The sequence below is a fragment of the Nymphalis io genome, chromosome 29 (assembly GCF_905147045.1).
Source record: "Nymphalis io chromosome 29, ilAglIoxx1.1, whole genome shotgun sequence".
In the NCBI taxonomy this organism is placed as follows: domain Eukaryota; kingdom Metazoa; phylum Arthropoda; class Insecta; order Lepidoptera; family Nymphalidae; genus Nymphalis; species Nymphalis io.
In genome coordinates, this window is record NC_065916.1 from 2,391,832 (window position 1) to 2,462,222 (window position 70,391).

Consider the following 70,391-nt stretch of genomic DNA (forward strand, 5'->3'; position numbering starts at 1 on the left):
TTGAGTAATTAGATGTGAAATCGTAACACACTCACTCTAGCCTCTATATATGGTTTCACTTATTGAAATGATCCGAATCGGAAGAATGTAATCGTGAACGAATGTCACTAACCGTGTCATTTGTTCACTCTTTGTCTTTCACATATTTGTTGTTGATAAACTAAACTTTAAGAAAATGGTGTCAGTGCCAATGTGCGAATGAGAATTGACGTGTAAATGCGAGCTCATGTACTGACCTCACGCACACATTAACGCACTTACAATAACAAATCTTACGCTGACGTCAGCTGACGCTCGAAATCTTACGCCTGAAGCTCGAAGTCTCAGTTAGCCCCTAAGATGTTTACACATCAATAAATACGTAATAGCTATATATGTTATACATTATTATATATATTTATTTATCTTTATATAAATGTGAACGTGAGTTTGTTTGATTGACAATTCGGTCAGGAGGACATTAGCTTACACTACATTGATATGACTGATAAAAAGTAGTAAAATATTCTAACCGATTTATTTTAAATAGAATGTACATTTCAAATCGGTAGGATTACATTTTATTTATGTTGTAAAAAAACGATTCAAAGCTTTTTTTTCAAATGACTGCTGTTAGCCCAAATGACCTCAGCCGGATGTTGGGATCAAAAATGTGCTCCCTGTAAGGCCGAATCTCGGTTTAGTACACCGTTGACGTTAGGAGGGCCAATGAGTGTGTAGTGTATAATCCCGTCATACCCCTAAGCGCGGACGGGTTGTAACTGCTTTATTACTTAAATCTTTTTGATTTGAGCCAAAGTAAGTAAAGTAAGTAAGTAAGTATATAACTCGATTCTGTTGGGCTTGATGTTGGCAACGCCACCGGTTGGTATGTGTTGAGATTCAAGGTGAATTTAGTTACCAGGGTGAAGAAATGCTTTTTTGAAAACTGTATATGTCAGAAAAATGTCGATTTTGTTACCTCCATAGCTTCTCCTCAACAATATATATCTTAGCCCAGCAGTGGGACGTTTAGAGACTGTACTATGATAATAATAAAACATTATAGTTGCAGAACACTTCTCCAGTCAGTGTGGCTGGGATGTGCCGAGTCTATTTGTATTCCCGAAGAACGATTCAGCTATTTACGCAAACTATGGCGAATTCCCGTGGGCAGTCGCTCTTATAAAGTAAGTTATTTTCATAAATTAACAAAAGATAGCACTCGCGGTAGGGAGCTTTGTGCAGACAGAGGTTGCTTCCACTCATTAATTATGCCCATTAATCGGAATATTTCAAATACAATATATCAACGGCCAAATGGGCCACCTGCTGTTAACTGGTCACTACCGCCCATAGACATTGACGATGAAAGAAGTATTAACCGTTCCTTACATCGCCAATCCACCAACCTTGGGAAAGAAGATGTTACCTCCCTTGTGTCTGTATTTACATTGTCACACTCACCCTTCATACCGGAACGCAACAATTCTAAATATTGCTGAGTGGGTGGAACCAACCAGGCGGGTAACCACAATGATTGCACAAAGCTCTACCATCTAAAAGATTTGCTAGCGTGGCTGATATTATAAATTGTTGTTATCGCTAGTTTTTGCAAAGTTTGTTTACTCATTTTGTCTTTGCTACCGTCCAGTATGAATTTAAATATTTAAATTTTGTTGGAAAAAAAATATCTTATGAATAATTAAAATATGTGATCAGGAAAAAGCCAACAAAAACATGGTCACCAAACGACTACCTGGGTGGTGGTACTCTGATCCATCCGTCGGTGGTACTGACGGTAGCACACAAGGTTGACAAAATCAATGCTCAAAAGGTAAGTTTTAAATCATATTACGATATATGATGATTATGTCCTTTGGACCGATTTCCGCCACGACGTCCAATCTTGAGATACAGCCACCTGCGCAGGACATATTATAGTGCTAATATGGTGTCCGGAAGATGTTCTAAGTTCATCAAATATTTCATTTATATCAATATATAACTGGACGATATTACACATTTATTTAAACAAACACCGTGGAACTTCTGGATCTATATTTATTAAAAAAGCAAATGGGCAGATAAGCCATCTGATGGTATGTAGTCACCACCACCGATAGACATTTTGCAATTAAAGAAATATTGTTTATTCTATTTCCAACCAATGTTGGTGCTACCGTTGGCGACCAAGCTTTCACTTCGCTTTAATATTAAAAATCTTTCTAATCATCTAGATAAAAATCCGCGCTGGTGAGTGGGATACACAAACGGTCAAAGAGAAACACCAATATCAAGAGAAAAATGTGAAGAGAATCCTAATTCATCCCCACTTTTTTAAGAGTAAGTCACCTCCACATTTATTAAACCTTAGAACTCTAACTAGGAGTTTCTTCCTCCATCAAAAATTCTTTTGCCAAACAGTAATGCTTAGAATTCCTGTGTTGCGGTTTGAAGGGTGAGTGAGCCAGTGTAACTACAGGCACAAGGGACATAACGTCTTAGTTCGCAAGGTTGGTGAAGCATTAGCGATGTATGGAATTAGCAAACCCTGATGGCTAAGTATATTTCGATGTATTTATACATTTTCCAAATCAACAGCATCGTTGTACTTCGACGTGGCGCTGCTCATCACGGAGAGCCCATTTGATCTTGCAGCCGCACCTCATATAAAACCAGCTTGTCTTGGAACGAGTCTCCCATCCCCCGGGACAGAATGTTTCAGTATGGGCTGGGGTCCAGATTTTAATAATGAGGATAAATATGCGACTATCTTGAAAAAGGTAATTATATAACTTTTCTTTTTGCTGTCGCTGGACAACGTCACTAAAACCCTGCAGTACCCTTACCACTGTTGGGGGAAGCCTTGGGAACTTTGCAATCTTTATCTATATTATGTGCGAGATGGTGGTAGGGCTTTGTGCAAGCTCGTCTGGGTAGGTACCACCCACTCATCAGATATTCTACCGCAAAACAGCAATACTTAATATTGTTGTGTTCCGGTTTGAAGGGTGAGTGAGCCAGTGTAATTACAGGCACAAGGGACATAAAATCTTAGTTCCCAAGGTTGGTGGCGCATTGGCTATAAGCGATGGTTGACATTTCTTACAATGCCAATGTCTAAGGGCGTTTGGTGACCACTTACCATCAGGTGGCCCATATACTCGTCCACCTTCCTATTCTATAAAAAAAAAAAAGAGATCCTCAAAATAGAACTAAGCCCCTCTCGCTATTAAACACAGTTATAAAACTGTGTTGAAATTTTCTTTCAGAGATTACGGAATATTATTTCGAATTACGACTTACGTAATACTATTTTGACGCGTGTATCCTTGAAATGTTATAATTATTACGGTCAATGCGCATATTATATAGAGTGAGAGTTTGTTCTTACAGTATAGCCCTGAACTTTCAGGAATTTTGATCTTTCTTTATTCAATAATGTTTTTACAGTCAGTGTAATCTGTTTTAAGGTTACTTTTGTTCTAAATTCCATTTCAAACGAGAAACAACTCGACTATCATGTCACTAATGCGTGTAATATAACGGCCTGTGAATGTCCCACTGCTGGGCATAACTCTATCACAGTTTGAGGAGAAGGCATCGAGGTTATTCCACCACACTTCTCCAAAAGTAATGGGTTAAACTTAAAAAAAAAATACTATAACAAACCTAGCCAATGTCTTTAATAAATAACATATATGAGAATATTTTAAAAATCAGTGCCAAAAAATGTTTTTGTCACATGAGTTAAGTTTTGGTATTTTTGGTAAGTGGTATTTCTCTTACAGATCCAGTTACCCTTGGTGGGGTCGGGAGACTGTACGGAGAAACTCCAGCAGTCCAGACTAGGGACGTATTTCAGAATCCACTCGTCCCTAACCTGTGCTGGGGGTATAAAGGGAATCGATACGTGTCAGGGTGACGGGGGCTCAGCTCTAGTCTGCCCTATAGAGGTGAGTGATATTACTGATAATATATAAGCCTGAGCCTAATATAATAAATTCGAAAGAAACTCTGTTTATTTAACCATTTGATCACCATGAAAACTATAATATAATATTTTTTTTATAATAATGCTTGCAATGTTTTCAAGGAATTACTAATATTCCTGTTTACCCCTCCATTAAGATTTAGGAGTGGGTTGGCTGTAGCTCAAAAAGTCAGAATCGAAGCTTGTTCAAGATCGAAAATCATTATGCCAAATATTATTTAATTTATCTTTTCGTCAAAAGATGGCGTTGGATGTATTTTACATCGCGCTATAACAATGTTTTTTTGAAATTACTAAATAAGTTTTTGTAAATTTATAATGAGAGAGACCAATTACACTATCTGACTAGAAGTACATACACGGTGGTTTATTTTGAAGTCTCACAGTACCAATACTACCGGGTAACCAAAGCTTCGATATCAACGCTTCAGATTAGAGAAGTAAAATAGAAAATCATATGACGAGCCGGTTGTCGTGGTTGCTGCCTTTGACACCGAAGGTTGTGGATTCGATTCCCACCTGTCCCATTCTGTCCCACAGGACAGACATTTGTGTGCATGAACATGTTTGTTGTCCTGAGTCTGGGTGTTATTATCTATATAAGTATGTATTTACAAAAGAAAAGTAGTATATGTAGTATATCAGTTGTCTGGTTTCCGTAGTACAAGCTCTGTTCAAGCTTAATTTGGGATCAGATGGCCGTGTGTGAAAAATGTCCCGGGATATTATATTATATACGTTTGTTTTAACAAAGATTTCTATAAAACTATTCTACACGTGACTTGTTGTGAATAATCCAAGTTGTGATTAAAGTATATTAGAAATAGTAATTTAGCATAAAATTGCGATTTACAAGTGTGTTTATTTTTCTAGTAGTACTGTAGCACTAATACGACTTATATATATTTATATAACTGTATTTTAATATGTTTCCAAATTGTTTTAAATTCGATTTTATATTTTTATTTTAATTTTTATATTCTTATTGTATCTTTTACGTATCGTAGTAAGGTCCTCCAGACCGATTTCGACCACTGCGACCAATTTCTAGAGAGATTTGCCTACTGCGCAGGAGATATTATAGTTCACAAGTGTGTGCGCAAACACAGGTGCACTCTCTATTTCCTAGCTCTCACGATCCGATGGGACGGCAATCCGACACGACCGGAAAGAGTTCAGGCGCAGGACTAATGGCTTTACGTGCTTTCCGAGGCACGGGAGTGTAAACATTTCTAACTTCCAGACCTCCGGGCTACTACTGAGGATTTTCTAACGGAAAAACCCAATAACTTTTTATTGGCGTGACCCGGGAATTGAACCCAGGACCTCCGGGTCAGAGGCCTTATATCTAGCCACTAGAACACCGAGGCAGTCTGTACGTGTCGTAGTATATGTATGGCAACATCTACCCTTAGACCTAATTTGTAAATTGTTTGTCTAATTATTACTGTATATCATGTTGGTAATCCAAAATAAATTAACAAAAAAAAAAAACTATTTAAGAAGTTTATCTACTGTCACAATTAAGGAACGATTTAGTTCGTTACACTGGCTCACTCACCCTTCAAACCGGAACACAACAATACTAAATATTGCCGTTTAGCGGTAGAATATCAATAAGAGTGTGGTTACCTACCCAAACGAAACAAAGATCTACCTCCAAATAAACTTATATCAATAAAACTACTACTTTTAATTCCGTTATCACCATTTTAATAAATCCATTCGCATTTCAGACCAAGAATAATTACACTCGATATGTAGCATATGGCTTGGTAGCGTATGGAATCGACTGCGGTGTAGCTGATCGACCAGGTGTGTACGCGAACATACCAGCAGCACTCGAATGGATAAACCAAGAAATGATCAAACAGAACTATGGTATTGGAACGTACACCGCATGAGCTGATCGTGTTTATTATGTAAAGTTAATTATATAAATAAATGTTTTATAATTTTGTCTTAGTTTCTTATGTATTGCCCACCAAAAACATTTTCATATATAGTAACGCCAAGGCGAGTACATAATATATATATATATATATATATTATATAATATAGTATAGTATAGTATAGTATAGTATATAGTATAGTAAAAGTATTAATATACATAAAAAAATATTCAATACACACTTTTAAACGCACTACATGTTTCCCCCACTGGAACAGTTGGGGGGGGGGGGGGTTATATGGCGAAATACCCACTAAAAAACTAGCGGTATCCTTTCCGTCTTAACAAGGAGCGCCACGGTATTGTGCATGCTACCGTGACGCTCTGACGCTCTGCATATAAACTAACTCTCATCATAGCGAATAGCGATCTGCATGAATCCTAATCTTAAGTTTCCTACAAAGTCTACACCTTCAAACGAGACGTGAAGAGGCATCTTGTGGGCCAGCAAGGCGGGGACGGCTAGTACAGAACATTCTTCCCGACTGTACTGGCCGTCGTCGCGTTTGGACTACAATACTTGATATTGTTGTGTTTCGGTTTGAAGAGTGAGTGAGCCAGTGTAATTACAGGCACAAGGGACATAAAATGTTAGTTCCCAAGGTTGGTGGCCCATTGGCTATAAGCGATGGTTGACATTTCTTACAATGCCAATGTCTAAGGGCGTTTGGTGACCACTTACCATCAGGTGGCCCATATGCTCGTCCACCTTCCTATTCTATAAAAAAAAAAGGTGGAGTAGACTCATATGCCATCCCGGCGCATATATATATATATATATATATTAAAAAAAAACCTTAGGCAAAATATGCGGCTTGGCTGTTTCATAAGAGTGACATAAACACTCCTCTGGGCTTATATTACTAGGCGTTAAGGCGTTTTGTGCCAATCAGTCCTCGAGTGAGATCTTTGAGTAAGTTTTAAAAAAAAAGACACAAACAGTAAAAAATAAATTTAGTAGGACAATTTATAAATATTGTATTTGATAATTGTGATTAGATGTTATTTTCATTATTCAATTAATTGGCTAAATTAAATAAAATAGTTATAAATAAATATGGAATTTATCACAAAGAAGAAAGGAAAATTGGAAAAAAATAAAAGTTTAGTTTAATTTTTAGTTAAAAACTTATATAGATTTTTTTACGAAAATAATTATAACATCCTCCCTTATATAATGTAAGCTAAATATATATTGTTCTTATTTTATAATGAGAAATAATAAAGTGCTTTTTATATTATAATTGCGTATGAATACTTTTATCAGGGAGATTGTCTGTCGCCTTAGAGAGAGGAGATTTGGCAGTCGCTCCGGGTCATACTTGGCACAAAAGCTATCCATTGCCGTACAGCGTGGAAAGGCGGTCTGTGTTATGGGCAGCTTTGCGTCGGGAGGGACTTTTTTAAGTTTGATTTAAAAAAAAAATGTCCGTAATCAAATTTATGTAGTTATCATTTTTGATTTCTGTTTGACGAGCCGGTTGGCATGGTTGGTAGATACTTGCTTTTCACAACAAAGGTTGTGGGTTCGATTCCCACCCAGGACAGACATCTGTGTGCATGTACATGTTTGTTTGTCTTGAGCCTGAGTGTAATTATCTATATAAGTATTTATTTACAAAAGAAAATAATATGTAGTATATCAGCTGATTTCCATAGTACAAGCTCTGCTTAGTTTGGAATTAGAGGGCCGTGTGTGAATAATGTTCCAGGATATTTTATATTATTTATATTATTAGAATTTAGAATGCAAGATAATATAATTATATAAATAAAACTTTGTCGTGAAGGTTGACTCAGTGTAACTACGGGCAAAAGGGACATAACATGTCTATAGACGGCGGTGACCTTTTACCACCAAGTGGCCCATTTCCTTCTGTCCGTCCACCTATTTTATAAAAAAACCTTACAGAATATATCAATTTATCACGTCGGGGTCACCACTTTAGCGTGTAGGATAATCTTGAGATACTGAGACGTTTATTATTCTGAGACGGATCCAGGTATGAGGCTAGCCAATACTCAACGACCGAAAAAATAATAAATTTTTATTTAAGACACGTCACAATTGTTTGAGTGCCCTGTACTGACTGATCGATACATTATAATAATCTAATATGAAATTGTTATGATTTCGTCGTCGTGTCAAATATGGAGTACAACTAAATAGGCGATGTGCTGACGGCACAATATTTATGCCTCAAAGATTATTTAGCTTCTTTTAGATGACACGAACAGGCGTCCACTACAGAACAGATATTTTGTGGATATTTATAATATCGTCATAGTTTTTCTCTATTATATCTATATATATTTCGACTTCCGTATATTTTTTCGATTTTAATAAACATAGAAAAATGTTAATAATAAAACTTAACTAAATATTAAAGCCGAGATGGCCCAGTGGTAAGAACGCGTGAATCTTAACCGATGATTGTGGGTTCAAACCCGGGCAAGCACCACTGAATTTTCATGTGCTTGATTGATTATCTTTGTTTTTTGAGTGATTACAAAAACATGCTTTAATAGACAACGGGATACTACAGGATAAAAATAAAAAACACACAAAAAATCAACTCATTTCTATCACAGTCATTCGTTTTACAAAAACAATAAAATAAGTCCTATTTATAAAAACATCGTGGAATGTAAAATAACACGGCGAGCTTTCAACAATCCTTTGGACATTGACTAGATTTTTTCTGTCCGGTTTAGTCAAAAACGTCAAAAAATGCCACGCCCCCCCCCCCCAGATAATTTCACAATAAACATTTCAACAAATCCTTAAACTTAACCGCGTATAAAAATATAATATTACGTATTTATTTAATTATTGTATGTGTGTATATGTAACGAAAATACTGTAACTGAGACGGAATATTGTATAATTCATAAGTACTTTTAGTAAGTAGTTGAGCACTCGGGAGATCCACATACCCTCTAAAGTTGGAGGGATGCATAAATGCCTCTCATTTCGTTGGGAGATCAAAACACAGGTACAAATTGGACTCTATAGTTACAGGATTCTCGCTGTCACTGTCTTTCCTATTTGTAATCAATGCATTAAAGACGAAATTAAAAATAAAGAGCAAATCTCATACTGGCAACTTGTAAAAATTCTATAACATAAAAAATAAAAAAAAAAATAATAAAAATTATCACACATAAAAATCTTCCCACTATGATTAGTTCAAATACTCAACAGCCAATAATAATATTTGAGCTAGGAACAGAAGTTTAACGTTTCTTACTGCCCCCCCCCCCCCTTTTCCAATCAAAGGAGTGAAGGTAAACAAACCTTAGGTTAACATATCGATATATATCTCTATTTGTAACACAACACTTACTAGTTTCTAACAACTCCATAATACCATCGATCACCTGGACCAATGACATCGCGTCAATTCACGGTCAAGGTTGTTTGTTTGTCTTTACTTTATGATTGGAATATGGCAAGTCATAAAGAGAGCAACCGAGAGAGACGAGCAATCTCGTCATCTCTATCGCACCGGTCCAATCACGAAATGGGAAGCACCGTACACTCGCATACCTAATTCTAAACGATCCAATGTACACGATTGAAGCGATCGGAAAGTCTGAAATCCATTATCCATAACGAAGCTCGAGGTGGTATCGCGGATATGTCGAATCGTACAAGCGGTTGGATTTTTTTTTGAATACTCAATTACGCAGCCAGACTATCGATTCGATCCAATCGATATATGGAGCGACTCGCGTGTAGATACCAGGTAAACCGGCATGGCCGAACTTCTTGCCGTTGCTCACTATAGCGGTCACCAAATACATGCACTCCAAATGATGACTTATCTGAGCTGGACCGCCGCTGTCGCCCTGAGGATTGCGTTTGAGTACATTAAACACAAAAACACTTTATCGAAGCTTATACGAGTACAACTAAACTAAACATTGTGTGACGCGGTAACATAGCAGTGTGTGACATTTTGCTACAACATGTTGAGAATGTTATATGTTATAAGCCCTCCCACACTGGTGCAACTCTTTATATGTAACCATCGGTTTGGTTCCGCCTAAAGTTATATATATATATATAACTGCCTCGTTGATCTAGTGGCTTGATGTAAGGCCGCAAAGGTCCTGGGTCGGAGGTCCTGGGTTCAATTCCCAGGTCAGGCCATTAAAAAGTTGGAAGCGTGTACACACCCGTGCCTCGGAAAGCACGTAAAGCCGTTGGTCCTGAGATTGAGCCTGATGAGATTGGCCGCCGTGGCCGAAATCGGTCTGGAGAACATTATTTATTTTTATGTATATAATATAAGTTATAATTTATTGCATCATCATACTCAATAACTGGCATTTTATATGGTAAAAAATTTATGTTCAGATTTGTAGTCATACATTTATTTTTCCCGGTACCGGTTCGGAATGCAGATTCTAACGAAATGAACCGACATTTTTAATAGTGCCCGATTGTTAGCACAAAGATATACCCTCTCAATAGTCCCACATGACAAACCATCACGGCTGGAAAGGGGCGAAGAGCATAGCAATGACTTTAAATTCTCTCCGAAGCACATCTCCCAGCTGCTATCGAATTCCTTTTATTTAGCAGACCGAGGACCACATTATACCAGCACAAGGGATGTAACATCTTAGTTCTCAATGTTTGGAGTGCATTGGTGGTGATCAAATTCCATTAAGTAGCACTCCTGCTCCTAGCTAACCTAACCTAACTATACAGAAAATGACTACTACTTGTCTGAAACTACCCAAAAACTTACCCAATAAAATCTTCCCATTGTTATTATGTACGACAGATATATCATATAGATCATAATAAAATGTGGAATTAGTACTCGTTAATTTCCCTGCAGGATAAATAATAATCTGACTGAATTTAATTATCTGTATAAATTGATTGTCAAAAAATATTTCTTATCGTTTCTTATTTGTAGAATCTACATTACGAACCGGAGGTAGCTTTGAGCTTTTTTTGTAAAATGGTTTAATAGCAAGAGCGTACTCCAGTTATACATATTTTGAGTTGATTTGATTAAATTATGTTACTTAAAAGAATTTCATTGTTTTCTTTTTTTTTATATATAGAATAGGAAGGCGGCCGAACATATGGACCACCTGATGGTAACTGGTCACCAACGCTCTTAGACATTGGCATTGTAAGAAATGTCAACCATCGCTTACATATCCAATGCGCCACCAACCTTGGGAACTAAGATTTTATGTCCCTTGTGCCTGTAATTACACTGGCTCACTCACCCTTCAAACCGGAACACAACAATATCAAGTATTGCTGTTATTTTTATTATTTTCTTACTTTACTTGAATCTTTGCTGGTCCACCTGTCGCCGTAACATATCTGCTTGTTGCTGTCGTATCCCCGTGGCATGTGCCGCACCAAACTCGGTTTATAAAACTGAGCGCATTCTTCGTCAGAGAATTTCTCGAGCTTTACCTAAAAAAAAAATAACTTCAAAAATATATAAAATGAATATAATTTAAAGTATACACGACCAAATCATGAATGTAATAAGAACTACATTTCATAGTTATACGTACTATTTACAAGAAACTTAGACAGCGCGATTTAGGAATTACAAAAAATCGATCAACGCCATCTAGTGACATACAATATGAAACATTTTACTTTTAACAAGAAGTCTTTAAGAACAAATAAATAATATTCTATGTTATAATTGTAATTAATATCGATGTTAAAATGGAACTCGAAATCATTAAATTTCGTCTGAACTTATAATGACCCAATATTTCATTGACAGCATTTACTGGTGGTAGAGCTTTGTGCAAGCTCGTCTGGGTAGGTACCACCCACTCATCAGATATTCTACCGCAAAACAGTAGTACTTGTTATTGTTGTGTTCCGGTTTGAAGGGTGAGTGAGCCAGTGTAATTACAGGCACAAGGGACATAAAATCTTAGTTCCCAAGGTTGGTGGCGCATTGGCTGTATAAGCGATGGTTGACATTTCTTACAATGCCAATGTCTAAGGGCGTTTGGTGACCACTTCCCATCAGGTGGCCCATATGCTCGTCCGCCTTCCTATTCTATAAAAAAAAACCCCAATTTTTGATAACCAGAAAAACTTCCATTTAAAAATGACAACAAACGGAAGCTTTTACTTCAATCCCAAAAACCCGTATCCCATCATCCCAATGAAGTTGTTCATGACATTTGACTTTAAGCCAAGTTAAGGCTCGGTCCCACCAAAGCGGAGATGGGCGGAGGGAGAAAAGACAAGAGAAAAAGAGTCCCAACAGAAGCTAAGCGGAAAGGAGATTTGGGAATAGCAACATTTAATTGTTGTCCGACCATCTGCCGCTTTTAAATCTCAAATTCCATTGGAGTGTGCTCAATTTGAACCTGCATACCAGTTTTAATATTATTGTAGCTTCCAATATGATGAATAACATAAATAAACAAAATATATACATAAATTATATAATTAGTTACTAGAATCAAATAGCTTGAAAAATATTCTGTTTTTTTTTCTGACGTTACTATCATTTAATCTTTTCAAGTTATTTCGAAATCCATTGTGTGTGAACATATTCCCGTAGCTATAATGGTTAAGCAAGCCTTGCTGTTCCACCTCAAAGTGCAACCTGATTAAAATTTGCTGCAGATGAAAATTTTCAAGGGAATGAAAAATTTTTTTTAAAAAAATGCTCATAATATTCTACAAAACTACTCTGCAAATGTACATACATAAGTACCTCTACCTCTAGCACATGCCTCTTGTATCTCTTGTATCCGAAAAGCTAATTAAAGTCAAACTAACGTAACTTTAATCCGATGACGTAATAAGCGCCGGCCAATTGTACATTGGTCGGCTATCACGTCTTAACCTGTCACCGACCAATCAGATTGAAGTCTGAGTTACATTATCTGACTTTAACAAGCTTCGAAAACTAGAATTAAAAATCCAAATAAAATTACAAATATATATAAAAAATTATCGAAGTGAATTTCAAATATATTATATATGTCATGCTTGGTGATTACTCTAAATAATGCTTCATCTATATATAACCAAATACCGGTAGGAGCTACAAATTTTACTTACAAAATCCTATATCAACCGAATGGTACACCGTATTTCGCCATATTCGCGTCTTGGTAGCGCAATAACTCTTGCGGATTTCTTATATCCTGGTACTTTACGGAAACATTTAAATTAGAAAAGGAATTTTCATAGATTACTTTTAAATGATAAGAATCGGAGTTATGTTTCGTCAAACATTATTTTCTCTCTTTCTTTCATTATTGATTTGACATACGAAAGAAGAAGATAGCATTGTTTAACTAATTTCCTCTTCAACAACATTTATTTACGGCTTACGATTAAACTGGACTTGGACTCGTCCAGTTTAGCATTCCAACAACATTTTCATTCAGCGCCGCCATCATCTTGGTTAAGCGATTCAGGATTCATGACGCACATAACTCATGCACAATATCTAGTGTCCGTTCTGATAACGATATTAACTAGATAAACTGTCGGTTTCGTTTCGGACGACTGACCCAGTCGGTGGTCGAAGGATAACTGAACTCCACACAATCCCCACTCTCGAATACTCTGTCCACGTGCCGCCGTTAAACAACAACTGACGTCACGGTGTTTACCACTCTCTTAGTACTACAAAAGTCAACAGTACAAATCAGTAACTTATTACTAAAACAATGTCGTTTTCCATGATACATATATAAAAACTTGGGATAGACCACAGTCGCAATTCCTTCCACCTTCCACCCCTTATTACTATCAAACGAAAGCGCCATAGGTACACAGTGGAACTTCCCCGCCTACGTACGAAGCGCTTTGAATCCACATTTATTATTCGCACTGCGAAACTGTGGAATGCTTTGCCTGAGTCCATATTTCCCGATAGGTACAATGTTGGTGTCTTTAAATCCAGGGTAAACGTTCCTTCTGAGCAGGCGCACTACATCCTAGACCGTGACTTTGCTTATGATCAGGCAAGACAACGGTCAAGCGCTTGTCTATTACGTGTAAAAAAAGTCGTGACTACTTTCTTGTATGTAAATTTTATTATTTATTTAAATTCCAAAACTAAAAAAATACAAATCTCTGCTCCATATGAGAGGCAGTGTGGGACAGGCAGTATGATTAAAAAAATAATTGGCTGTGATCAAAATTAATAATATATTCGAAAATTATTATATATTTACTTGATTGGGTAAAATTATTCGTTTTTCAATAAATATCGTTTTAAAATTATATTTAGTTACACATTTCGTAATAACAAATCTACGTAACACACATCTACGTAATAAAATCAGTAGTATGGTTTGCAAAACAATTGCATCTAATTATTTTATAAATTGACTCATGAAATGATGATTTCAAACGGTTGCCAAAGTTGTTTTTAAAAGATCGCAGGCGTTTTTTATTTGTCAAAATTGGCTAAAGCGGGATAATGTTTTAGTTGCACACGGGGGGTTGCATTAGGGGGTCGTTTTCTCATCACGCTAGCATGCGCAAGCGATCCCGTGGCGCTCCTCGTTAAGACGAAAAGGGTACCGTAAGGGAAACGCGTAACGCGTTTTTCCAGCGATAAATAAAAGGGGCAAAATTCTTCATCGTCATGAGTTGATCGGTTGAGTAAAAAAAGAAATAAATAAAGTCAATTTCGCATTTATATTATATTAATTAACAAATAGATCGAATATTATAATAACTCTTACCTTTCGCAAGATATCGGAATTCCGTTTATGGTGTGGGTCAAGAGTCCCCCAGCCAGTGACGGTCACCGTAGTATCATTAATTGGGCTGCCGTCGTGTAGACAAGCCGGTACCCTGTATCGGTTGAGCATCATTCTAGGAAAAGATGGTATCAGATATAGTAATCAGTAGAAATATATGTTGAGGCTTTGTACAAGCCCTGCTCCGTAGGTACCACCCACACACACATTCCCCCAAAACATCGCCGTTGCTGAATATTCACTCAGTATTGTTGTGTGTTCTGGTTTAAACGGCGAGTGAGCCAGTGTAACTACAGGCACAAGGGACATAACATCTTAGTTCCCAAGGTTGGAGGCGCAAGGTTGATGTAAGAGATATTCTAATATTTCTAACATTCCCCTGTGCCTTTTGTTACACTGACTCACTCACCCTTCAAACCGGAACACAAAAATACTAAGTATTGCTGGTTGAATAGAATATCTGATGACTGGGTGTGATCTTTGGGGGGGGGGGGGGTATTCACCATCAAAAGCATTACCCTTAGTGCACATAATGATCAAGCGACTAATTAAATAATGTCTTACGTAGTATATAATATAGAAAGACATTATCTTATAAGATATCCAGATGACAAAATGGAAGATTGTTAAGCACGAAATGTACGGTTTATATAACGATTATATGTCAGAAATATCTATTGAACTTTTACCCCTCAATTATATTAAAAAATCCATTGTTATAAAGCATGCAAATAAGTATGCAAATAAGTACAAGCTAGCGCTGTTCACGTGCCTGTAAGTTCTTTGACACTTGACGTCACACAATTCGTATGACCCAGTTACGATCATTATGTTATTACACTTTTATATGTACTTTTAATGTAATAAAGACGCTCCGTAGTATCGGTTGGCTTGACAAACATATTGTTTTCTTTGCTTGACGACAACCCCGATTGCTCTCCGATCTACCTGACATCTGACATCTGACGAATTAAGTGAACGTGTGCTAACTAGCCCGTTCATTTTGGTCCTTCGAGCCGGATGATCTTGTATTTTTTAGTGTGTCATCGGCTTAGTTGATCCTTGCAACCTAAGTTGAGACGGCGAAACGCGTAAAGGGCACAAGGTCATTAAAACCCCCCAGCCTCTGGAATATCAGCCCAGGCTATCTGAACGTGACAGTGACTGTTAGTGAAGTGAACTTTATTCTTGTTAATCATGGAAGTTATTACTCGTCAATCGGAAATTATCGAAATCATCAAGAAGATCCACAAGAACTTTAACAAGGATCCTGCTACTAGGAAGACTGAAGCCTACATCCGCAAACGAGTAAGCACTCTTGACAGCCTTTGGACGGAATTTGATATTAACCATAACAACATTTTGGCAACAAAGCCTGATCCATCTGAAGAGTACATATCGAAAGATATTTACACTGACACCACAATTCTGTATGAACGAATTAAAGCTGTCATTAAGAATTATTGTCCTCCGTCGGACGATGACGATGACGTGAAAAATTCTTCTACACAAGATCTGCGTAGTGAGCAACGTACCAACTTCCGTGCGTTAAGCCGACAAATAAAGAACATCAATCTTGACAAACTGACGGAAAAATGGGAGATGGAGGACGAATTAAAGAATCTGCAATTCCGATGGAAGAATATTGACACTTTGCACCTCAAAATTGACAACATATTGGTATATGTTGTCAATTTTGGATAATGGTGAAGATGCGGCGTACAAACAAGAATTTTCCGAGTACGAGGAGAAATTCAAGGCTATGAAAAGATCTCTAAACAAAAGAATATCTGCTACAGCGTATCAGTACGAGTCCACCCCTAAGGTTGAGGTTCCAACATTTTCCGGTGACTACACACAATGGCCTACGTTTTTAGATCTCTACAAAACTGCTACAAAACTGGCATACATGACAACTCGACTCTGAGCAACTCTCAAAAGATGCAACATTTAAAAGGCAAATTAAAAGGTGAAGCTCATCGCCTCGTCCAATACCTTACTGTATCGGAAGAGAACTACAAAACTGCCTGGGAGATTTTGTATCACCGATACCACAACATTCAAATATTGTTTAACAAATATATTGAAGTGTTTCTCAACCAGCGCCCAATAGAAAGGCAATCATCGGCTGAAATTAAATGCGTACACGACACCGCGATGGAATGTATTCACGCTATTCACAACTTAGGCGTGGACACATCGAGCTGGGATCCACTGTTGGTCTACCTGTTAGTCCAGAAACTTGATCCTGAAACGCGTAGTGACTACAAGGAATCGCGAAAGATGCCTCGCGAGCTCCCCGAATTTGACGAATTCATGACGTTTTTAGAGGCGAAATTCATTGCGCTCGAACCCACGAATAAGAAAGAGAAAGAAAATTGGTCATCGACGAAATCATCTACGTCATTCAAGGCTAAAGAAAATTCTCACTTCGGAACTGGTAATAGAGCACAATTTTATAAAGCTGCACACGTGACGTCTGCCAATACTCAATGTATTTTATGCAATTCAAATCATGCGCTCTATCAATGTCGGAAATATGACTCCTTGAAAACAGATGCGAAGTGGAAATTAATTGCGAAACATCGACTTTGAAAAAACTGCCTGTATGTGCACGAACGAAACATATGTAATTCTACAAAGCGATGTAAAGTTTGCAATGGAGGTCATCATACTTTTTTGCATGACGCGGGTAACGAACCGATTGCGTCAACTGCACCGGCATCGAACTCTGTACCTCAGCGCCGGCAGCATGCGACAAACAATGTGACTAGCGAGGATGACGAAATATTATTAACGACCGTACAATTACGTGTACGTGCTATTGACGATACCTACCTGACTTTGCGAGCACTTTTAGACCAGGGGTCGCAAACAACTCTTATAACTGAAAATGCTGCGCAACTCCTAGGACTGCCTCGCCAAAATTTTAATGCCTCTGTTACAGGAGTGGGTATTTCAGCAAAAAGAAGCAAGGGAAGAATACACCTACACTGCATGTATAATGACTACAATTTCACCACGGACGCCCTAGTAATGCCAAAACTAGTGAACAGCTTGCCGCATGCTACTTTTGCAGCCAAGAAATATCCACACTTGCAACACATTCAACTCGCTGATCCTGACTACAATATTTCAAACAAAATTGAAATTTTACTTGACGCAAAAATTTATGCAGAAATCATAATGAGCGGTTTGATCAAGGGAACTAAACAACAGCCCATTGCCCAACAGACGAGATTAGGGTGGATTCTGTCTGGGCCTGTTACTACTTTTAACTGCCACGTTCTTGTAAATTGAGTTGAAGACATCGCCAACTACTGGGAGGTGGAGGAAATCGCATCCGAAACCACACCGGTGACACAGCAGGAATTATTTTGCGAAGAACTTTATACCAAAACAACTAAGCGCTTGCCTGACGGTCGGTATGAAGTGCGACTACCGATGAAAACTGGCTTTGAAGAGCCGCCTGATGAAGGATAGCACACTACGTCAGAGCTACGGGCAGTTCATACATGAGTACATAGATCTAGGTCACATGCGCGAATGCACTGAACACAAAGAGCCTATGTGCTACCTACCACATCACGGGGTACAAAAGCTAGACTCGCTTACCACCAAACTTCGTGTCGTCTTTAACGCTTCCTCAAAAACATCTACGGGGAACAGTTTGAATGGCCTAATGGAAAGCGGTCCCAAGCTTCAACAAGACATTCAAAGTTTATTGCTCAGATGGCGAACGTACCGCTATGTATACACAGCAGACTGCGAGAAGATGTACCGCTGTATTCTGCTGGATCCCGAACAACAACACCTGCAAAAAATTCTGTGGCGAGATAATATTCGAGATCGTATCAAAGAATATCAACTGTGCACCGTGACGTACGGTATGAAAGCCGCTCCATATCTAGCTATGCGTACGATGCAACAGCTAGCATTTGACGATAAAACTAAATTTCCGCTTGCTGCTGAAGCCCTGACTCATCATTTTTACGTCGACGATTTGTTAAGCGGCAGCCATTCGATTGACCACGCAAGAGAAGTCCAAAGACAACTTATCGAGATGTTACAGGGCGCTAAAATTAACCTTACAAAATGGTCGAGTAATTGTCCGCAATTACTTGCACACCTGAATACCGAACAAATAAATCCGACAACAATAGACTTCAAAAATGCTAACTCTACAAAGGCGCTCGGATTACGGTGGAACCCCGCTACTGACATGTTTACATTTCACTCGATTGAAGAATATGACGAATCGGTCCTTTGTACCAAACGTATATTACTATCGAATATTTCAAAAATTTTTGATCCACTGGGATGGCTATCTCCACTCACCATTAGAGCCAAACTATTGTTTCAAAAACTTTGGTTGATATCTATGGAATGGGATGACGAAGTTCCACTTGAGATACAGCAAGACTGGAACAAAATCAGAGAAGATCTGAAACACATTGACGAGTTCTACATACCCCGGTGGATTGGGAATCTCTATACGTCTGTCGAGGTACACGGATTCTGTGATGCATCTGAACGAGCTTATGCTGGCGTCATATACCTCAAATCACAAAATGACAATGGACAAACTATCGTTAGAATAATCGCATCAAAGACAAAATTGGCGCCTCGCAAGAATACTATGACTTTGCCGCGACTCGAGCTATGTGGCGTTCTATTATTATCCAAATTAATGACAAAAGTTTTGAAGGCTCTTCAAACATCTGACGTTCCCATTTTCGGATGGACTGACTCTTTGGTGGTTTTGGAATGACTCCAAGGCCACCCTTCTCGCTGGAAGACTTTCGTCGCCAATCGCACTAAAGAAGTCTTAGATGTCATGCCGTCATCGTGCTGGCGTCACGTGAGTTCCAATGAGAATGCCGCTGACTGCGCTACGAGAGGACTCACTACTTCACAGCTCACCGAACACTCGCTGTGGTGGAAAGGACCTGACTGGTTGAAAAATGACATAGCAAATGACATCTCAAAGGTGGAAACACCCCAATTTGAACTGAAAAAAGATATACAAATATGCGCCACTCAAACTTCAAATACTATGTTTGAAGAATTAATTAATAAACATAGTTCAATAAAGCATATTGTGCGAGTGATAGCTCGCGTTTTACGTTTCACAACAAACTTACGTAACGTGGTGACGCATCAAAACCATAGTGACAGGGCAACGTACTTAACTGCAAAGGAAATTGAATATTCCTCCGGACTTGTAATTAGAGCCGTACAAATGCAAGAATTTCATTCGGAAATAACGCAACTAAAACAAAATGGAAAGGTGCACTCAAAAAGTAATTTATTAACATTGACGCCTTATTTGGATGACAAAAATATTTTACGAGTTGGAGGGAGACTTCGACATTCGCAATTATCGGAAACTGCAAAACACCCGATGATCATACCTAAGGACTCGAGACTGACAGAACTTTTGATCAAAGAAGCTCATTTGCAAACACTGCATGGTGGACCAAGTCTTATCTTGACATATCTGAGACAAAGATACTGGGTTTTAGGGGGCAACCGCACAGTTAAAAAATACCTAAGAAACTGTGTGAAGTGTACTCGCTTCAGGAGCCACAACCAACACCAAATAATGGCTAACCTACCCGAGCCCAGAGTGACGCCGTCCCGAGCTTTCACGCACACAGGGGTTGATTTCACCGGCCATGTGGAATTGAAAGCGAATAAGGGACGAGGAATAAAAACCACTCGTGGTTATATCGCTGTGTTTGTTTGCTTCTCTACCAAGGCAATACATCTCGAGCTTGTCTCTGACCTGAGCACACCGTCGTTCCTAGCAGCCTTCAAACGTATGTGTGCAAGAAGGGGAACCCCAAAGCACATGTACAGTGACAACGGCACGAACTTTGTCGGTGCAACACGCCTTTTGAAAAAGGAATACAAAGAAGTGTTGCAAGCTATCAACAATGACTTTCTATCTGAAGTTGGCGAGATGGGTGTCACGTGGCACTTAAATACACCCGCATGGCCAAGCGCTGGCGGATTGTGGGAAGCGGCGGTAAAAAGTACTAAACACCATCTTAAACGAGTTTTGGGAGAGCAAAAACTGACGTTTTTACAACGTTACTCAATCAAATAGAAGCATGTCTGAACTCTCGGCCGTTGTGTGCACTGACGACGCTCCGTAGTATCGGTTGGCTTGACAAACATATTGTTTTCTTTGCTTGACGACAACCCCGATTGCTCTCCGATCTACCTGACATCTGACATCTGACGAATTAAGTGAACGTGTGCTAACTAGCCCGTTCAATAAGGATTATACCAAGCGTTAACTACAATAAAATTGGAAGCACTCTTGAACTCAACCGCTTGCTTGTCAACCATCCTCCAGTTTTTCATAATAATTAAACAAACTCTGAAAGCTCATTGGCCGCCTGTTACGTCATCAGCTTCAACCAACCAATAATAGCTCACTTTGAAAATATAAAGAATTTCAAATTATGTGTATTTTTCGTTATTCGTTTAATGCCTCCACTGGTGACAGGAAAGCCGGTTCGTTTTTCGCCCAGAGTATCGGAATTGCGATTCAAAGGGGAAATGGTGGCGAGAATGCAGCCATGATTTGTATAGCAGCTATTGAAAATTTTTATCTGTATATATTTACGGTATTTATATATGCGTGAATTGTAAAGGATTCACCTCTAATAGTACAACCAGGGTCAAGGTCGATTACTCCATTATCACGTAAATGTTTCATTGTTACATTATTCGGACATATGATTCGTATGGCGCATTCGGTGCAGCAAGAAAACATCCATGTGTCACGAGCGTGTAATTTAATCCATCTGTCGGTGCATACTTTCGCTTCTGACCGACAGTATGGTTTGTTTTCATTGCTAATCTGTAGTTTCATATTACAGAGCGATTGTTCAACTTGCATTGTGTATACAGGATGGTTCAATGGACATAACATTTGTTTATGTGTCTGTCGTATGCACATATTTGTATCCTTTTCTGTCATGGGTATTATTGTGTCCTTTCTCACGTTGACAGCGAGTTGACTTTGTCTCCTCTTCGTTGAGGGATATCGATGACGTCATTCAATTCAAATAGGTCTCTGTTTAGCAGGGGAATCTTGATTTCCATTATCAGGAATCTCCTAGTCACTTTAGCTCGTACTTGTAAGAGACCGTAGAGATCTCGAAAATTGTCAGTTGGAACAACAACATCATCCTGTAGATGGCCGGATATTACATTTAATTGTTGCGTAAGTTCTGCCGGAGTTAATAAGTGTATGTTCAGGCGGCCGTTATAAGTATCGGCAACGATGTCAAGCAGAGTGTCCTGCGAACGCCGAAGGTTGGAGATAATCACATCAACAGATATTAAAGATGACAGTAGATGGAATGCCTGTAGAGTGCTTTGTCGTTCTTTTTCGACTTGGTGCATCTCAGCAGATATTACTCGCAGATTTTTGTAGATATGCTCAAATTGAGTGTTCATGCCGTGGAGTACCGGCTTAGAATAGTACTCCCCCAATCTCATCCCGTGGGTGTCGTAAGAGGCGACTGAGGGACGGGGAAAAGGGGGGATGGGCAGCAGCGTCCCCCCTCCCATAAACATCTTACCCCCTACTGCGCTCGCCAACACGCCTGCCCAGCGCGGCGAGTATGGGCAAACCCCTCCCTTAATGGCAGATGCGCCCAAAAAAAGGCCCCCAGTTACCGGCAAGCCCGCTAGGCCCGACCAAGGTAGCGGTCGCGGTATCGGCAGGGCAGGGGGTGCTAAGAATCACCGGTTCACGGCAGGCTACCGTATAAAACGACTGAAAATGGCAACGTATAATGGACGCTCGATGAGGCTGGACCATCACCTCGCCGAATTAGAAGTAGAGTTAAGTCATATAAACTGGCATATACTGGGGTTATCTGAAGTCCGAAGACAGGGGGAGGACACGATAACTCTAGAGTCCGGTAACTTACTCTACTTCCGCGAAGGTGATAACCTCTCCCAGGGTGGTGTCGGTTTTCTAGTCAAAAAGGATCTCATTAGCAGCATTGTGGAAATCAGTAGTGTGTCGAACCGGGTAGCGTACCTTGTCCTAAAACTTTCCGACAGGTACTCCCTGAAGGTTGTACAGGTATATGCGCCAACTTCGACATACTCTGATGATGTGGTCGAAGCGATGTACGAGGACATCGCAAAGGCCCTCAACGACACCTCGAGGGCCCACTACAATGTTGTTATGGGAGACTTTAATGCTAAAGTGGGAGTACAAGATAGCGGTGAATCGAAAGTCGGACCTTACGGCTTGGGCTGCAGAAATCACAGGGGGCAAATGCTGGTAAACTTTCTCGAAGCGCAGGGGCTTTTTTTTGATGAATTCTTTCTTTCAAAAGAAGCCTCAGAGGAGGTGGACCTGGCGAAGCCCCGATAACGTGACAAGGAACGAGATAGACTTTATCATCTCGAATAAAAGGCACATATTTAGAGATGTTTCAGTGATCAACAGGTTTAATACCGGAAGTGATCACCGCTTGGTTCGAGGCACTCTAAATATCAACTTAAAAGCCGAAAGATCGAGAATGATGAGGTCTACTCTCCGACCTACCATGCTCCAAGCTGCTCAAGGCTCCGAAAAGTTCCAAATGGAACTTCAAAATCAATTCACCGCGTTGGAAACCATAAGCAGCATTGATGAGAGAACCGACACGCTGGTCAAAATACTGCAAAACACATCCCGCAAGTGTTTTCCGCCACAGAGAAGAGACAACGCACCAAAACTCTCTGCTGAGACACTCGAGCTCATGAGAAAACGACGAGAACTACCATCGTTTTTGTCAGATAAGGCCTTAAACCGAACAATAAAAACGCTGACGCGACGCGATCTCCGACGCTCCAATACCCGTGCCATCAAGGCTGCGATTGAGCAAAATCGGGGATCGAAAGTGTTCGCTCGCAAGTTTGGGAGGCCGCGTCTGACAAAACTTAAAACTGAAAATGGTGGGGTCGTTACCTCTAGGCCTGAGATTATCGGAGAAGTAGAGAGGTTTTATGGGCAGTTGTTCTCTTCAAGATCGGATAAACCCATGGGAATCAGTATTGATGACCAGCGCGCCCCTCTTATGCGCCATTACTCCGAGGAGCTCCCGGTCGTTGACCAAGGAGAGATTAGGGCGGCTCTAGAACAGCTTAAAAACAACAAATCTCCGGGAGATGACGGAATCACAACAGAGTTGCTTAAGGCAGGCGGGACTCCGGTCCTGAAAGAGCTAGCAAGCCTCTTTAATTCCGTCATCCAACATGGCAAGACCCCGGAAACGTGGAGCGGGAGTGAGGTGGTACTGTTTTTCAAGAAAGGTGATAAAACCCTCTTGAAAAACTACAGACCAATCTCCCTCCTGAGTCACGTGTATAAGCTGTTCTCAAGAGTCGTCACGAACCGTCTCGCCAGACGACTTGACGAGTTCCAGCCCCCAGAGCAAGCCGGCTTTCGATCAGGCTACAGCACCGTGGACCACATCCATACTGTTCGGCAGATTGTGCAGAAGACCGAAGAGTACAATCAGCCGCTGTGTATGGCATTTGTGGACTACGAGAAAGCCTTCGACTCCATCGAAACCTGGGCAGTGCTCGACTCATTGCAGAGATGTCATATCGATTGGAGATATATCGAGGTACTGAGATGTCTGTACAACGCCGCTACAATGACTGTCCACATCCAGGACTGTAAGACGAAGGCGATCCAATTGCGCAGAGGGGTGAGACAGGGGGATGTAATATCCCCGAAACTGTTCACCAACGCGTTGGAAGACGTTTTCAAAACGCTGGATTGGACTAGGTATGGAGTCAATGTAAACGGCGAGTACATCTCACACCTTCGATTTGCCGACGATATCGTCATCATAGCAGAGTCGCTGGAACAACTCACCGAAATGCTGCGTAGCCTAGGCGAGTCTTCCCGGTGTGTCGGTCTCGGCATGAACTTGGACAAGACCAAGGTCATGTTCAATAGGCATGTCGTGCCGGGACCGATATACGTCGAGGGGAAACCTCTCGAAGTTGTTAGTGAATATACCTACCTAGGACAGATTATACAAATCGGTAGGAACAACTTCGAGAAGGAAGCCGATCGAAGAATTCGCTTGGGATGGGCAGCATTTGGCAACCTTCGTCAAGTCCTCAAGTCGTCTATACCGCAATGTTTGAAGACGAAAGTCTTCAACCAATGCGTCTTACCTGCCATGACATACGGTGCCGAAACGTGGACACTAACTGCGGGACTAGTCCACAAATTCAAAGTCGCTCAGCGTGCTATGGAGCGAGCTATGCTCGGAGTATCTTTGAAGGATAAGATCAGAAATGAGATTATCCGGAAAAGAACCGGAGTCACCGACATAGCTTGCAAAATTAGCAGGCTGAAGTGGCAGTGGGCTGGTCACGTATGTCGTAGGACCGATGACCGTTGGAGCAGACGAGTCCTAGAGTGGAGACCGCGAATCGGCAAGCGCAGCGTAGGGCGCCCTCCAGCCAGGTGGACCGACGACCTTAAGAAGGTGGCGGGCACCAACTGGATGCGGAAGGCGGAGGACAGGGAGCTTTGGCGCACCTTGGGAGAGGCCTATGTTCAGTAGTGGACAACGATTGGCTGTTGATTGAATTACATTTGACATCAACTACAATCGAAGATTGGCTTTCATTCATTCATTCATTGAGTGTTCATAATTTGTTCGTTTCTTTTCAGGATATTATTCTCCGCTTCGATCAATGATGTTTGGTTTTTAAATAGCTTAAGTAAATGATCTTCTCGCTCTTTTACGGTTTCAATATCCTTCTCGTATCTTCGAGCAAATGTGTCATCCAAGACCCCAAACAGGGTGTTAGCTAGGCAACCGACCCCGTTGATTAAGTCTCTCTTGTTTCGTTGCAGGATGTGATGTTGGTTCGTCAGCAATTCGTTATAGTGTCGAAGTTCATCGAGCTCGTGAGCGAATTGCGTCACAACAGGTGCACATGAGTGATCGTTGTTGCAGGTTTTGTTTACCGAGTAGATATATTTTTCAACGGCGGTAATACTATGCCAATATGTTGTCATGTTGTAGTAGGCAATAAGTTTCCATTTGTCCTGTATGATTCGTACGTCAGAGATTTTGTCAAAGAACAATGTGTTATTGTTCAAGCTTTTGATGTAGACATTTGCTTCAATCGTAGATGTTAAAAGCAATAGGGAAACAGCAACAAACATCTTTGAGGTTCTCATACCTACCTGTCTGTTCGTAGAATGTCTTATTCATTGACATTTTGAAGATCAAGAAAAAAGGTACGTGGTATCAATTCATTCATCCTTGGTAACAGCACAGATAACTTATAGTTTTCAAATCCTAATCGAAGTTCTAGACCAGGCAAACGTTACAGAATTTTCACACGATTAACTTGTGTTTATAAATTAATGATGACGGCGAAAAAGAAACACATCACGAGGAAACCTGAACGTATTGGGTGAATGTGTCACATGAAGATGCGCCAACTTCCTCCAAACCATCTCATCAAGATGAAGAGCCTTTTGTCCAGTATTTACGTGTTGTTACTTCACTTTGAAACTTTCGCCTAAATATTTGAATCCAGTTTACTTGTGGTGGCTTTGTGCAAGCCCGCTTGGCCAAGTACCGCCCACTCATCATATGTTCCACCGCCAAACTTACTAATACTTAGTATCGTTGTGTTATAGTTGTATATAAATATATAAATAAATAAACCAATGACGGTTCTGATGCTTAGAATGTCGTTTTAAAACGACACTTACCCTATTTAGATTGATGACCATAAGCATAACCAATTACAACCGTTTAACAACCCTTTTTTATATATCGCTGGAAAACGCGTTACACGTTTCCCCCACGAGAACAGTGGGGGAGTATGAGGGGCTCGCCGGTGTTTAAGGCACCGAGTGCGCCCTGAACAACGGAATACGCACTAAAAAACCAGCGGTACCCTTTCCGTCTTAACGAGGAGCGCCACGGGATCGCATTCGCATGCTACCGTGACGCTGACGATTATTATAACAAACCTTGTTAACCCCACAAATTAACCCTTTTTTACGAATAAATCGGCTTGGCTAGTAAACGTGACCGTTAACCGTAGCGGGTTCGAATTCCGGAAAGTACAATTGAGTTCAACTCGCCATAAAAAAACATCGGTAGGGAATCGTGTAACTCGAATTGGAAATCCGACACTTCTAACATCAGCGATCTTTGCGCAGCAGCAAAATAAGGGTCCCCCCCCCCCCCCCCATAACACCATGATCATCACTTACATCCTGTCCGTCTTCAAGAGTGCAATGTCGTTGTATGCATACCGCGGCTTGTATTGCGGGTGTTTGTATATCTCCGATACGCTGTACAACTCGTCCGGCTGAATCTTCTGCGATTTCTTCCAGAAGCCGATACGTACCTTCGTTACTACACCACTGGAATATAAAAATGATAATTATGATCAGTATCAGCCTGTGAATGTCCCACTGCTGGGCTAAGGCCTCCTCTCCCTTTTTCAGGAGAAGGTTTGGAGCTCATTCCACCAAGCTGCTCCAATGCGGGTTGGTAGAATACATATGAGGCAGAATTTAAGTGATATCAGACACATTCAGGTTTCCTCACGATGTTTTCCTTCACCGACAAGAACGAGATGAATTATAAACACAAATTAAGCACATGAAAATTCAGTGGTGCTTACATGGGTTTGAACCCACGATCATCGCTTAAGATTCACGCGTTCTTACCACTAGGCCATCACGCTTTTCTACGATGATCAAGATACATCATACTCAGAGAGCTAACTGCGCCGGTTATGTTACATAGAGCACAAGTGTGTGCGCAAACACAGGTGCACTCTCTATTCCGTTACTATCATAATGCGATGGGACTGCCATCCAACACGACCGGAAATAGTTCAAGCGCAGGACACATACACACACACACACACACAAACAAACACTACAACTAATAGCCTTCAAGCTGCGACTGAGAATCTTCGACAGCAAAACCCAATAACTTTTTATCGGCCCGACCCGGGACTTGAACCCAGGCCCTCGTGATCTGCGGCCTTTAGACCAGCCATTAGACCAACGAGTCATAATTGTTTATTTTTCCTTGTTATAATAGACTAGTAGACGAACTTACTCATCTTTATACAAAATAGGCAGACTGAGGTCCACCACCTGAAGGTAAGTGTTCGAAGCCCATCGCCAAAGCACTACCAAAATTGGAAACTAAGATGTAATATCCCTTGTTCCTGTAGTTCCACTGTCAGTGCCAATGCTATGGGCAGTGGTGACTCATCATCAGGTCCTTGACTCATCAGCCAGTCCACTTGCCTTTTTTTAACAATAAAATTAAAATAATCAAAATAACGTACGCGTCTTTGCTGTAAGTACAGTGTGCGGCTGTCAAGATGAATCTATCGCTGACGATGACGCCATCGCACAGCCAAGTGTCGTGGTCTGGCAAATCGTAACCAAGCAACGCCTGAAATTTCGTTCTAATTGTGAAACCGGATTCAATTATGTCAGTAGTTAGGTAGCCTTTGTGTTAAGTTGAAGTGTAAGCCAAATCCCATCGAAATCGGTCCAGCCGTTTTGCATGATTGACTAACGAACATCAAAAGATACAAACTTTTTATAGTATAGGTAGGCGGACGAGAACATGGGCCATCTGATGGTGGTGACCCATAGACATCGGCGATGTAAGAAATAATAACCATTCCTTACATCGCCGATGTGCCTTCAACCTGGGGGACTGAGATATTATGTCCCTTGTGCCTGTAGTTACACTGGCTCACTCACCCTTCAAACCAGTACACAACAATACTAAGCCCTCCCACCGGGAAATATAATATATTTTTGTAATTTAATTCAGTTCTTTATTTCATGTGGTGTTTGAGTTCTCGTAGGCGGTTAATAGGTAATCCGTCCGTGTACAATGAGGTGTGTCCAAAAAGTTTGTCATAAAATTCCATACCATATGAGGGAATTCCCCGTCAGAAGTTGCCGTCCCTTCACTGATCATCGCGTCCGGCTTCCAGTTGCAATATTGCATCCGTTTCACCTTCGTATTCGGCGTCAGACTTTCCAGGCACGGGAACACCAACTTGTCTTGGTACTCCAAACATTCTAAATCACAACATAAAATTACTCGATTTTTGGAATTAATTGGGTTGAACTTTTAATAATTAACGTAATTAGTATGAAAAAGAGTAAATACTGGGTTCTAAGTAGAATCTACAGTTCGAACCGATGGTAGTTTCACACGATTGTAAATAATGACTGTTTTTCTTATCTTTTCAATTTAGATTCTGTGTGATTTTACGTCTAGCTCTTTCTTCTGTCTAAATGATCTTTCCCCCTTGGGAAGGAAATCTCCTAAGAGATGAGCAATGCTTTGCAATTTAACCCTCATTTGTTGTATTTTTAATCTGTCCTATTTGAGATTGTAAAGCATAAAACATATTCAAATTTTATATCCACAGTCTATTGATGATGTGTTCGTTAGTGTTGCATGTTCCTCTTTGAAGGTACCACCCACTCATCAGATATCCTACTGCCAAACAGCCACACTTAGTATTATTGTGTACCGGCTTGAAGGTAGAGTGATCCAGTGCAATTACAGACACAGGGGACGCAACACCTTAGTTCTCAAGGTTGGTAGCGTATGAACGATGTAATGGATGGTTAATATTTCTTAAAGCGCCAATGTCTATGGTATGTAATAATATGGTATGGTATAAAGTGACCCACTAGCCGCTCTGCTATTAATTAAAGAAATATATATAGATAGATAAATAATATGTACATAAACATACATAAAAGCCGAGATGGCCCTGTGGTAAGAACGCGTGAATCTTAACCGATGATCGTGGGTTCAAACCCGGGCAAGCACCACTGAATTTTCATGTGCTTAATTTGTGATTATAATTCATCTCGTGCTTTACGGTGAAGGAAAACATCGTGAGGAAACCTGCATGTGTCTAATTTCACTGAAATTCTGCCTAATGTGAATTCTACCAACCCGCATTGGAGCAGCGTGGTGGAATAAGCTCCAAACCTTCTCCTCAAAAAGAGGAGAGGAGGCCTTTAGCCCAGCAGTGGGACATTCACAGGCTGTTACGGTACGGATAAAAAAAACTTACTCTGAAAGGATATCCGTCCAGTATTCGTGTAGTTTGTCATTGGTTTGCACTGACCATTATTAATGTCTGGTACCTTAAGGATGGAAGGGTCTACGAAAACAATTGTGTAGTCATCAGTCCGTTCGTTTATGTTCGTCGTCGTTTCCCTGTTGTAAATAATAATAATAATAATGAAATACGTAAAATTTTTAAAGTGCGTTCAAATTAGAGCCGAAATAGAAACGCAAGTGCTTGAACGTCGTTTGATTCTTACAAAAGACCTCATACAAAAATGCATCCTTCCATTTCAGACATCTTAAATACTCGATAATACGTACACGCATGCACACACACTCATATCAACAATATATTTATTATGCCTAACGCATGTATGTTTGTTTTTCCTAATTCGGGAAAAGCATTTAGTGCCCAATTCTTACTTAATATGGCTCCAATCTGTCTTTCTTCATATTCAACACGTCTTTTTGACTCAGAAAAATAAAATAAAAAAATAATTTTATTCCATGTGTCCTCGAAAAAAAGGAGAGGAGGCCTTAGCCCAGCAGTGGGGCATTCACAGGCTGCCTCGGTAAGCTCGTTCAGCCTTTGGTCTTGCACTTAATGCCTTACCTGCAGCAGCAGTACCAAATTGGTCACCACTTACAATCAGGTGGCCCAATTGTAAGTGTGGCTTCCAATTTTATATTAAACGTATATTTATGTATACTTACTCAGAAGTCGGTCTCAAATGCCTCGCCTCCATCATCGGCATATCGTTCTCCACGCAGCACACAGTTACCTTATCCTTATTAAGTTCACAAAACTGAAATGTAAAATAATTTGATGTTTAGCATCTCGTAATTTAATTAGTGATAGGACTTTGAGTAAGCGCACCCGATGATAAGTGGTCACCATCGCCCATAGACATTGTCGCAATCAATGCGCCACCAACCTTCGGAATGATGTTATGTCCCTCGTGTAGTTACACTGGCTCACTCAGTCTTCAAACCGGAATACAACAATACTAAGCAATGATATTCAGCGGTGGAATTTGTGTGGAGTGGTTGGTAGTTGGTACCCACCCAGTCGGGCTTGCACAAAGCCCTACCGCCATGTATGAATATTGATTTTTTTCCAAAAAATAAAAAAAAACTAAGATTTCTTACCACTGGCTTTTTCTCTTCTTTAAAATCGTTTTTGATAAATGGACATTTGAATATGTCTATGCAGATACCCTGTTTCCCATCGCTGTCAATGCACAAAACGATTGGTCCTATCAATTGTACAAAATACTATTAAATGTTAAAAAAAATCATCACCTATTTTACCCTTAAATGGTATTTTTCCCTCAAAATAAAATGGAACCAAACAGGAAGTATACCTTTTAATATCCAAATAATGAAAGAATTTTCTTAATTGGTTAATAAATAACGGAATTAATAACGAAAAAACGAAGAAACGAAACGGAAATAATATACAACTGATTTGAGAACCTCCTCCTCTTTTCCCACTGCCGAGCAAGAGGCTCCTCTACTATTAAGGGAGGGAGGGATGTGCAGAATAATCCACCACATTGATCCAATACGGGCTGGATACACTTCATGTTTTCCTCCACCGCTAACCACGAATTGAACATTAACATATGTCGGTATGTTATTGATCAAGCTATCTAGTGGATCATCTCGACTCACTATTTATAAATTCATATGATTTAAATAATATTTTAGGTAACAATCGATGGAAATGTCATCGTGAGATAACCTGCATCATATCAGTTGTGGTTCCATAACTCCAAAAATTAAATCATCGCGCAGCAGAAAACGAGGGCAGAGGAACTATGCCCAGCATTTACAGGATAAAGCTAATAAAAAAATGACAAATATACTCACGATAATAGAAGCATACATATGCCAGAAATGCCATAAATATTACGCAGAACACCTGTAAAGTCAAACTGCAGTATTTCTTCTTGAAGAATCTCTCTTTTCTTCTTTCTTCCCTTGTCAAGAGGTTCTGGAATATTTTTTTTATTTCATATCATAATTAGGCGGACGGCCTGATGCGCCACATGGTGTTAAATGGTCACCACCACACGTAGACATTGGCGCCGTACGAAATACTAACCATCATTCACATCACCAATTACAGTTACACTAGATAACCCCTTCCAACCAAAACACAAATATAAGTGTTTAAATAAACAAAGTATAAGTGGTAGAATATGTGACGAGTAGGTGGCACCCAGACGGGTTTGAACATAGCACCAGCAAAGGGAGATGATGAACATTTTAAAGCAAAGCACATAACAATAATTCACTTTATTGATATAAAAAATATTACATTCCCTTAAACTTTTAATCTAGATGTCTACTCGCTCTAAGCCGGGTCGAGTAGCTAATACTTATATAAATATAAACTGAATTTCTTTCGCCATTTTTTGTCATGGCTGGGTGTTTCTTTTCCGAACCGGTGGTAGTTTCTAGTTTCACTATAAGTAAGTGAAATGCTTCAATGTTAACTATCTCCTAAATCGTCAATGCGCCATAATACTTGGGAAGCAAAGTCACTTGTGCCTGTAATAACCCTGACTGATTTACACTTCACAACACTAAGTAGCACTCTTAAGAGGTAAAATAAGTGATGAGGGGGTGGTAACTACCCAGACTGCCTCGTTGTTCTAGTGGCTTGATGTAAGGCCGCAGATCAGGAGGTCCTGGTTTCAATTCCCAGGTTTGGCCAGTAAAAAGTTATTGGTTTTTCTGTCAGAAAACTCTCAGTAGCAGCCTGGAGTCTGGAAGTTGGAAGTATGTACAATCCCGTGTCTCGGAAAGCACGTTAAGCCGTTGGTCCTGCGCCTGAACCCTTTCCGGTCATGTCGGATTGCCATCCCATCGGATTATGAGAGTTAGGGAATAGAGAGTGCACCTGTGTTTGCGCACACAGTTGTGCACTATAATATCTCTTGCGTAGTTGGCTATTCTCCCTAGAGATTGGCCGCCGTGGCCGAAATCGGTCTGGAGGACGTTATTATTATTATATTATTATTATCTACCCAGACACATCTCACCAAGTTAGCAAAATAAGACCATTCTGTAAGAAAGAACTCGACTCACCGTTTTTAAACGGCCGTGATAAATCATAAAGTGATATGCGCCATTTACCATAATAATTATATCTGTTCCGGTCTTACGGCTAAGCCACTGAACCGATTTTGATAAAACTTGTTATGAGGCAAGCTTGCACCCAATGGAATGACATAGCCCTTTTTATAGGCACATAAAAACAATCAACTCTGAATGAATACTGATTTTCATATGGAAATCGATGGACAGTTATGGACCCTATAAAAAAAAACTATTGCAGTCACTGACCTCTGAAGTCACATCCCTCCCTTGCTCGTTTCGCACCCCATTTTCGCCGAAGAGACCCATCCTTATTCAAATTCTCTCCCTTAATATACCTATTTCAAAAATCTGCAACATCGATTAGTATTTTCAATGCATATCTTATTAAGCATTTTTATGTGACTTACAGTACATGCGAAAATATGGAATCCCAGATCGACAGTTTCTTTCAAAAAAAAGTGTCTAAAAAATATACATATTTTAATGCAACTTTAAGTAAGTAACAGCATGTAAATGTCCCACTGCTGGGCTAGGGCCTCCTCTCACTTTTTGAGGATAAGGTTTTGGAGCATATTCCACCACGCTGCACCAATGCGGGTTGGTGGAATACACATATAACTTCCCTTATATTTAATTAATAATTAAATTAAAAAATAATAATAATATTAGAGTAGCGATACTTGTGTATAATTTTTTTTGCGCGTATGTCGATAACTATATCATCAATTTGGCTCAAATTTAACACGGTTTTCTTACAAAGAATACCTTTTTTTTTAATCACCGACTAGTATTCCGCTTGTTACGGGGAGGGCCCCTCCTCCCCGTCTCATGAGGTGTTAGATATAATGTTGCTTCATGCCGAATTACATCAAAATCGTTCCAGTGATTTAAACGTGAAAGCGTAACAAATAAACAAACAGAGTAATCACAACGCAGGATTTGTATATGCAATATACTATTTAATTTGGGTTTTTTCATTTATTTACAAGCGGAAAATGAAATTACGAACGTAGTTTTAAATACATATAACAGGTTTAATGAGATTTCCCCAATCGATTTTATATATTCGTAAATGTTTATTTATCATTGATAACAATTCATTAAACAACTGGCGAAACCCGAACTGCGAGCGTGGTATTCGGTTTGCGGCGACAATTTATCAAAATCTGCCATTTTAACGCACAAAATACCTTCTTCGTCTTCTGCCTAGCGTTTGCCCGGATTAGTAACGCCAGTGTTCGCTTTCCTACATCTATTCCTTCACTTTGCCCGATCTAAAGCGTCCTCCTTAGTGAGATCGTTCTCTCTCATATCGTCCCTCACGACATCGAGCCAGCGCTTCTTGGGCTGCCGCGGGGTCTAGGGCCTTTGACGACAAAGACCAGGCCAAATACCTATTTGAATTATAAGCAACTAATTTTCGCCCGCGACTTAGACCTCGTGTTTTTTTTTTTTATAGAATAGGAAGGCGGACGAGCATATGGGCCACCTGATGCTAAGTGGTCACCAAAGCTCTTAGACATTAGCATTGTAAGAAATGTCAACCATCGCTTACATATCCAATGCGCCACCAACCTTGGGAACTAAGATTTTATGTCCCTTGTGCCTGTAATTACACTGGCTCACTCACCCTTCAAACCGGAACACGACAATACCAAGTATTGCTGTTTTGCGGTAGAATATCTGATGAGTGTGTGGTACCTACCCAGACGAGCTTGCACAAAGCCCTACCACCAGTAAAAAAATCGTGTTGGTCGTGTTGGTCGACGGGGGTCAGATGTAAAGTATAAAAAAGGCAAAAAGCTTATATCCTTACTTGGCTATCAAGCTTGCTTCATACTAAATTTCATCAAAATCGGTTCGGTGGTTGAGCCAGAACAGCCAGACAGAGTTACTTTCGCATTTATAATATTAATAGATATGAAATATTTAAATTAATCGCTGGTCACACGCAAATAGCCATATTAAATCAGGATTTTTTTTGAAATCACGGCCAGACATTTATATAAGCCTATAATAGTTAAAAACAAAGGTATGTACCTGAACTTTAAGTCTTTATCACTTTCGACAGCCTGAACCGATTTCGATGAAACAAAGCCTAAACGCTACCTTAGAATACTCCTTATCATAATTTATTAATATTGTATTGGAAATTTTAGCCGTTTCGAAGATTACACCGAACCAAAATACAGACAGATAGCAAAAAAAAAAACTTATTTTTTTTTTAGAATTAGATTGTATTGATTTTTAACTTTAGAATTATTTTGAAATCACAGACCGACACTTTAACTGTATTTATTTGTATAGACTAGCTTCACTGCGCTGTTTAAACGTGTTTGACAATGACACACGCCGACACATGGCCTCCTCTCACTTTTAAGAAGAAGGTTTCGAGCTTATTCCACCACGCTGCTCCAATGCGGGTTGGTAGAATACACATGTGGCATAATTTCAATGAAATTAGACACATGCAGGTTTCCTCACGATGTTTTCCTTCACCGTCAAGCACGAGATGAATTATAATCACAAATTAAGCACATGAAAATTCAGCGGTGCTTGCCCGGGCTTGAACCCACGATCGTCGGTTAAGATTCACGCGTTCTAACCACTAGGCCATCTCGGCTTCCTCTATTGGATGGATCTTAAATATCGATACTAATATTATAAAGAGGTAAAGTTTGTGAGGTTGTAGGGGATCTCTGGATCTGCTGAACCGATATTGAAAATTCTTTCACCAATAGAAAGCCATATCATTTGTTAGGCTATATATTAACCCGAAAAATGAAGACTTTTTGTAGTATTAGGATTTGCAAAGTGACTCGGAGAAAAAACGGACGAACGAAAACGTTTCGTACGAACACGGCCTTAAAGATGAGAGATATATGATTGAGTTCTAGAGAAAAGTTGTAGAGCTTGATAATGCCTACAAAAAAGTCAACGAGAGCATATGTCTAACTTTTATATTTAAGTCAAAATAAGTGAACATCGTCTCGAGTGCTTAAAAGAAAAGACTTCCCTTTTACTGCATATAATTTGGTTGGTTAAAGAGATAATACGACATAGGAACCGCGACCGTGTCGTAATGTATTGAGTGATATTTCTATTAGATGGTTTTTTCATTTTAAAATTTTATTTCGATAACATTCATTTTTTACAGTTTGTTTTTTGGTTGCTAAACTATTTAAGAGATAATTTAAAATATCAAACACGCGCGACAATTTTACTAATGTTCGGCCAATCGATCACAAGTAAAAATGTTTACCGCCCAACGAAGTGGGCGCGGGTCAGCTAGTATTATATACGTATATAGCTTATCCGTGAAGGCGTTTAGTATATAAGGTTATGTAAACTTAACGCTGATTGCGAAAATCACGACATCTTTCAAACTACTTAATTCCAAATTCAAATTCTTTTACCCGACTACGGCGAAGATTTTGACCGACACGTTTGTATGTTCAGCTGTTCACACATAACTCCTAAACTACATATCATAACTTGGTAAATGACATATCGTTGGAAGCGTCTTGATCGTCCGTCGGTTATAGACTCGGTGACGTCACATTGGACTGATAAAGGATTCATTTCCTACTTGAAATAATAGATATCTCTGAAAAATGATAACAGCCGGAACCGATTATAAATTTTCCATCGCCCGGTGGAGAGTTCTTCGCGGAGGGCACACAGGTTCTGATAACTTTTAGGCTTTTAAGCAATCATATCGACTATCGATAAGTTGACCGGAAAGGCCGAGTGGTTAGAATGCCTGAATCTCAACCGATGATTGTCGATTCAAAACCGGAGGAAACCTACATGTGACAGATGATAACCTTACTAAAAGTGGTAAAAAAACTAGCCCGTGTAATTCCTTGGAATTCGAGCCTATTTCATCAAAATTCTTCCAGTGGTTTCTTCTTGTGGTTGGAATAGGCTATAGATATTCTTAGGCCCGCATAGGTGGGCCGGTTGCCACGATCGCTTGCGCATGCTACCGTGGCGCTCCTCGTTAAGACGGAAAGGGTACCGCTGGTTTTTTAGTGGGTATTCCGATGTTCGGGGGGCACTCGGTGCCGTGGACACCAGCGAACCCCACATACCCCCCTACTGTTCCCGTGGGAGAAACGCGTAACACGTTTTTCTCGCGATAAAAAAAGACTAGATATTCTGTATGCTTGTCCCTTATACAAAATTAGAATTATTATTAGCAATTAACGACCGAATCTCCACCACTGACCAATGGGCGACCATTAAACATATTTATTGCCAGACAACATATTCATATATGATGCACATAATTCCTCGTTAATCACCTATCTATTTATCTATAAATATATAGATAACCTATATCAATCGTCCACTTCATTACTGTACGTCATGATTCACCTACTTCATCGACTTAAAGCACGAAACATTTTAAGGTAAATTAACTTTACCCAAATGCATATATTTTTAATGTTAACCATCGCTTACATCACCAATGCGCCACCAACCTTGGGAACTAAGATGTTATGTCTCTTGTGCCTGTAATTACATTGGCTCACTCACCCTTCAATCCGGAACACAACAATACCAAGTACTGCTGTTTGACGGTGGAATATCTGATGAGTGGGTGGTACCTACCCAGACGAGCTCGCACAAAGCTCTACCACCAGTAAATATATACTTATGTATATACAAAAGAATAACTGACTGGCATATCAACGCACAGCCCGAACCATGAAAATTTTCATAGGGGTTCCTTTTTTTACACTTTAGGTTAGCATTGAGAATGTTTGAAAATTTACCCCGTAAGGTAAGTAATAAAAGGGGAATAAAGAACTCCTATAATAATAATTCGAATTAAATATATAGTGTAAAGGGCTAATGGTACAAGTTCGAGAGGCACCACTACCGATGCTGTTTTTAGTGCTTAAATAATTTAAAAAAAACTAATATTTCAAGCAGTCGATTGTTACAAATAATAAAATAGATTAAGCCTATATACATACATAAAAGTCCGCTCCCGATATCCGTGGTTCGCTCGCACCGCGGCATTTTTCTTACTTACATTTAAACGAAAGATCCGATTCGAATAATTCAAAGAGGAATTTACACGTTCATAAGCAACCTCGATTATGAAGCCATTTTAATATAATAATAAGATATATAAATAATAATTGCATAACGATTAATATCATGATACGAATGTCATCATCTTTCTATTCTGCCGTGTTTTATTGACAAAATTGAATAAAAAGCAGATGTTGTGACCTAACTACATTAATAGTAAGATAGAGCATCGCTTTTTGTAGGTAGATACTGAATACAATGACTGTCTCGTTAGTCTAGTGGCTTGATGTAAGCCGCAGACCCAGAGGTCCTGGGTTCAATTCCCAGGTCGGGCCAATAAAAAAAGTTATTGGGTTTTTCTGTCAGAAAATTTTCAGTAGCAGCCTGGAGTCTGGAATTTGTAAGTGTGTACACGTGTCTCGGAAAGCACGTAAAGCCGTTGGTCCTGCGCCTAAACTTATTCCGGTCGTGTCGGATTGCCGTCTTATCGGATTATGAGACCTAGGGAATAGAGAGTGCACCTGTGTTTGCGCACACACTTGTGCACTATAATATCTCCTGCGCAGTTGGCTAATCTCTCTTGATATTGGCCGCCGTGGCCGAAATCGGTCTAGAAGACCTTAATGAGTACTATAAACATGTAATAACTTATTTTAGTTATCATCAATATACGCCGTGTAATGACTTTTATAGGAAAAAATTGATACATTGGGAAACATTATTGCAATTTTCGTAGAGGTCTCTAACTTTTTTTCAAAATAAAATGTGTCCTATGTTAATAAAAGAATTTTCATAATCGCTTTATTAGTTCTTGTATTTTATCCATTACAAACAAACATACGAAAATCAAATCTTACCTCATTATAATATTATTATAGAATTATAGATAATAAGTACATACGACGTTATATATCATTCATTAGAATACGCTAAATAAACAACAAAAGAAAAATTTGAAGAGCATAAAGGATACAAAAAATCGTTAATAGCCTTCTAATATTGCTCATTTTGTTTGACCTGGGAAATTTATTTATAAAACAACTCTGTTATTATTTTTTTATATTGTGTTTTAAATCCCTTCTTACGCCATACTAATGTCTTCCTGAAAGATTTCGTCAACGGCGCAAGATGCATTATAGTGCAAAAGTGTGTACGCAAACATAGTAGCTCTCTCTATTCCCTTACTCTTATAATCCAATCCGTTAGCATATCCGACACGACCGGAAATAGTTCAGGCGCAGGACAAATCGCCTTACGTGCTTTTCGAGGCCCGGGACTGTACTCGCTTCAAATTTCAGCCAAATAACCAACGCGGCAGTCAAAACTGCTTTCATATATACATAGCATTTATTTATATTTATTTTGTTGCATATTAATTGCATATTAGTAAATCTAATGAAGTTTACGTAAAACTGTTTATCCATGTTGACACCACTTGGATAAACAGTTCCTAGAACAGCGTTGCACTTTACGTTCACGTAAATCGAACGTGAACGATACTTCACGATTACAATCTTACTATTACTATTAACGAATAATGTTAAATATATACCATATTTGCTTAAGATTTAAATAAAAATTACTATTTTTTTATAGATTTCATTCTAAAATCAATTAACACGGTAATTGTTAAAACCGAAAAAAAACTATATCCCTCGATTTAAATATACTTTATAATAACACTATTATGACAATTAAAATAAAATATTATTCCTACTTTGTATTTATGAAAGCGATTCAAATATATAAAAAAAAAAAAACGAAATAATCTTGACTTAGAATTCTTTACATTATATTCTCAAATAGTATATGTACGTAGCTCAACATATATTATTAGTTAAATGTATGGCCTACGTGACTTATAAATTAAACCGATTTTTGACATAAATATATTAATTAAATATCAAATACATACGATAATCGCTTTCTTAATATCACATTATCATCTTATTATTGAAACAAGCATTGGTAATAATTCTATATAATAACCTTACATTTTGACCTCGTAAGTACATTTTATAACTTATTAATTGAACACTATCACAGTTTGTTAATATCACAGCATTGTTTAAAATTAAAACTATAAAATAAGAAGGAAAAATCCCTAAACGAGCCGAGACAACACTCGCCGGCTATAGAATTAAAGGTTACGCTCGCGGCTCGCCGCTCGGCCGGTCCCGCAGTCCCGCTTCTACATTAAGTTCTCGAGACTCGAACACAATGACAGTTGCTTACAGAATTACAGATTATAAATAATAAAATATTTAAATCGTATCATAATATTAATAATTCGATATGATTATTAAAGAGTACTATTATATTTAAATAAATGTAAATTAGGTTATTGAAATGTATTAATAATAAAAATTATATTACTTACCATTATACAGTGATCATTGAACTCCGTTAGCGCCAAAATGTTTTAAATTTTTTTCGTCTCCACAGCGTATAATATCAGAAAAAAATCAGAATATTATAATTAACTTATATTATATTTTATTATTATAAATAAATTTATTTATTATGAATTAATTTTTAATACTGATCAATGCTAGTCGTGTGCGCTTTAAACGAAATTCCTTTTATAACTGTACGTATTAAACGCAGTCTGGAATAAATATTGAACAATTATCGCTAGTTTTTTTAATTGTTTGTGTCTATGTAGTCATGATTTTATTTGTAAAACGTAAATTATAATAACAACAATAACTTTAAACTTAATTTTCAGTATGTTTCAACATACGAGTTACTGATAATCCTTAGCACAGATAAGATAGTATATCAATATTTAAAGTAAGTACTTTAAACGTCAACGGTATTTTATTCGCAATGTAATATATTTTATTTCCTTAATTGCTTATATGATACACGTTTTCATTTATAATTTTTAAAGTCTACATTTTTTTTTTTTGAAGATCTCATGACAAAACCACACTCGGCTGTGACACATTATAATCAAATACATCAACCATAAACATGTGCGCTAAAATATACACGTGTGGTATGAACTTATATATTACTTACGACACACGACGTTAATCTTCAATCTTTGAACTGCTCAGCTTATACAAAGCACAAGTGAAATCACGTATGGAGTACTGCTCTCACCTTTGGGATGACTGCACTAAGCACCGCCTTCAGTCTCTAGAGTAGTGCCAGGAGGCTGATAGGAGGCGACACATTGGTCGATTCTAGGCTCCAAAGACTCGAACATCGACGTATAGTTGGGTCACTTTCAGTTTTCTATCGAATTCATTTCAGAGAATGTGCTCAGGAATTACACGAATAATAGGTGCAACGTTGGTGTCTTCAAATCCAGAGTAAACAGTTTTCTTTTAGGCAGGCGTACTCCAGCCTAGACCGTGTCGATTAATCTAATTAAATTATCAACGGTCAAACGTTGTCCTATAAAGGATAAATATATATATAAAATTAATAAGACATATCAAATAGTTGCCATATTTACAATACAGACATTACCCTCACTCTCATAATCCGATGGGACAGCAAACTGACATCTGGAAAGAGTCCAGGCGCAGGATGGCTTAACGTGCGCACCGAGGCACGGGGGTACAAGCAACTTCCAGACTCCGGGCTGCCGCTGAGAATTTCTCGCTAGAAAAACTACAGGAAATCTAGATTAACGGCGTCATAAGGTAAGTTTGAATATATATAAGGTGAGTTTGAACTCGCGACCATCGGCTAAGACTCCCGCATTCTAACCACTGGGCCATCTCGGCTCTGTAATACTAAGACAAAGAAACAAATCGTTTACCTGTTAGAAACATCTGAAAGTTGAAAGATGACAAAAATGCAAACATCTGATATTTCTTAATTAATTTGATATTTTAATTTCTTAAAATAGCAAATACGCTTAAAACAAGAACACGAAATATTATCAAAACGCATGCAGAATCACAATCATGGACCAAATGCACTTCGAGGAAAGGTAAGTTATATGTATGTAAAGTATATTAACATATATATGTAAGTACACCTTAAACTATCCGTTATTCCAAAGTATATTAGGAAAAAAAAATGTCGGTCATAGGGACTGCCGGTACAATAAGTGAAAACCTGAAACTGTTAAATATATTTGTCCAATTTCCACATCTATTGGCACTCCAAGTAATAATTCTATCCCTTTTTATTATATAGCTTTTTATTCATCAAAATACACAGTCGCAAACTCGATACAAAATATTAATACAGCTTAATTTAAATAAATAATAGTTGAAATACACTTATATAATTTGTATATATTGTTAGTATTTATATAAATTTAAATCATTATTATCTTCATTAATATCCACAATACTTAAATTACTTTACTATTTGTACTTTCAACAATTTCATTATATTAACATTAGCATGTCGGTGACGCGAAGCCACGAGTCTAGCCCCTAAAAGCCGCGCAACGCGCCTAAAGAAGTTTTCACTTCAAAAACATTTTGCGAAAATATGGAATCCCAGATCGACAGTTTCTTTCAAAAAAAAAGTGTCTGAAAATATACATATTTTAATGCAACTTTAAGTAAGTAACAGCCTGTAAATGTCCCACTGCTGGGCTAAGGCCTCCTTCTCCCTTTTTGAGGAGAAGATTTGGAGCTTATTCCACCACGCTGCTCCAATGCGGGTTGGTGGAAATACTTTAAGTACACTCGCTTTATTAAAAACATCCTGAAAGCTGTTTTATAAATTAAGGCAATTTAAAATAAACTCACAACACCAAGCTTCCGACTTCACAAAGTTAAAACAATTAATTAATGAGCCTTATTATTCAGCGTATGTACAGGATTATATACCTAAATGATAGAAGTGCTCGGAGTTAGTATTCGTTGATGTTCGTACAGGATATATAAATATAATTGTATGTGATTATTACGTGAACATTTTTCAATTGTTAAAGAGAAAAACTACTAATTTCCTAGCCGGTATTCGGAATCCACATTCCGAGCCGGTGTTAACTTTGTTTTAGATTCTGTATTCAAGTGCTTGTGACAGCTTTGAATGAAGTATATTTTGTCGTTGACTTTATACGATTATACGAAACTAAAGTGTTACGTGACTTATTTAGCTTTTTACTTGAGGATATATTAATGAAAAATATTGGTTTTTACGTCGCAGGAGTTATCCCAGTGAAGCGTTGCACTTACGTTCAATGGTATGGATTTATTACACCGTGATATTGCTTACGTCATCGTTTATCATTTTACTAAATATACACAACAATGGTACATAAGTGTATCCACTTATTATATCATTTATTTATGTAATTGAATTAAAACAATGTTATCATTGTTATGTATTATATTATTTTTATGTAAATTGGTGGGGCTTTGTGCAAGCCGGTCTGTGTGTCACCCACCCACAGTAGCGTAACTATAGGATGGCAGGACTGGCAAAGTGCCATGGGCTCCCGACCCGACAGGACCCCGGTCCGGCCACAAGCTCAGAAGTGTCCAACATTAAAAAATATATCTTGAAAGTTACATACAAGTACTTACACAACTAAAAACTATTTACAAATTCAGATAAATTATTAAGATTTCGGACATTGACATTTTTTGTTACTCACCCTCAATCTTTAGAAATAAGTTAATTATTATAATAATTAGTTTTATTTCACTAATCATCCATTTTATAATAAATTAAATACTTGAATAATTTAATATAAATACTTTTAATAATTTTTAATTATGATTTCGCCGAAAAATTACTGATGATTTTTTGTTACTTTTATTTTAATTTGAATAGATTGAATCTGGAAGTGCTATGTACACTTGTAATTGACATGCATATTAGATATACTATTATTGTTTTATAAATTAATCTTTTCAATGCTTTATATGTTTGTTGTAAGTGTGCTATTACAAATAAATAAATAAATATCGTTGCAATCTCTGAGCCGACCGATCTTCCATGCTAAAACTTTCAAAAATTTATCTGGAAGAATTGCAAGATCGAAATGAATCTCATACGATTGTTTCATACTATAATTATTAAATACAAAGGAAAAATACTGAAATAATAATTGTATCACTATATACTATAAAACAGAGTCCCCCGCAGCGTGTGTCTATCTGTTTGAACGCGATAAACTCAAAAATTACCGAACGGACTCGGTCTGAATTTTAATACGGTTTTCACCAATGGATGGAGTGATTCTGAAAGATTTTGGTGTAAAATACATTAAGATTTTGTGTAAATTGGTTGAAATATGACGATTGCTAAAGATGTCTGAAAAAATCACACTCTGAGAGCTTTACTGGGCATTTATTTGAGCATTAATCTGCACGTGTGAAGCCGGGCCGGTTAGGTAGAATAGAATAGAATAAAATATGCTTTATTGTACACCAAAGGAGTTACAGAACTATTTTAAACAAAAACACGAAAAAAAAAACCAAAACTATTTTGTACAAAAGGCGGTAAGGAGGTGTATTAATCATCTCAATTTTTATTTTTTAAATAAATATATATATATATAGTATTATAGCTAAATATACATTAATATACATATAAATAAATAATATGTACATAAACATACATATATAATATATATAAAAAATGTAATTACGATAATTATAAAATTAAATAGCAATAAAGTGCGGCAGATAATAAAACAACACTCCCTGATAATTATAAAGATAAATGATACGCCTTGAGTAGGATTTTAAATGCGAACTGCTTGGACAATGAAAGAATTGATATAAAAAGAAGAAGAGTGAGAAGGAATTTGAAGAATTAGTTTATCGTCAGAACGTAGGGTGCGGCCGTGCGAGTCCTTAAGGAATTCAAAACGGTGTTTAAGATAGTGCGGAGAATTTGGATGAAAAAATATACAGTAGAGAAGAAAAAGAATACTAGTATATATTTTTTGCGAAATTCAGAAATGTGGTCAAATTTGCGGAGTCCGAATATAAGCCGAACACAGAGATTTTAAATACGCTCGAGTTTATTTAATTGCTCATCTCTTAAGTCAAGATAGCAGGTGTCAGCGTAATGAACGATGGGCAAGAGGATGGCTTGAGCTAACGCAATTTTGGTAGGAATATGTAGAAAATTACCTAATTTAAAGTAAGTAGTTAAAAACAAACAAAAACATCAAAACACTTTACCTCTTAAACTGTTTTTATGTTGGAGTTTCCTACAATATCGTAGTATAGAATAGACTACTAGGGTCCGCCGCGGTGTCACTCGCTTGTTGGGCGGTGCTGTTCGTCTTGCGTTTAAGATGTCAAAGGTAGCCAATGTCCTTTGGGGTCTCAGCTTGCTTCATATCTCATCAAAATCGATTTAGACGTTTAGCCGTGAAAGCGCAACATACATACAAAGTATTTATAACATAAGTATAGATAGAGATGTTTTGTTTGACGTTGTTTACTTCTAATCCAATAAAACTCATATACTCATATATATATATATATATATAGCGTAAGTAATTACTTACGCAAATTATTTTATTAAAAATATAACATCTCGTCTTATTGCCTCCTCTGGTGACTGACTGTCTCATTTTTCCCACAGGAAATATAGATAGGCGACTGGCAACCACCAGTCACAAACATTGGTTCAATGTTAACAGTTCCTAACGCGCTAATGCGTCACCAACCTTGGAAACTAAGATGTTACGTCCCTTGTGCCTCTCGTTACTTGTATGTTAGTATTTATAGTATTATTTCCTTTACTATTTTTCATTGATGAACTCTAGTCCATAGAAACATTGATAAGTAAAACTTATTACTCATAAGTATATAATGACGTGACCGACCACGTTTCGACCACGGCGGTTTCATAACTACTCTAATCTAGTTGCTTGCCTTTCACGCCGAAGGTTGCGGATTCGATTCCCACCCAGGACAGACATTTGTGTGCATGTCCGTTTGTCCTGAGTCTGGGTGTATCTATATAAGTATGTATTTACAAAAGAAAAGTAGTATATGTAGTATATCTGTTGTCTGGTTAACATTAGTACAAGCTTTGTACAAGCTTAATTTCGAATCAGATGGCCGTGTGTGAATAATGTCCCAGGATATATTATTATTATTATATATAATATGTCATGTTATATAAGTGTGGACGGAACTGCAAAGCTTCGCCTTAAAGGGAGATGATCCTTAGCCCAGCAGCATTCAAGTGTTGACTGATGTAGATACGGCTCGCCTGGTGTATTTTAGTTATTTCTACAGTACAATGTCTTATGGCATTCAACTCTGGGGTAATGCAGCCGATATTAATACGATTTTTGTACTGCAGAAGAGGGCTATTCGTGCAATTTATAACCTGGGCCCTAAAGATTCACTTAGATGTAAATTTAAAGAAATTAAAATAATGACTGTCGCTACTCAATATATATTTGATAATGTTTAGTATGTACGCAAAAACATAAAAAAAAATCCCCGAAATTGTGACGAACTACACAGGAACAAGTATAAACTTACTTATTTATTTATTTAAGGTAAACAACAGCGTGATACAAAATATGTTGACTTTAAAAATACATTATACAGACAATAGAGCCAATTACTGTTTTCCATCGAATTATGTAAACCTAATAACAGTTAACAGAAGTAGCAACAAACAGTTTTGACAAATAAAATGTAAATGTAACAAAATAATAATGAGTTAAAAAAACAGTATATTACCAGATTACACAGGGTTGGTAAGTCTTTTACTTTTATGGGACAATGTATACGCTTTTACAACAGGACCCCAGAAAACGTTCAAAATTATTCAATTGTGAAATTTAAAAGAATCGTTAAGGAACGCTTGTGTGCTAGAGGATATTTCACAACTTTTTAGATGATTGCACACATTGAAACGATCGCCTCCAGGTTATTTCAAATTAACAATATATATTTATTATTCTGCGATTGTTGTATATTACTTGTAACTGTAAAGGATGTGATATAAAAAAAAAACCGCTGAGTTTCTTTCGCCGGTTCTTCTCAGGTCTGAGGTGTTTATTTCCGAACCGGTATATTTATGACAATCAATAAGTAAGTGTAACACTTAGATATTTAATAAGGATTTTTTACTTTGACTTTGACTGTCAGGAGAGAGGCTGGCTGTGTAAATAATACCGTAACCACACAACACTACCATCAGTAATGTGTTATTAAGAAACAAATATGGAGATATTTATTTATTCCTCACAAGCCTCACACCATGACAAACCCAATGCGTTAGTCTAGTCTAATAATAGCACATTGTATACATATAAAGTTGTTTTTCTAAATCCACACATACGACAATTAGAAAGATCGACTGCCTCGTTGGTCTAGTGTCTAGATATAAGGCCGCATCCCGAGTTCCTGGGTTCAAATCCCTTGTGGGGCAAATAAAAAGATATTAAGTTTTTCTGTCGGATTCTCAGTAGCATCCCAGAGTCTGGAAGTTGGGAGTGTGTACAGCACCGTGCCTCGGAAAGCACGTAAGGCCATTGGCCCTGCGCCTGAACTCTTTCCGGTCGTGTTGCATTGCCATCCCATCAGATTATGTGAATAAGGGAATAGATAGTACACATGTGATTGTGCGCACAAGCTCGAGCACTATAATATCTCCTGCGCAGTTGACTAATCTCCCTTGAGATTGGCCGCCGTGGCCGAAATCGGTCCGGAGGACATCACGATTATGATCGTTTTATAATTGTTATTATGCTCCACTATATATATCCAGGAGCAAATATCTAGACAGCGCGATTCAGGAACGTGAAATATTCAATCAGCGCCATCTATCGCTACCGAATAGCAATATACACTATTAAACAATACATTTTTAAACAATTCACGTAGTTTTTCCTATAAAATATCGGTCTAAGCGGTTATAAATTTGCCATTGTTTAAATCAATTTCTAGAATTTTATATTTATTATTGATTAGCTCACTTACAAGTAATACGTAATAATAAAACCAATTGTTTTCTTCGATGTATATACATTGTAAATAATATAAATAAATTCTCGGAATGTATATAATGGATTTCTGGAGTGCTGCGTCTTATTACATACATTTCTTTGCCGATCTGTCATATTTGGATGTCGTGTAGGAGAGGCAAAATATAATCAGATTAACGATTACAATGTGTAATCATCAATCACGGACGAATAGACGGATTAAAAACGTCCTACAACTTCAATTTGTGCTCGCTAATAACATATCTGCAGTTTTAATACAATCGTTTAATGGCTATTGACAAACTTTAGTGTAATCATTGATTTGGGGGTTTTTTATATATATTAAATTTGTAACTATATTTCATTCTCCTACCTAAATCTAAGTTAAATAAAATAAAACTTAAAATAAAAATTAAAAAAACCCCGACAAAAAACAGAATAAAAGTCTGAATAGGTAAAAAGTAAAAAATCATAAAATAAAACTTTAAAAAGTAATAAATAATATGAATATTATAAATGTATTAACAATCAAAAATTAATAGTAAGTTTTATATAAAAATCTCAACCGATTGACGGGCCGGTTGGCGTGGTTGGTACTTGCCTCTCACGCCGAAGGTTGTGGGTTCGATCACCACTCAGGGCAGACATTTGTGTGCATGAACATGTCTGTTTTTCCTGAGTCTGGGTGTAATTATCTATATAAGTATGTATTTACAAAAGAAAAGTAGTATATGTAGTATATCAGTTTTCTGGTTTCCATAGTACAAGCTCTGCTTAGTTTGGGATCAGATGGTCGTGTGTGATTAATGTCCCAGGATATTATTATATATTATATACATTATATTTATATTTATAATACAAGATAATATAATTATTAAAATAAAATATTGCCGTGAAGGCTGCTCAGTGTAACTACAGGCAAAAGGAACATACTATGTCTATAGACGGTGGTGACCATTTACCACCAAGTGGTCCATTTGACCGTCCGTCTACCTATTTTATAATAAACATTACATAATATGTATTGAAAAGCAATCGTTAATATATCAAATCATTTATATTTATGCCTCAAAGTTTATTTAGCTTCTTTTAGATAACACGAACAGGCCTCCACTACAGAACAGATATTTTGTGGATATTTATAATATCGTCAAGACTTTTGATACCTACAAATAAATAAAACTATCATTTTTCTCTGTTATATCTTTTTATATTGCGACTTCCGTATATTATTTCGACTTTAAATGAATAAGAAATATGAAAAATGTTAACAATAAAAATTTTAAATATTAAATGATTAATAAATCTATTAATCGTATATTTATTTCAGTTATATATCACATTTATTTAAAAACCTTAACAAGGTATAATTTACATAAAATATTTGAATCTATATCTTCGTGTATATATGGAATTTCAATGAAACTCTTCAAAATAGTCTTTAGTCAGTTTGTTTGATGATGATCTTACAAGTTGCAAATGACAAGTGATTTATAAATAGTGTTAAGCAAATATATATATATATATATATATATATATATATATATATTTGCTTAACACTATTATATATATATATATATTATATATTATATATATATATATATATATATATATATATATATATATATAAAAGCATAACTGACTGACCGACATTTGTATTTCTTTACACAGTACGTTAGCACTGAGGAAGTATTTTTGAAAATTTAACCTCTTAAGTAAGTTATAAAGGGGATGAAATTTGTATGAAAACCCCGTAATTTTTAAGAAAGATTTATTAAAGCGCTAGTAAATTTATATAATTATAATAAAATCTCTTACAATTATTTCAAAATATATTTTCTCGCTCTTTGTCGTGTAATATTTTTTATATTATTTAAGTTCTCATGATGTCAAAATCATGCATGATTTTATAGGTAGAACTGTATTAACGTCTCCAGTTGTACACCGAAGGTGCTCGTACACGTAGGTCGTCATAGAAGAAATAGGGCTGCGCCCTGTGTACAGTGTCCATGGGATAATCTTGCTCCTCGAAAATATTCTGTAATCAAATGTGTTTTTTTTTTTTTTTTTATAAGAAATAAACGAATCACTTGAAGTGATGTACGTAGATTTCCAAGTTTATCATTGTTAAGTTTTCAATATATTTACAACAATAGATAAAGTCGTTTTGTTGTTTTTTTAAATAGGTAGTCGGCGCATATGGGCCACCTGATTGTTAAGCGTAAAAAGCGCTGTAGGAAATATTAACCGTTCCTTACATCACAAATACTCAAATATTGGGAACTAAGATGTTATGTCCCTTGTGCCTGTAGTTACCCTTGCTCATTGACCGGAACACAACAATACTAAGCATTGTTGTTTGTTTGTAGAATATGTGATGTGTGTGTGGTATCTACCCAGATGGCCTTGCACAAAGCCCTACTACCACAAGGGACGTCTTAGTTCCCAAGTTATTATTATAAATTGGCGTATTGACAATAGTTAATATTTCATCCAGCGCGTTTCATGTCTATGGGCGATGGTGACCAATTACCATCCTGTGGAAGATTTGCCTGACCGCCTTCCTATTTTATAAAACAAAATACCAGAATTATTCAGTTGCGGTAGTATTCTTGAGGTAGATCCTCTTATCAGACACAGTATACCTTAACGCCGTATGCGATATTTTATATGGCGAAAAGGAAAGGGTAGTTTTGAATGAATTCCACCCGTACGAAGTAAGGTAGGTGGCTAGTTACTTCTTAACTACTTACATCATGCAAGCTGCTATGATGTTCATTAAGATCTTGAGAAATATTGGAACCCTATGGAATATTGGAAATGGCCTTTTTTTCGGTTTGTGTATTACTGTTGGCCTTACTGGCCTCTACAGCGTCACCGGGCGGGATAGGCGAGTTGAACTCAGCCGGATGTTGTTAGCCACACAGGGCTCAAGAGAGACGGACGTCCTAAGGGTGCCTCCGTTGAAATCGGGAGAGAGGGACGGAAATGGCCTACTGGTTAGAACGCGTGAATATTAACCGATGATCGTAGGTTCAAACCCGGGCAAGCACTACTGGATTTTCATGTGCTTAATTTGTGCTTATTAATTCATCTCGTGCTTTACGGTGAAGAAAAACATCGTGAGGAAACCTGCATGTGTCTAATTTCGTTGAAATTCTGCCACATGTGTTTTCTGCCAACCCGCATTGGAGCAGCGTGGTGGAATAAGCTCCAAAACCTTCTCCTCAAAAGGGAAAGGAGGCTTTAGCCCAGCAGTGGGACATTAACAGGCTGTTACTGTATTGGAACCCACTTACATTAGTTTTTCCTTATAGTATAACTTTTCTGGTTCTCGAAGAGTTTATCTGGATAAAACAATATTTCGTATATATAAAGAAAACATTACCTGTAACATATCCGGGTCCCTCTTCCTCCTCAGATAGTTGAAGCAGCAAGACCGGAAGTGCCTCGTGCCGCACGCTGGAGCGCACTCCATCCCGCACGAGTTGCAAGACCGCCCCGCCGCTAATAAGTTGCCTGTGTGAAGTTTTATACTTAAAATCTAACAGACAAACTTAACTTTCGTGCATACATGACAAACGGATTGGTTGAGCCAGTGTACAGACATAAGGAATATATTAGTTTAAAAATTTGGCGGTGCATTGACGTAAGTTTTTTTTATATATTTGCCGGGAGGGCAAATAACTCTACTCCACCTGATGGTAAGTGGTAGTAGAGTCCAAACGCGACGACAGCCAGTACAGTCGGTAAGAATGTTATGGACTATCCGCCCCCGCCTTGCTGGCCCGTAAGATGCTTCTTCACGCCTCGTTTGAATTAACCCGGGTTGTAAAAGGATCGCCGTGTTCTCCACACGTGAGCTGGTAAGGGATTCCATTTTTTGGAAATGCGACAAAGAAAGGAGTTGATGTCACAGTTAAGTAAGTAATCAATACAAACAAATAAAATTAATGTGTTTATCTGTGATTTCAAAATAATTGTCTCTTAGTTAATATGACTATTTGTGAGTTACCAAGTACTCCGTATGTCTGTCTGTTTGTCCAGGGTAATTATTGAAACGGCTAAAAAGTTATATGTGCCGTTTAAATAGCAGAATTTGAAGGATTTTTGACACAAATTGGAATCCATGGGAAGCAGCTGGTTTTGCTAGTAGTTAACATTTCTAACAGTGCCAATGTCTACCATCAGTGGTAACCTCTCCTTTTACCGTCATCGCGATCACGATACATATTTTTTCGGTCACCAGTAGAGTTATAACCTACTGTTATCCTATGTAATAGTCTTGAAAATATATATTTTTTTTAACGCAAGGAAACCTGAAATGTAGCCTAGTGCTGCGGGACTGGGTTAGGTCATTTGTGGGATTATTTCCCACTAAAACCCATGCGGATATCGTGACCAGTACGGGTTGGCCTACAGGATCGTTTCGGTATAACTTATCAATTCATCAAGATTCAAGCGATTCGCGCTTCGAGGAGCGAAGAGCGAAAAGTGATATCCACTGCGTGTGAGGCTATCCCATTCGACACATTACATTATAATCTCTTTCCTTTCTTTTATTCTGGGATAGCCCAGAGGTCAGAACACGTTATTCTAAGCTGATGATCTTTAGTTAAAATCCCGGCAAGCACCACTGAATTTCTTATTTGCTTAATTTGTGTTTATAATTCATCTCGTGCCTGGCGGTGAAAGAAAACGTCGTGAAGTAAGCTGCACTAGTCTAATTTCACTGAAATTCTGCCACAAAATGTATTGCACCAATCCGCATTGGAGCAGCGTGGTGGATTAAGCTGCAAACCTTCTTCATAAAGAAGGAAAATGCCCAGCAGTGGGACATTCACGGGTTTTTACTTTACTTTTCTTTTACTCTACCACGGAAGTTATTTTCAAACTTTTCTAAATTAAATTAATATTATATAATTACCAATAAACATCAAAAACAAAATGGCGGTAATCTTCAACATGTTTCTAGCAATAACAAAACGGAATACAAGATGGCTGCTGACGCTGAACAGCTGACGACTGAGCATTCGCACAAAACGATCCGTTTTTATATTAAAAGAAAGTTTACTTAGACTACTAGACTTATTGACTAGACTATTTGTTTTAGAGTATTCTTTTACATACTCCATTTGATACACTTAGGAATTTAAATATTTATTTTGGTTAGTATTTTATTTATGCGATATGCTTTGTTAGCGATTTTTATTCGCGTGAGTGTAGAAACGATTCCATGATTTTTATCCTTATTTATTTAATCTAAGGAAGACAAACCGGTTTGATATACAAAAATTATTATCACATTAAAAAATCACATACCAATCAAGTCAATCAATAATTGAATCAAAAATACATAACAGAATAATAGCAAATAAAAATTAAAATGAAAGATTAGTTAAAATTTTACGGAGTATGACCAAATTAATAAATTAAATAATTTTATAAAAAATTATGAATATACAATTTTTTTTTAAATGTATAGGCTAGCGCTTGACTGTTATCACACCTGATGGACAGTGATGATACAGTCTAAGGTGGAGCGCGCTTGCCTAGAAGATGCCTATTCACTCTTGACTTGAGGTCGGGAGGGTATTCCAGACCTTGGCGGTGCGTATCAGAAACGAGGAAAAGTTCTATTCAAGGTGACAATTTATTTGACATTTTATTTCCTTCAATGGCAAGAAAAATAAATAAATTATATGTAGAAAATGAGATTGTTGATGACGCTTTCATGTTTTAACTATAAAACCGATTACTATTGTTAGCTTGATAAAATAAAATAATGTAATTTCAAATAAGTATTGAGCATTTTGTAAAGAATAGCCGTGCCCAATAAAATAAGTCTGCATTATGAAAATAATTTAATAAATTATAATTTATATTATTGTCATATTTACTACAAAAAGTGTTTTTTGCTCGTTTATTTTTTATATTGTATATTTAAATATTTCGTACTTTTATTATTTAGTAGCTCTATTTTGACTACCGGTTCCGAAAAATATAATATTATGATTAGTCAGTCGAGTACTAGCAAGAAGCTCGCATGGTTTGGTTTTTTAAAAAGAGGAACGGTAATTTTTGAGTTGTGAAACAAGTTGTATTACCACTGTGGATAATATTGAGTTATATGAAAATAATAAAACTGTTAAGACAGAGAAGAGTGTTTGAATTTTAATACCTTCGAAATTAAAAAAGTTTACACAATGAAATTTTCCATAAACGTTGTGTAAGATTCTACTGATTTTTAATCCTATTTTTTTAATATAATGGTAATATTTTTAACTAAATTAACAATGGTTGGAAATTATTGAGCGAAAAAAAATTACGCGATATATAAATAAGGAACAAAGCACGGAAAAATTGACTCGTTCGATGGTTGCCACGGTGATTGGGAGAATTGCAAATAAAATTGTAATAGAAGTGTAAAATATTAATTAGTAATAAATTATAGTATAACAAGATACGTGTGTTTTACTGGTATATTGCAGTTGTTAGGGGTACAGAAAAGATCGTACCATCATAAGCAAGCTTAAGCTATTTCTTAATAAATAAAAAGATTACTATGGATTGTAATTGATATATCTAGTAACTAGACTAAAATAACTTTCTATAAATGTTCTTCAGCCGCGCAAAGTCATACTCTCTTTTAAGGAGTATTTTTTCTTTTTGAATATATGCGACGACTGTTCGATTGTCTGACTGCAAAATCAGGTGACGACCGCGTAGATTTAATTTGAAATGCCTTATGGCTGCTATTATAGCAAACATTTCCTTGCGGTTGCAATGCCATTGCATCTGGTCTGGTCTCCACTTGCCAGTCATTGTCTGGTCGTCCATTTGAGCTCCCCATCCAAAATCTGCAGCATCTGTTGTTAAAAAAATGCTGAATCGAATTCGAATGCAACATTGTTTTTGGCCGTGATTTCTTCAGGGTTTTGATCCACCATACTAAATCCTTCATTGCTGTTGCCTTCAAATTTATTTCTTTCATCGATTTTCAATCGAGCCCAAAATAGCTTGTGTTTCTCTTAATGAGATTGTTTGTTTCTGGACCAGGCGATTTGCAATATACAATATCTTCTCCATCTTTTTTCTGGGAAGGCATTTGAAATTTGACTTGGTGTTCCAAACAATTCCTAGGAATTCGACTTCCTGAGTTGGTCTGACTACAGATTTCTCGTAGTTTATGTTCCCAGTGTCTCGAGTTTTCTTATTGCTAAGTCTACTTGGGATTGAAGCCATACTTCCGATTGATTTACAATGAGGAAATCGTCCAAATAAACGAGCACCCTCAAACCTTGATTGCGCAGATACTGTGCTACCCAGTTGGTCAATGCAGCAAAGTTCTTTGGAGCGCATGACAGACCGACCGGGAGACAAGTCATCTGTAGAACCTGTCGTTTGTAGACTAGTCGCAAGAACCGTCGATGATACTCTTTTATCCTCACATGGAAGTAAGCTGACGAGAGATCGATCTTCACCATCCAATCGCCCCTCTGTAGAAATCGAGGTATTTGGAAATGCGATATTAGTCTAAATGGTTTGTTTGCAATATACTGATTTTACCGGCTCAGATTGAAAATTAGCCTGTTTGAGCCGTCGTTCTTTTTAACAAGAAATATTTTTGACAGAAAGCTGGGCCCTGGGTGATGATGACTGACCACTTCCAGAACTCTTTGCTCCAGTAACACCTTTATTTGGTCGGTCATTTCCGATGACTGTGGAGTCTGGAAACGATTGAGAACCTTTGTTGTCAGATTAGTCAACAATGGTTTGGAGGTAAATGGCAGACGCATTCCCGTAATCATATCGAGAAGGGCCTTCGGAGCTCCAAGCATCTGCCACTGCCTTCGATACGCTCGAAGACAGCCCCCATAAAATTGGTTGTGGTGTGGCCGACAGTCATTTATCGTATTGTCTCTTATTCTGCTGCTTGTCCATCCTAAAGGGCTTTTTACTTTTGGAGTTAAATTCTTGCCTTGTAGAACCCGTGCTGGTTCTAGTCTTTTTTGCATTCTGGTTATAAACTCTTAATCGAAAGGGCGGTTTACAACTTTCCATAGTAATATCTGAACTATTAATACTTTTAGAGGATTTAATAAGAGACTTGATATTACTACCATTATTTCTTCCTGAATAAAACCATGGACGCAACCACTTATCGATACCACCTGTATTCTGAATGTAAATCCGAAGTTAATCATCATCAAAGAGATATTTAGAACTCGGAGGTATTTTACGCAAACCCTCGTGAAGGTTCTTGTTTGGCAACTCGTTCAGGATCCGCTCCCGACGATTTTCAATATATTCGGCCCGTTCACCACACACCATTTGCATAATATCTTCACTAGTTTTGTTAAATTTGGAAGCTGGTTGAAATAGCTCATTTATTTTGTCAAAAACATTAGTTGCAGACAGCACCGTGTCGACGGAGACCCAATCAACTAAATGTTGTAATGTTTGGTTAAGCAGCTCACGCTGTGTAATTAACGCATTACACATGGCCGCCAGAGCTTTCTCTGAAGAGGCTAAATAATCTTTGCCTTGAAAAAATTGCCTGAGTTCATCATTTACCTCCAGGTCCATAAATCCCGGGGAGGCAATGTGCGTTTTTAAAGGGTCAGCATAACGTACATCTTTCCATGAAAGATCTCCGAATCTTTGTAAATTTTGAAGAATTCTTACATGCTCGGGATCGGCCCGAGGCACCTTGGGCTCTTTAACTGATGTATTAATTAATCCTAAATTCAAAAGATTATTGTTCATGCCATCTGTGCCAGTTGTGACAGTAGGCCGTTTCAAACAAAAAGATGTTGAAAAATCTAGACCTGCTGCGGATTCTAGAGCAGGAGCAGGTAGTTGAGATGCTTGGTTGTTATCCGGAGGAAGCGAACTCAATAAATTATTCGAAGTCATTTGCGTGTAAGATGAGGGTTGATAAATATTTTGCAATCAAATATTGGTTAACTCACCGATCCTGTTTGTCAAAACCTCGAGTTGATTTGAAGACTTCATCCGTTTCTTTTGTCTACCCTCTGACTCGCTATCAGAGGAATTTCGCTTTCGCTTCGTTGTATTCTTTTCTTAGACGCCGGGTTTAAGTCCGGCGAATGTGTAGACCAGTAACTACAGCCAGCGCCTTGCTCAAACCCAATATGGTCCAAGTGCACATTTTTCACTTCACTTTCACTACTCATAATTATACTGGATCAAATACTTGTTAACACAGTATTTTTTTTTTAAATAATCACTAAACGAAGCACAAAACACTTCAATAATAGATGTTTACACTAAGAGAAGTAACGACGCTATGAAAGCAAAACGGCTAGCTGCCACCCTGGGACCAATCAAATAGTGGGGAGCGGACGTGACGACACATCCCCACGCTAAATACCAGAAACAGGAAAGGGAAGTATACAACGCACTCTCATAAATGCTGTGCATCGTCACATGCCAAATAATATAAAAATTTTATCTTCCAATAAAATTTGTATTATGTTTCCTAAGACGTCCGAAGTCCATTATGAGAGTACATCGTCTGATTTCCGCTGCAGGTCGCTAAATTCGCTACTTCCGTTTCCTAACTCGCGCCAACAGCACCCCCTATACTCCTTACTGGAACTAAACTGACAAGCAAATACGAGCCACCAAATTTGTCATTGTTCGGCTCATAATGATGAATGTAGCCCCAGGAAGACATTATCTGGACTTCCGACATCTTAGGAAACATAAAACAAATTTTATTGGAAGGTAAAATTTTTACATTACGTGTTCCGGTCGACGTCCGAAGTCCATTATGAAAGACGTGTTTGTTATCTCCTGGTGGCTTGTATTTGTAATAAAATAATATTTATTTAAGACGCAACAATGTGATTCAGTATATTTAATTGAAACGAGGTATTAAGTACCTAATTTGAATTAATTGAATGTAAGCATATAATATTAACTACTGGATTTAAATCGACATAAATCAAATATTTTCCAATGAAATATTAAGATTTAGGACAAAAATACTGAGACAGATTTCTCAGAAGTTATCTCTATATTTGATGTATTAATAATATGTCTTATATAGAACTTTCTAAAGGTAAGCTCATGTTGCCAGTTTCCTTTAGCTAAAATATCATTAATGTGGTAATTTTCTATCTAATTTAAAGATGAAACCGCTGCTCTACAACTTCCAGCTGAGGCCTGAATACCAGAATTTGCTAAAAGTCCTTTTATCCAACCATCGATCATCGCTGCAGTAGCCGGTTTAGTAGGGCATTTAGTTGCTAAAATAGATTACTAATATTCCCTCTGATTTGCTGTGTCATATTCACTAGAGTGCGTAGCCAGTATACTGCATCGATGTTTCGGTCAGGAGCAGCCACAAAGGTCCAACTTGATTATCGATACGAAAATGAATTATTTTTCGACCCAAACATGGGATAGGTAATAGAATTTAAATTATTAATAAAATGGCCACTGTCAACATGCAAAAGAGTAAGGTCATGTACTCTGCGACCCGAAGATAACAGCAAAATAGCTGCAGTGTGTCTGGATATTTGATATATATTTAAATCAATATAATAATTCTTTAAATGACAAATCAAAATTCTTACATCCCATATGGGTAATTTAGGAGGTGCAGGCTTTGCCAAGGAAATAGCTTTGAGTATATGTTTTACTATTGGGCTCGACGCTATTTTTATATCCGATAGTTTCGCAAACGAATGCTATATATATACCGATTTATGAACAAACATGGTTCGATTGGAGAGAACATGAGATAAATACAGGTAACCGAGGTATCCAGCTACAGCTACAGCTACTTTGCTGGTTCAGGTACACAATTTTCCTGACAAAACCTTACCCACTTATTCCAAATAGGGGCGTATGTACTTAGTGTAGACTCTCTTCAGCACGATAGTAATATGTTTTTCTCCTGCGATTTCCATATCCCCATCAGCGTGTCCCACCCAAATGAGCCAAGCTTCCAGGTATAGAATGCTGACTTGAGCTGGGGGTATCATTGTCATTGTGCCCACTAGACTGGTGCTCCGAGTTTCACGGATCGTTTAAGGACACGTGCTTCTAGGTCTGGCCTCCAAAAGGGTCTTTTCCACTTGGATGCCACTAGTATGTACTGACCTGAGGCTGAGTTGAGGTGGCCCAGCACCCTGGTTATCAGACTGGGCTGCGGAAACAACCATTCTTCCAGCCGATAGTGCCAAGATCTGCTGAACGCGTCGTGAAACTCGAACGCCTGTCGAGTCTAGCAAGTCCCGGTACGTGGTGAAGGAGAAGTACAACATTGAGGTGGTCTACTATAGCCAGTAGTTTTTGAGTCAGATCTACCAATTATCGTGACCAGGTTACTTCCTTGTGCTTTATGTAGGAAACAACTGTTCTGTTGTCGCTCTGAAGAATAACTGTCGAGTCTTGAGGCAACGTTGCTCTGGAGGATATGGCTGCTGTCACTGATTATATCTCCTTCAAATTGCAGTGCCATTTGCTCTGGTGGTGATCTCATGACCCTTTCACTTTTTCTTTGTTTACAAGGGCTTCACATTGAATGTCCGACGCGTCAGTGATGACATGGTTCGTGAACATTCTCTGAGGATGAATTTGCGTCCTCTGACTGATGTTCTCTAACCACCACTCCAGCTCTATACGTACCTCGTCCGGATGCTTCTTTAAGTGAGGATACCTCCTGAGCTTGTTGCTGTGGTACTGCAGGTCTCGGCAATGCAACCTTCCCCGGTGGGTGATGAAGGTCGCGAAGTTGAGGTGTCCTAAGAGGCGTTGCACCTTCTTTAGGTCCCAACTGCCGGTCGCAAGTCGCACGAGCAAATTCTGACGAGTTTTCCGTAGGCAATGCAACCTTCCCCGGTGGGTGATGAAAGTTGCAAAGTTGAGGTGTCCCAAGAGGCGTTGTGCCTGCTTTAGGTCCTAACTGCCTGTCGCAAGTCGCACGAGCAAATTCTGACGAATTTTCTGTAGGTAATGCAACCTTCCCCGGTGGGTGATGAAAGTTGCAAAGTTGAGGTATCCTAAGAGGCGTTGCGCTTGCTTTAGGTCCCAACTGCCGGTCGCAAGTCGTACGAGCAAATTTTGACGAATTTTCTGTATTTTGTGCAAGGGACTTGGTGTTGGATTTGGCGTCCCATACGATTCCCAGAAAGTTTATTAATCTCGTTGGTATCATAATCGATTTTTCCATATTGATCCACCAACCTAAGCTGCTCAGTAAACGTATGGCCATCTTTACTTGAGCTTTCAAAACGTCTCTGCCCTGGAGCAGATAATCGTCTATGTAAGCCACTAGTCACAGACAGACGTTTTTGCGAAGTATTTCGGCTGTCCAGTTTGTTACTGAAGCAAATATCCGCGGTGCTGCAGCTAAGCCAAATGGCAGACAAGTCATCTAAAGTAGACGACCGTTAACTTATCCGGAGAAACCTCCGGTGCTGCTCTTTTATTGATAGATGACAATAATAATATCCGCCAGACCGATTTCGGCCATGGCGGCCAATCTCAAGAGAGGTTAGCCAACTACGCAGGAGATATTATAGTGCACAAGTGTGTGCGCAAACACAGGTGCACTCTCTATTCTCTAACTCTCATAATCCGATGGGATGGCAATCCGACACGACCGGAAAGAGTTTACGCGCAGGACCAACGGCTTTACGTGCTTTCCGACAGCACGGGAGTATACACACTTCCTACTTCCAGACTCCGGGCTGCTACTAAGAATTTTCTGACAGAAAACCCCCAATATATATATATATTGGGGGTATATATATATATATATATATATATATATATATATGTCGGACAGTAGGTCGGGACAATAAAAAAAATTATATATATATATATACATATATATATTATAGAAGGTGGATTGGATGGCGGCGAAAATCACGATACGTTATATAAGAAAACACTTGTAATGCTCGTTACAACGGTTACAATACCAATGCCCGATATATTTAAACTGGCGGTATTTATACAAAAACATCTTGACCTAATTTAATACTAAATTTACAAACTTAAAAGATAATATTAAACATTGTTTATCCTAATTATTCTAATGATTATTTACGGACAAATATTATTTAATAATACAGGATTATGTAACATTAAATATTAAAGATTAATATATTACACCGGAAGTTGATAAGCAGCAGATAACCTAGCCAGATCAGTAAAATAAGATTCTAGTAGCTTAATCCTTACATTATACATAATAAAACAAAATTATTATAGCATTGATTAATCGACATAATTTGAGAAAATATAAATAAACAATAAGCACTATTTATTAATTGCGCCGGAAGCTGACAAGCAGAAGGCGCCGTTAATAAATAGAATAATATATAATAAAATGTTCCAAGTATAAACAAATATGAATCAACTATTTATTTGATTATGAAATTACTAATTAAATTGTTTAACAGAAGTTTTAATCTATACTTATAAATAATCATCAAGATGTACCCGAACTAGCCGTATATGTAGGACCGGAAGTATTAATTGATAACATTCGGCCATCCTGTGTATGCCGTGTCCCACGGCGATCAGCGCTGCTATTGGCGCCTGGTTTGTCGCTGCTGTACGGCACCTGAAGTTGACATGTCTAAGCCGTAATTAAATCTTGTATTATCTAATTTAAGTATACAACTTTTATTTATCCTAGATAACACAACTTTTATTCGTCCTTCTTCACACAGTCTTCGTTTGTCTTAGCTCACACAGTTTTTATTTATCCTATATCACACAGTTTTTATTTATCCTCCATCACACAGCTTTTATTTGATCTACATCACATAGCTTAAATTTATCCTACATCACACAGTTTTTATTTATCCTCCATCACACAGCTTTTATTTGATCTACATCACACAGCTTTTATTTGTTCTACATCACACAGCTTTTATTTGTTCTACATCACACAGCTTTTATTTGTTCTACATCACACAGCTTCAATTTATCCTATATCTCACTTTTTTTTTATTACACAGCATCCGGCTTTTATTTAATGTAATTTATACAACCTCTATCCTAAAGTAGTTCGATTTTTTTTTTTTTGGATAATTGATAGAAAGAATGGATAAATATTTTGTATAACAGTTTATTTTTCTCAATACAATATTTGTTCTGCACAAGTTTTGTTCTATAAATCACATAACTTTGTAATAATAAAATAAATTTTAACATATTTACTTATTCTATAACATAAATGATTATTAATTAACTTTCTAATAAATCTATCAAGTCGTCCCTATCAACCTCATGGTCACTGCCGCTGCTATCATCGGGAATGGAAGAATTGTAAGGTCGGAGGACTTCACCGCGAACAACAGCCGTAAATTTTCGATAACCTTTCATGCCTTTAATACTACATATCGTGTAGCGATCTAACGAGTGTTCTGCTCTGCTTACTCTATAGGGTCCTGTATATAACCCATTAAGCTTCCTAGTTATATTAGTGCTTTCTCTGGTTATTCCCCCCTTCCAAAGTACCAATTGTCCCACTGAGTACTTAATGCACTTTTTATGAGATCGATCAAACCTATCCTTCATTAGTGTCATATGTTTGTCAATACGCAATTTAGCTGCGTTTCGCCTTTCTTCTAACGCTTTTGCCTGGCTTTCGAAGTCATTGGGTTCCTCACTAGGGTATGCCGGTAAGCGCGAGTTGGAGTGCCCAAATAATAACTTAAAAGGAGCAAAACCAGTAATTGCATGAGGAGTGTTATTAATGCCCCAAACTATATCAATTAGGTGGTCATCCCAGGTGCATTCGCTATTAGACATTGTATTTAATCCATTAATCAAGGTTCGATTTACCCGTTCCACTTGGCCGTTCGACCTAGGGCTGGCAATGGCGTTCAAAATATGTTTAAATTGCATTTCTTCTGAAAATTGTTTGAAATATCGACTAGTAAACGCTTTGCCTCTATCTGTAATAATCCTGTGAGGATTTCCAAACTGCGAAATAATATCTTTTAATTGTTTTATAGTTTCTATGGAATTACAGCTTTTAACAGGTTTTGCAAATACGAACTTTGTGAACGAATCTATGACTAGTATATACGCGTTTCCTTTACGTGTCTTTACAAATGGGCCTAAATGGTCAACGTGTAGCGTGTGCATCGGGATAGTCACCTTTTCGATTGGATGCAGTTCTCCCTGCAATTTGCCGTGGTCTCCTTTGCCGTAAGCATTGAAGACATGACTTAATATATTTTCGAATAAATCTTGTCATACCCTCGAACCAAAATTGTGCCTTAATAGTTTTTTCGCATTTGTCAAAACCAACATGTCCTATCTGGTCATGAAATTTTTGTAATATTCCCCATTTTGCCAACTTAGGTATAACGAAACGGTCCCCGTTTAAAGTTTTTCTATAGAGAATGTTTTCTTTTAAAGCATAGTTAGCAATAATGTCTTTATTGTCTGTACCATTTCGTAGCTGAGTTAAAAGAGACTGAATACTTTCGTCTTGCAATTGTAATGTCACTAGCCAATCAGAGTTATCTATTAATAGGACACGATCCTGTACTGGATTCCTACTCAGGGCATCAACTTGTCTCATTCGATCACCAGATCGATACTCGATTTGTAGATCATAGTCTTGAATTGAAAGCCACCAGCGGGCTATACGGGGGATTAGGTCTTTTTTTACTAGAGTTGTCCGTAATGCGGCACAATCTGTCACTACAGTAACGGGAATCCCTACGAGATAGACTCTAAAGCGCTTCAGGGAATCTACAACTGCTAATGTCTCCAGCTCATAACTATGGTAGAACTGTTCTTCCTTACTCGTCACCCTACTGAAATATGCAATTGGTTTTAAGACGCCATCGCTTTGGTATTGCAAGAGGATACCTCCTAGCCCTAGCTTACTAGCATCGGTATGAAGCTCCGTGCGAGCATTCCTATCGTATATACCTAACACTGGTCTCTCGACAAGACGATCTTTTAATGTTTGAAATGCAGTTTCTTGGGTAGAGCCCCACGTCCATTGAACATCTTTTTTTGTTAACTGCGTGAGAGGTCTAGCTATTTCAGCGAAACCGCGAATAAATTTCCTAAAATATGATGATAGGCCTATAAACTGTCTTACTTCATGTACGTTTCGAGGTCTCCTATATTCAGCTACGCAACTAATCTTAGCCTGTCCTGGTCGCACTGTGCCTGCAGTTATCTCATGGCCTAAGTAATTAATGCTTTTCTTAAGAAACGAACATTTGCCGAGATTTAGTTTCAAATTCGCTTCTGATAAGAGCTTCAACACATTATCTAGTAATTTAAGACCGTCACCAATAGATGATGTAGGTAGCATGACGTCATCGAGATATGTAGCTATGGCATTATCTAAACTACCTAAAACGATTTTGATAAGACGTGAAAATACAGCCGGTGCATTTGCTAAACCAAATGGCATTTTTAAAAATTCATATTGCCCAGATGGTGTAACAAATGCCGTTTTGTGAATAGAGTCTTTAGATAATCTAATTTGATAATAGCCTTGTGCTAGGTCTAACGTTGTAAAGAAAGATTTACCAGAGAGGCGGGATACCTGATCGTCTATATGAGGCAGAGGGTATCGATCTTTAACAGTGCGTGCATTAAGAGCTCTGTAGTCTATACATAACCTATAATCACCACCTTTTTTCTTTACAAGAACCACTGGACTTGCATAATCAGACATAGAGTTCCTTATTACACCTGCATCAATGAGATCTTGAACCTTTTCATTTACAATTTCATTTTCCTTATGAGAGAGTCGATAAGTCTTGCAATAGACAGGCTCCTCAGTTTTGGTTTGAATATGCATTTCCAGTACATCTGTACATCCTAAATCTTTTGTATTTTTGGCAAATAAATATCTGTATTTATTCAGTAACCGTAACAGTTGACTGCAATCATCCCTTTCTAAATCGCCTACATTTAAAAAGCAATCTTTCGACCTTACACGTCCCCCTAAAATTACATAGGACATACAGCCTAACTCAACATATACAGAACTCACAAGATATGTTTCATTAGTATTAGTATCGAGATAAACTTGCACCAAAGCAGCACTTTGTTGTGGTATTATACAACTGTGTCTCAAATACACTGGAAATTTTGTTATAAAGTCTGTATCACATAGTTTTATATCACTAAGAGTACTATTAAAAGTATCACTACTACCAATAAATTTAACAGAATTTTGTGATATAATTAAACTGATATTAGGTTGATTTATCATTGATTGTCCGATTATTAAATCTATATCAGCTATATCGTAATTGGTTAATTCTACGAATTCACTTAGAACAACATTGTCTATGTGAACATCCACGTGGGATGTTCCCAAAGAGGTCGAATGTGCACCTCCAAAACCTCTCATTGTAACAACGGACGGCTGAATTTTTAATTTTAGCTTATCAGCATATGCCATAGTGAGAATATTTAATTTGCTGCCCGTATCTATGTATGCGATGAGACTACAACCATTAATTGCTACTACCTTTTTATACAAATCTATGTATATGTTGTATGTTGTAAATAAAACATCACTTACTTTTTGGTGTGAAGAGCTGGCCGCATGCCAGCAGCTGGCAGACGTGTGACCCGGGCGATGGCACACCTCTCAGCGTGGCACCTTGCAGTCCTTTGCTTCATGACCTTCTCTTCGACAGGCGTAACATTTCTTCGGTTGAAAGTCACTCGCTCTTGCAATTGTAGCAACGGCGTCCGCTCTTCGCCACGTGGTAGTCGGTCGCGGATGGCTGGCTTCAATTTGTCTGTAGTTTTCCAATGACGACAAATACCCGTAGTATAGTTGCTGTGGTGTACTGCATTGGAAAGCTTTCGCGTTGGCTCTTATTTCCATGGGTAGACCGCGAATTATGCACGAAATTGCAGAGTCGCCAATGATATTGCATTTTTTTAATAAGGAAACCTTCTCGTGGAAATATTTTGTCATAGTTTCCGTATTCGTTTTCTTTCTAGCAAGCATAGATTCAAGTAGATCCACAAAGTCAGTAGAACGTGGGAACGCGGTCCCTAAAGCGTCCTTCCACTCCATCCATGTGAGGTCATAGTCATCCAGATCGTCATACCAGTCTCTAGCCGACCCTCGAAGACGTATCTGCATGATGAACTGTCGATCTTTGTGGTCCCATCCGTACACGTCGCCCAATTGGTCGATCTTATGCAACCATCCCTTGACGTTGCTAGATTTTTCATCCGGTCGGAACGTTGGAATAACCTCCGCATCGGTTTGGGTGACACGCCGCTTCTTATATCGCCTGTGTTTCTCCAAGATCTCTTCGTCATCGGATGAAGAAAAAAAACTTGATTCGTCGCTGTCGAGTACAGCGTTCTCGCAGCGTCTCCTTTTCTTCGTACCAAGTCCGTCGATATATGGGCCAGACATTATCCCACTTCTGAAGTATAGAAGGTGGATTACCAGGGTGGCGGCGAAAATGACGATACGTTATATAAGAAAACACTTGTAATGCTCGTTACAACGGTTACAATACCAATGCTCGATATATTTAAACTGGCGGTATTTATACAAAAACATCTTGACCTAATTTAATACTAAATTTACAAACTTAAAAGGTAATATTAAACATTGTTTATCCTAATTATTCTAATGATTATTTACGGACAAATATTATTTAATAATACAGGATTATGTAACATTAAATATTAAAGATTAATATATTACACCGGAAGTTGATAAGCAGCAGATAACCTAGCCAGATCAGTAAAATAAAATTCTAGTAGCTTAATCCTTACATTATACATAATAAAACAAAATTATTATAGCATTGATTAATCGACATAATTTGAGAAAATATAAATAAACAATAAGCACTATTTATTAATTGCGCCGGAAGCTGACAAGCAGAAGGCGCCATTAATAAATAGAATAATATATAATAAAATGTTCCAAGTATAAACAAATATGAATCAACTATTTATTTGATTATGAAATTACTAATTAAATTGTTTAACAGAAGTTTTAATCTATACTTATAAATAATCATCAAGATGTACCCGAACTAGCCGTATATGTAGGACCGGAAGTATTAATTGATATATTAATATATATATTATATATATATATTTATATTATTAGATCTCTCTTTCCTATTTAAGATAATTCGTAACGAGATCGACTGTACTTACTTACTTGAAAAGATATACTATCGTATTCCAAGGCGCAATGTTCGTAGTTTTCTGGGCACTTTTGATGTCAGAATATCAAAAACGAAATTAGGATGTAATGCACCAATGCCTAGATCATCACGGTTGTACAATGGTTTTTGTCAAGATCTAGATATTTTTAATGACTCTGCCATGATTTATCGTAAACGGGCGCTAGAATTGTTGAGAGATGCAAATAAATAATAAATAAATAAATAAATAATAAATAATGTTATCTTAATTTTATTTTATTTTGTATTAATTAGTATATTTTTAGTAATTTTTTTGTAACGTAAACTTTGCATGAATTTAATGAATTATTTAATTTTAATTTGTACCTATATCAATTTCAAACTATTTGTGTTATTAATTTTAATTTTATTAAGTGCATGTTTATTTTTTTATGATCTTTAATTTGTACCAATTTGGACTTTTTTTTTTTTTAATCTTTCTACTCATGTTGCTATAATTATGTGTTAATGTATTTTTAAAACAAATATTGTAATTGTTGTGGCTACTTTAAAAAGCTTCACATGTTAGCTATTTTCACTAAATTGTTTTACATTTGTCATTAAAACATGTAGTAGCTACTAGTGGTCCTTAAAATAAATAAATAAAATAAATATTATATATATATATATATATATATATATATATATATATTTATTTTTTGGGAATTGAACCCAGGACCTTCGGGTCTGCGGCCATACATCATAAGGTAAGATGAGACGATAATTGGCCTGGCTTAAATCCAGTTTGACCATCCAATCTTCATGTTGTAAGAACTTGGGAAATTGATGATGGTGGAAAAGATGAAAATATCTCGGTTTCATGTACTGATTCAACATGGTTCAAAATTCAAGGTTGAAAATTGTTCGATTTTTTTTTAAACTTCCCGTTTTGTACCTGCGCCTCCTTTCTTTGCTGAGGAGTTATTTGAATAGAATTGCTCAGGATTTTTTTCGGCCTGTTTATTTTTATTGGAATTTGGCCTAGTTCGAAATGCCTTTGCATAGGCAGTAGAATTTGACGGTTCAGGGGATTCGGGCCGAGTAAGAGTAGCAGATGGTGCCCGCTTTTGTAATTTATCTATACCACAATTTTCTGTATATATGCAGTTAATAAACCGGGGCTAATTCTGATATATTTATCATTTAATTTCTTTAAGAGGTTCCTACAGAGTAATTCTATAACCTCGGCTCGCTTACCGCAAATTATCTGAAGGATATCGTGAAAAACTGTCTCATAGCCAGAATCTTTACGAAATAGCTGTTTTAACTTTTCATAGATAGAAGAAGCATTAAGCTGAACGTCCGATGAATTTGACCAGTCAACAAGGCTTGGTAAGGCAGTATTAAAGAAATCGTTCTGTGATAAAAAGGCATTAGATAACGTAGCATAACTACGTTTCATCTGGAACCAATGTAATGGACTGAAGGGGTCCTCCAGATGTCGAAGCTCCTCATTGACTCTTAGATCTGTATAGCGCACCGCGTTCCAATCCGGCGAGTCAAATCTTTGCATCTTTAATTTTGTCAACACGTGTTTGAATTGCTCTCGAAAATGCTTGAATTGAATTACAGTGGGTTCTTTTACGGTAACGCTTAAATTTACAAAACTGCCCGCTGCTATTACTGGCGGACGTAGAAACTGTTCGTCAGTTGTTGGTCAAGCTAGATTAGACACTTATAAGTTGTTAATGTGAGGGTGGTACACCAGTAATAGCATGATTCGAAGTTAAAATATTATTAACATGACTTACCAATTATTGTGACAATAAGTCAAACCTTTTATCCAGATCCCGCCACCATTCACGCCTTTGGCGTTTCCTTGGATGTTCCTCGTATTTATTTCCAAACGAATCCGATGAAATATCCGAAGAACTCTAACTACCCTCACTTAAAGCATGAGGCGTGATAACCTCTTCACTCATTGTGGAGTGTTTGAGGTTTCAAGAACGGAAGACAAACAACACCTTTTTTAAAATTAACTTTCTACTTTAAACCTCGAAAGTTGATTATAATAATTAAAACTATTTTTATTTTAAATTTTTAACGACTGCTCTTGTGGAAAGACGACGCAACAATGACAAATTTGGTGGCTCGTATTTGCTCGTCAGTTTAGTTCCAGTAAGGAGTATAGAGGGCGCTGTGGGCGCGAGTTAGGAAACGGAAGTAGCGAATTTAGCGACCTGCTGCGGAAATCAGACGATGTACTCTTATAATGGACTTCGGATGTCGACCGGAACACATAATAAACTCTACTCGATCTACTACTTATACAATTATTGGTTCAGCTGAAACTTTACAACAGCGGTTTATAAATAAACAGTCTAGTCTGTTAGCAACCATGATTAGAATTTTGTTGGAGCTGGCCCGCACCCTGTGAACCAAGGATGCACACCTTGTACGCATTAATGCGTAAAAACAGTCTTTTTTATAGAATAGGAAGGCGGACGAGCATGTGGGCCACCTGAGAGTAAGTGGTTACCAACACCCATAGATATTGGCATTGTAAGAAATGTTAATCGCCTACATCACCAATGCGCCACCAACCTTGGGAACTAAGATGTCATGTCCCTTGTGCCTGTAATTACACTGACTCACTCACCCTTAAAACCGGAACACAACTATACCAAGTACTGCTGTTTTGTGGTAGAATATCTGATGAGTGGGTGGTACCTACCCAGACGAGCTTGCACAAAGCTCTACCACCAGTAAAATTCTATTTTCGTCTATTTTCGCTTCAGCAAACATCCTTGAAGCACTACAGAAGTGAGGCAACCCCATCAGCAATCTAAAGGTGGCGCATTGGTGATGTAAGCGATGGTTAACATTTCTTACAATGCCAATGTCTAATGGGCGTTGATAACCACTTCTCATCAGATGGCCCATATGCTCAAAAAATTAGCCCACAAACACGTATGGAAAGAGGTACAGTAAGCGGAATGTTTTCTTTACAGCCTTTGACGCACGCGCAATCTTCCGATAATCATGTCAGCTTTTAATGATAATGCTCCCCTCACCCTTTCAATGTCATTATCATCGATGAGAAATTATCATTAATTCATTTGGCTAAAAGTAAATTAAGAATCCTTTTATATTAGCATATCAATTAACATAAAATTGTAAGGTAAATATAAATATAAAATTTAATATATAATGTAAAGCAATCTATGCACAAAATAAAACAATTAATTGGAAATTTATATTGAAAAATAATCCATTTATAATATATTTTAGCAATTAGTAGTTAGAACGCGTGAATCTTAACCGATGATCGTAGGTTCAAACCCGGGCAAGCACCACTGAATTTTCATGTGCT

The 70,391-nt window shown here is 37.8% G+C and overlaps 3 protein-coding genes across 11 annotated transcripts in view; 1 reads left to right on the plus strand and 2 right to left on the minus strand.

The window, feature by feature from the left end:
• LOC126779545 (phenoloxidase-activating factor 2-like) overlaps window positions 1–5,934 on the plus strand; it is a 10,497-nt gene extending 4,563 nt beyond the window's left edge. Inside the window, exons 6-11 of one of the 2 annotated variants that reach the window (XM_050503641.1) lie at window positions 1,049–1,169; window positions 1,702–1,816; window positions 2,220–2,325; window positions 2,584–2,765; window positions 3,774–3,938; window positions 5,713–5,934. In XM_050503641.1, coding sequence (XP_050359598.1) covers window positions 1,049–1,169; window positions 1,702–1,816; window positions 2,220–2,325; window positions 2,584–2,765; window positions 3,774–3,938; window positions 5,713–5,880 — 857 coding nt within the window. In that variant the 3' untranslated portion in view covers window positions 5,881–5,934. The remainder of the gene's footprint in view (window positions 1–1,048; window positions 1,170–1,701; window positions 1,817–2,219; window positions 2,326–2,583; window positions 2,766–3,773; window positions 3,939–5,712) is intronic. The other variant, XM_050503642.1, reaches the window with a different exon arrangement.
• A 2,560-nt stretch (window positions 5,935–8,494) lies between these two features.
• Window positions 8,495–40,603, minus strand: LOC126779539 (serine protease persephone-like). 8 transcript variants are annotated; one of them, XM_050503617.1, is made up of 12 exons: window positions 40,515–40,603; window positions 33,173–33,274; window positions 31,691–31,814; window positions 30,968–31,074; window positions 30,533–30,624; window positions 29,823–29,968; window positions 28,655–28,806; window positions 28,053–28,162; window positions 26,956–27,108; window positions 14,652–14,784; window positions 11,242–11,379; window positions 8,495–9,779 (listed from the first exon to the last, which is right to left on the minus strand). In XM_050503617.1, the coding sequence occupies exons 2-12, from the start codon at window positions 33,230–33,232 to the stop codon at window positions 9,609–9,611; spliced, it is 1,386 nt and encodes a 461-aa protein (XP_050359574.1). In that variant the 5' UTR covers window positions 33,233–33,274; window positions 40,515–40,603; the 3' UTR covers window positions 8,495–9,608. The 8 variants fall into 8 exon arrangements, with proteins under 8 accessions (XP_050359574.1, XP_050359578.1, XP_050359572.1 ...); XM_050503621.1 differs by lacking the exon at window positions 40,515–40,603 and adding an exon at window positions 40,353–40,508 and having other exon boundaries at window positions 11,247–11,379; XM_050503615.1 differs by lacking the exon at window positions 40,515–40,603 and adding an exon at window positions 40,353–40,508.
• A 9,102-nt stretch (window positions 40,604–49,705) lies between these two features.
• On the minus strand, window positions 49,706–52,999 carry LOC126779697 (U-scoloptoxin(20)-Cw1a-like). Its single transcript, XM_050503858.1, has 3 exons — window positions 52,795–52,999; window positions 51,256–51,386; window positions 49,706–49,905 (listed from the first exon to the last, which is right to left on the minus strand). Exons 1-3 carry the CDS (start codon window positions 52,898–52,900, stop codon window positions 49,792–49,794), a joined length of 351 nt encoding a protein of 116 aa, XP_050359815.1. The 5' UTR covers window positions 52,901–52,999; the 3' UTR covers window positions 49,706–49,791.
• Between the last annotated feature and the right edge of the window lie 17,392 nt (window positions 53,000–70,391).

Bases quoted from the DNA above. Each gene is read 5' to 3' on its own strand.
- LOC126779539 (XM_050503617.1), bottom strand. From the start codon at position 33,232: ATGGGTCTCTTCGGCGAAAATGGGGTGCGAAACGAGCAAGGGAGGGAT. The intron at 29,969-30,532 runs GTAAGTATACAT...TATTTACAACAG, and splicing joins CATTTGAGACCGACTTCTGA to GGAAACGACGACGAACATAA. The intron at 28,163-28,654 runs GTATGGAATTTT...ACGAAATTTCAG, and splicing joins ACGGGGAATTCCCTCATATG to GCGTTGCTTGGTTACGATTT.
- LOC126779697 (XM_050503858.1), bottom strand. From the start codon at position 52,900: ATGCTCAGTCGTCAGCTGTTCAGCGTCAGCAGCCATCTTGTATTCCGT. The intron at 51,387-52,794 runs GTAATTATATAA...AACTTCACACAG, and splicing joins TTTGTTTTTGATGTTTATTG to GCAACTTATTAGCGGCGGGG. The intron at 49,906-51,255 runs GTAATGTTTTCT...ATTTGATTACAG, and splicing joins GGGACCCGGATATGTTACAG to AATATTTTCGAGGAGCAAGA.